Source organism: Cherax quadricarinatus, chromosome 22 (assembly GCF_038502225.1).
Source record: "Cherax quadricarinatus isolate ZL_2023a chromosome 22, ASM3850222v1, whole genome shotgun sequence".
NCBI lineage: Eukaryota > Metazoa > Arthropoda > Malacostraca > Decapoda > Parastacidae > Cherax > Cherax quadricarinatus.
In genome coordinates, this window is record NC_091313.1 from 40,397,190 (window position 1) to 40,460,104 (window position 62,915).

General features: G+C 43.6%; 1 long non-coding RNA gene across 1 annotated transcript; it reads right to left on the reverse strand.

The window, feature by feature from the left end:
- Positions 1 to 45,994: 45,994 nt before the first annotated feature.
- On the reverse strand, positions 45,995 to 54,437 carry LOC138853102 (uncharacterized). The gene is made up of 2 exons (XR_011392338.1): positions 54,379 to 54,437; positions 45,995 to 46,197 (listed from the first exon to the last, which is right to left on the reverse strand). It is a non-coding gene; the product is annotated as an uncharacterized lncRNA (long non-coding RNA).
- Positions 54,438 to 62,915: the final 8,478 nt, after the last annotated feature.

Genomic DNA, 62,915 nt, shown 5'->3' on the forward strand with positions numbered 1-62,915 from the left:
TCTGAACTGCTCAGGGTGAACACAAGATCCAGTCTTGCTGGCTCATCCTCCCCTCTCTCTCTGGTTGTGTCCCTGACATGTTGATGCATGAGGTTTTCAAGTACCACATCCATCATCTTGGCTCTCCATGTTTCGGGACCCCCATGTGGCTCCAGGTTTTCCCAGTCGATCTCCCCGTGGTTGAAATCGCCCATTACCAGTAACTTTGCTCTGCTCGAGTGAGCTCTTCTTGCCACCTCAGCCAGTGTGTCCACCATCACCCTGTTGTTTACTTCGTACTCCTCTCTTGGCCTCCTGCAGTTCTGTGGTGGGTTATACATCACTCCAATGACTACTTTATGTTCTCCGGACTGAATTGCACCTACAATGTAGTCTCTTTCTCCAATCATGTCCATGCCTTCCATTTCCTCAAATCCCCATCGGTGTTTTATGAGCAGTGCAACCCCTCCTCCCCCTCTACTCCTATCTTTCCTCAGGATCTGATATCCTGTTGGGAAGATTGTGTCTGTTATTGTCTCAGCGAGTTTTGTTTCTGTGACTGCTATGATGTCTGGGGATTTTTCACTGATTCTTTCATTCCACTCCTCATGTTTATTCGTTATTCCATCCGCGTTTGTGTACCAAACCTTTAGTTTCTTTTCTATCATTGTGGTCATGCAAGTATATTGGGGTTGGGGGAGCGAGAGCCTTGGTGGGGGCCTATATGGGGCTGTGGTGTAGGTGGGGTTTGTGTTGATGGGGGTGGGGTCAGAATGCCCATAAGGGACAGCTGTTGGGGTGAGGTTTGTGATATGGGGATTGGTGGCAGAGGGAACAGTGAGTGGGTTGTAGTATAGGTTGCTCAGTTGCGTTGGGAATGTCGCGGGTGGAGTCTTTTGGTGGGAGATTCTGTGGGGTGTGTTTGCCCTTCCTCCTGTGTCTGGGTCCTGCTCATTTTCATTGCTTCTCGTTCCTCCTTGCGTCTCTGTACCCTCTCTTTCAGTGTAGTCCTTTCTTCTTGTGTTCTGTCGCGGCTGAGGTATACTCTCTGGTACCCCTCTTTGTCCCTCAGTCTTGCTTTCTCTTGCAGAATCCTGGTTCGAACTGTTTCTTCCTTGAAAGTTACTCTGACAGGCCGTATCCTTCCACTCGCAAACCACCCAATTCTCTGAAAATTTGTCACCTGGGTCATATTGCCCTCCCCTATTGTTTTCATGATGCCTTCAATCATTTTTTTCTCCTCCTGTTTTATTTCTTCAAAGTTGGCCCCCTTGGCTTCTTGGAGCCCGTACACAAAAACTGACCTCGCCCTTTCCTCCTCCCACTGAGTCTCCATCTGCGTCCTCTGAGGCATTTTATTTCCTTCCATTGACCTGTTCTTGCCTTCAGTCCCTGTCATATCTGAAACTTCTATTCTCAATGGACTGTCTTTCCTGACCAGCTGTCCCTTGCTACTGCAGTTGGCTGTTAGAATCTCTGCATATAGCATACCTTCATTGTTTTCGGACCTGTCGTTTGATCTTAGTGTGCTCGTCGTCTTTTCCCTGGCCCCACGTGGGTCTGATAGGGCCTTCATGCTCGGCATGTCTCCGTTGTTGCTTACCATCCCCTTGTCTGCGCCTGACTTTGAATTTCCTGATATCACACCTGAATTGTGTGTGTGTGTGTGTGTGTGTGTGTGTGTGTGTGTGTGTGTGTGTGTGTGTGTGTGTGTGTGTGTGTGTGTGTGTGTCTGTGTGTGTGTGTGTGTGTGTGTGTGTGTGTGTTTGTGTGTGTGTGTGTGTGTGTGTGTGTGTGTGTGTGTGTGTGTGTTTGTGTGTGTGTGTGTGTGTGTGTGTGTGTGTGTGTGTGTGTGTGTGTGTGTGTGTGTGTGTGTGTGTGTGTGTGTGTGTGTGTGTGTGTGTGTGTGTGTGTGTGTGTGTGTGTGTGTGTGTGTGTGTGACACAACAATCAACATTTGCACCAATAACTCACTACAGTTGTGACCGGGTGTGGAAGTGTGAATTGCTCATTACACTATAATTTGTTCATGATTGTAGCCATGTATAAACGTAAGTAACCATTCTACAGAATTCATTACCTTTGTAACTTGTGAGCTCATTACCTTTGTACCTAGTTCAGCTATCAAAACTTTGGGGGCCCAGTCCCTGGACCCATTACGTACCTCTGTAATCTGTAAATACCTTTGTAACTTGTCATGATTGTGACTAGACCTACCTGGAGTTCATTACCTTTGTAAATTGTGAGTTCATTACCTTTGTAAATTGTGAGTTCATTACCTTTGTAAATTGTGAGTTCATTACCTCTGTAACTTGCTCAGCTATCAAAACTTTGGAGTCCAGTCCCTGGACCAATTATGTACCTCTGTAATCTTTTGACTACCGCCCACAGGATGGGTATGGGGTGCATAATAAACATATTAAACTACTACTACCCCGTGTTCATACTCCTTCGCCATAGGATGGCAAAAGCTCGGGATAGGGGCTTCTTGCAGTTCTTGATGAACACGGAGTTCCATGAGCCTGGCCCAGGGGCAGAGTGCATGGGCATGTCATTTATCGCCAGTTCGAAGTCATTTGGTGTCAGGATAATATGAAATAGGCTTGTGTTAACCAAAATCTGTGGCTCTCTCATAAAAAATTCATTTTGATCTTCGACTCTCAGTCTGGTTAGCGGCTTGCTAAAAACTGAGTCATATTGGGACTTGAGTAGCTCACTCATTTCCTTGCTGTCATCTGTGTAGGACCCATCTTGTTTAAGTAGGGGCCCAATACTGGACGTTGTTCTCGACTTTGATTTGGTATAGGAGAAAAAATACTTTGGGTTTCTTTCAATTTCATTTATGGCTTTTAGTTCTTCCCGCGATTCCTGACTCCTATAAGATTCCTTTAGCTTAAGTTCGATGTTTGCTATTTCTCTGACCAGTGACTCCCTACGCATTTCAGATATATTGGCCTCTTTTAGCCACTCTGTTATTCTTTTCCGTCGCCTGTAAAGGGAGCACCTGTCTCTTCCTATTTTACATCTACTCCTCCTTTTCCTTAAAGGAATAAGCCTTGAGCACATATCGAGTGCCACCGAGTTAATCTGTTCTAGGCATAAGTTGGGGTCTGTGTTGCTTAGTCTATCTTCCCAGCTTATATCGGTTAGGACTTGATTTACTTGGTCCCACTTTATGCTCTTGTTATTGAAGTTGAATTTGGTGAAGGCTCCCTCGTGACTAATCTCATTTTGTCGATTTTGGGCTCCGCGCATACATGTCTGAACCTCGATTATGTTGTGATCTGAGTATATTGTTTTTGATATGGTGACATTTCGTATCAGATCATCATTGTTAGTGAAGATGAGGTCTAGTGTATTCTCCAGTCTAGTAGGCTCTATTATTTGCTGGTTTACCTGGAGTTTACCTTGAGAGAGTTCCGGGGGTCAACGCCCCCGCGGCCCGGTCTGTGACCAGTGCAGAGATTTAAAAGCTCGTGTGCGTGTGAGTTCTCGTCAGAGCTGCCTCTTGGTGTTATCACTACAACAACATTATTTGCTATATTCCTCTATTTCGTTGTGCTAGTCAAAGGAATGTACCCCATGTGTGCATGATGTGATATTTGGGGGAGGGTTAAACTACTGCGTCTGATTGCTAATGTAAGGGAAGTGGTTTTTAAATTTTTATATGGGATTTTCCGTCCGGGGTAGTACTGTATAACAGGTGTTTGGGGGAGAACCGGGGTTGTCCGGTGGGCGGGGTGGATGAGTCTGCTTTTCATGTAGTGTATTTCTGCAAGAGTTTAGGTGTAGTACGTGAGTGATTCAGTAGGGTTTTGCGTTTGGTGGCGGGGGGGAGGAGGTTGTCAGTGCTCCGGGCGTTGAGTTTTGATGTGGGTGGTGTGGAGGTTAGCGTTCAACATGCGGTGTCGTACATCGTGGCTGATTATCTTTAAGTGTCCTGGTCTATGAGGCATGTCGATGTAAACAGTAGGGTTCGGGTTTTAGCGGGGACGTTTTACAGAACTAAATGTTGCAATAAGTTGGTATAGGGGGGGGGAGATGGGAGCGGGACTTCCCGTCGGTGTATAAAGCCTTAGAGTTACGAGATTTGAGATTACTGTGAGGTTCAGGCGTATTATAACGGGCTGGCCAGCAGTGTCTTAATTATGAATGACATGTGAGTGACACCTGTGTGATTTCGTGTAATACGTGCTTCCTCTATGTGACGGAGACGTGGCAATATCTGTTTAGGCTTGTGCATACACCCTTTAGGAGCTGTGAAGTCTTTTAGCCTTGATGCACGTCAGATGGTGTAAACGAATTTGGGCAACCGGGGCGTGTTTCTTATTATTTTTGTGTCATGATGTGCTTTCCACACAGATGATATTTGTTATTTATTTCATGTTCATACATTTTGTTGTATTGTACTGTTGTCAATAGCACTATGTATGTCCATAAAATGTATTTTTGCAAAGCTGTAATAGAGCTTGAACTCCATAGTGGTAGTATTATTATTGATGTTTATCTACGGAAAGTGTATGTTCTACATGTAAAGCTTACATGTGTTTTTGAGGTGTAAAGTTTTACACTTTTGTCATAGTAGTTATTTTGTATGTTTTTGTGACGTTGGTGTTTCTATATCGCCACTGATTTGTAAATATCCATTGTTAAGTCACTGATGGGTTCAGGATCAGTTACCTAAATTAATGTTTGAATACTGTTGTGATCATTTAAGTGTGTGAATGATTTGGATATAATTTCTAGATAGGTGTGTGTTGGCGAGGGGGGAACCCCCAGTGTTTGTGTATGCGCCAGCTATATTACCACTTTGTATAATGCATGATAGTGAATGGTATGTTTGTATTTTGCGTGTTAGTTCCCACAATACCTTTTGTATGGTGTTCTAATTTTCTGTACTCGAGTTGTGACGTTTAGCGAATCTTGTTCATATCCATTATTGTTGTATTATTTTACTATCTTTTATACCTCCTTGTAATTTTGTAATGTTTTAAATAAAATATATAAAAAAAATAGTTTCTAGCCTTCTTCTGATTTTCGTAAGATGCTATGAGCCTTTTGAAGAAAAGTTTGGGTGTTTTGAAGTAACACTGAAACAGACTGGTATGTGTTGGCATCACTGAGGAGATTTAAAACAAGGCCAGAAACTACTTGAACTTTTACCAGGTCAAAAAAACCCAGCACGCCTGTATGGCATTCCTAAGACACATGCCTGGCATCCCACTATGTCCTATCACTTCGTGCACATGGAGTGCAAAACTACAGACCTGTGTCTCTGACATGTATTGTGTGCAAAGTCATGGAGAAGATTATCAGGAGGAGAGTGGTCGAACACCTGGAAAGGAACAAGATTATAAATGAAAACCAGCATGGGTTCATGGAAGGCAAATCTTGTATCACAAACCTCCTGGAGTTTTATGACAAGGTAACAGAAGTAAGACACGAGAGAGAGGGTTGGGTAGATTGCGTTTTCCTAGACTGCAGGAAGGCCTTTGACACAGTTCCCCACAAGAGATTAGTGCAGAAGCTGGAGGATCAGGCACACATAAAAGGAAGGGCACTGCAATGGATAAGGGAATACCTGACAGGGAGGCAGCAACGAGTCATGGTACGTGAAGAGGTATCACAGTGGGCGCCTGTTACGAGCGGGGTCCCACAGGGGTCAGTTCTAGGACCAGTGCTATTTTTGATATATGTGAACGACATGATGGAAGGAATAGACTCTGAAGTGTCCCTGTTCGCAGATGACGTGAAGTTGATGAGAAGAATTAAATCGGACGAGGATGAGGCAGGACTGCAAAGAGACCTGGAGAGGCTGGACATGTGGTCCAGTAACTGGCTCCTCGAATTCAATCCAGCCAAATGCAAAGTCATGAAGATTGGGGAGGGGCAAAGAAGACCGCAGACAGAATATAGGCTAGGTGGACAAAGACTACAGACCTCACTCAGGGAGAAAGACCTTGGGGTGACCATAACACCGAGTACATCACCGGAGGCACACATCAACCAAATAACCGCTGCAGCATACGGGCGCCTGGCAAACCTGAGAATAGCGTTCCGATACCTCAATAAGGAATCGTTCAAGACACTGTACACTGTGTATGTTAGGCCCATACTGGAGTATGCAGCACCAGTCTGGAACCCACACCTGGTCAAGCACGTCAAGAAGTTAGAGAAAGTACAAAGGTTTGCAACAAGGCTAGTCCCAGAGCTCAAGGGAATGTCGTACGAGGAAAGGTTAAGGGAAATCGGACTGACGACACTGGAGGACAGAAGGGTCAGGGGAGACATGATAACGACATACAAGATACTGCGGGGAATAGACAAGGTGGACAGAGATAGGATGTTCCAGAGAGGGGACACAGGGACAAGGGGTCACAACTGGAAGCTGAAGACTCAGACGAGTCACAGGGACGTTAGGAAGTATTTCTTCAGTCATAGAGTTGTCAGCAAGTGGAATAGCCTAGCAAGTGAAGTAGTGGAGGCAGGAACCATACATAGTTTTAAGAAGAGGTATGACAAAGCTCAGGAAGCAGAGAGAGAGAGGATCCAGTAGCGATCAGTGAAGAGGCGGGGCCAGGAGCTGAGTCTCGACCCCTGCAACCACAATTAGGTGAGTACAATTAGGTGAGTACAGATTAGCTGGCCACCTTGCCAAATGCCTTTCCGCACTTCTGGGCACCATCAGTCAAGTCCACCTCAAACACTCAGGTGACCTTCTCTCTCAAATTTCCAACCTGAATGATAAAAACAAAAGCATGGTTTCCTTCGATGTCACAGCCCTCTTTACCAACGTTCCTACTGATGCTGCCAAAAATATTCTGAGACAGAGGCTTACCGATAATTACGATCTCCCATTACCTCTTCTAGATTTCATCATTCTAGTGAATCTCTATGTTAATTTCAACTTCTTCAAGTACCAGGACAACTGTTACAAACAAAGCTTTGGGATGGCATTGAGCAGCCCGCTCAGTGCTGTGCTTGCCAATCTCTGTCTTTAGGTTTTCCGTGAAAACCTGAAGACAGAGATTCAACACCCTCATTCCCAACACCATTACCTGGCTAAGATACGTTGATGATATATTGGTTTTCTATCCAAGAAGTCTCAATATCCAGGCTCTCCTCAACAAGATCAATGCAGCCGAACCATCAAAAAAGTTTACACTTTAACTCGAAAAAGATGGCAAACTTCTTTTCCTCGACGTCCTCCTGTGCAGATCTCCCAACAGTGACAAACTTCTCTTCAAAGTGTATAGAAAAACCTACCAACAAGGACCATCTTATACGCCTCTATTCATACCAAGACACCCGCATTAAAAGAGGAGTCCTCATTAGCTTCTTCTTGAGAGCTCTTCGCATCTCCAGCCCTTGTTTTCTTGAAGAAGAATGTATTTATATAACACAAGCCTTTACACGTTATTAGTTTCCATCTTCCTTCATCTGAGATTACAGACTCAAGGCACAAGCTATTCTCAACAAACCGCCCATGGAACAGCCTTCTAAGCAGTTCATAGTGCTCCCATGTGGTGATGTTGCCACGAATACTCGCCGGGAACTTGCTAAGAGTAACATAAATGTTTTCAACATAAACACTTCATATATCAAAGAGTTCACTACGAAACGCAACCCCACACCTCTAACGTCCACAGCAGGCGTTTACACTATCCCCTGTGGATTTTGTACCAAGAGATGTGTAGGCGAAACAGGCATTCCGTCTGCACGAGCATCAAAATGCCAGTAACAGAGACGACTTAAGGTACACCTGTGTCCTCCACAGAGACTTGTGAGGGGAAAAATTCATTAGATAGGAGTGGTGGAAGTTTGAATGGATGATGGTGATAGTTTGTTGAGCAGTCTGCTGGTTCAGTTAGGGTGGGTGCTTAGTTCCCACTACCCCTCCGGCGCCCTTCCCTTTTCTCCACCCGGTGAAAGATGACGAGTGTGTCCGACCTGTGGTTCATCACTTGACTTACGGCTCCCATCAAATCTGTAAGTATTCGTTCCACTCCTGTCTAAATTATTATGTTTTGGGATTTGGTTTCAATAAGAGCTGAACTCTTGTTTGGAGTTTTAGACTCCAATTTATTCTGCCTTTTTTTTTTAATTTACACAGTGTTGTCATCTTTTACTCACAGTTTCTTTTAAAGGCCGGTCGTGTGAGTGATTTATCAAGTGGTGTGTAACACTTTTTTTATTTTTAGCCTTGATTGTCGGCTCGGGTCATCCGGCTCATGCGGGATAAAGATAAGGGCAGCCTTGATCTTGTAAAGATAAGAGACGTCACCTGGACCTCTTTACCTACACTGGTCCCCCTTCAACACTTAACCAACCTCCCAGTCAGTTACACACCATTCAAGCAGCCTTCTCCCAGTTGGAACTACAACGTTCATGGTGGTTCTTGACTGGTTACTTAGCTACCTCAACAGAACTGTGGTGTTCAGAGGATCAGTCAACCTCTCCTCGGCAGAATATATAAGCGTGTTGGGGACACTGCTTCTACACTAACGACCAGCTGTGCATCCCCCCCCCCCCTCATCAACAATGGCTTGACTTTCCCAGCCACTGTTCTGCTTTAAGTAGGAATAATTTCATGTTAGTGTTTCATATTCTTTCTAATTTTAATGATTAATAAATTTTTTTATCTTATTATGTTATTAAATTTTCTATCCTTTTATTTCCAAAAGGAGGAGCCAACCACATCAAATACTCTTTGAGGGTTTGATAATCAAGGGCTGTATGAACCTTCAGACTCCACGGGGCATTTGATGAACTGGGATGAGGCACAAGACCTTAGACGCCAACGGTGTCTAGATGCCTCGCTAATCGCCATCACCAATACAATAGAACGTAACACTGGAAACCACAAGCAAAGCACCACCTACCCAGCAACACAGGAGTCACATGATCTCATTGTCTACCCGTTCTCATCCCAACATGGCATTCTCCGCCTATATATATAATGTCATTTAACCTCTGTATGTTAGAAGTGGTCAAGGTCCCAGTACCGAAACGTTTTCTAATAATATATATATATATATATATATATATATATATATATATATATATATATATATATATATATATATATATATATATATATATATATATGCAATAAGATCACAGTAAACAGGTGATTTCGGAATATGCAAAACAACCACTCTGAAAAAATAGAGAAATTCCAAGCGCTTTCGTGACTACTCACATTATCAAGGAACTATGAAAGTAAAGCATACAAGGAAGCTATATAAGGGGTGCACCTCACTATCAGATCACTGATTGAGGTGCTGGCCTGACCCAAGGATAGCTTCCTTGTATGCTTTACTTTCATAGTTCCTTGATAATGTGAGTAGTCACGAATGCGCTTGGAATTTCTCTATTTTTTCAGAGTGGTTGTTTTGCATATATATATATATATATATATATATATATATATATATATATATATATATATATATATATATATATATATATATATATATATATATATATATATATATATATGTCGTGCCGAATATGTAAAACTGGTCAATTAGCAAGAACTCATTTAAAATTAAGTCCTTTCTAAAATTTTCTCTTATACGTTTAAAGATATATTTACCTCTTCAAGGGGGGCTCCTTGACATGGTGAAGAGGCTCTTGGTCTGAGAAATTAGACCTGTCGGTCTCCTTCCTCAGACCGAACCTAATGACCCCCCAATCCCCCCATCCCTATCCCAGCCTCCCCCCTTTTTCCTTTCCTCCTCCTCCTCCCACCCCTCCCTTTTGCCCTTCCTCTTTTTGGCCTTTGGGATTTTTCCCACAGGCGTGCTAGTTCCTAGGTAGGGGAAAGGGTACCGGGGTCCATCCCATTCTGTTGAGGTTCTTGGCGGTGGCGTAGTTTACCGTGGAATCTGGATCGCCTGGGGATGTCCCGATCCCTCTCCGGTATCCCGGAGGGTGGCTTTGGGTGTCTTTCGGGCGACGGGTGTATCTCTGGAAGCCACCTTTCAGATTCCGGGGGTGGTGGCCGAAGGAGGTATGCTTTGTGGCGGATATCCGGCCACCCTCTCTTTTGTCCACCGAGGTAGCTCGGCAGATGTGAGGTTGCTATCCCGGATTGCTGGTTTACTGGCATGAAGGGTAGGGTATAGCACGGGATCCATGCTACATCTACACTACTTGCGGTGCTGAGGTCCTCTTGGGTGTGGAGGGAGATTTCTGGCCCTTTCATTCCTCCTAGGAACTATCCCTCCCTGGTCCCCCCCTTTTTTATTCTTTTTTTTTATTTTTATTTTCTTTTCTTCTTTTTTTTTTCTTAAAAACAAAAAGAAAGAAGTAACCTAACCATGGAGTACCCGATCCATGACCTCGCTACCCCCGGGCCCCTTATTGTTATCGCACCCCGTCCTGAACTCGCCTCGTCTTTTGACCACACTACGGACACTCCGAAGGCCCCTGTACCTCTTGCTGGAGCTGTTTCATCACCCGCTTCAGGTGCTGGGGTCTCGGACTCCTTCGATTTGTCTGTTTCTCACTCTCCGCTTCCTTATGCTATGGCAGTTTCTCATCTCTGCCTCCAAGGGAGATTACCTCGTGTTTCTTATTCTCATGTTTCAAAACGTCCCCCCACTTCTGGGGTCCCATCTTCTGCAGCCTCCTCTGTGGTTGCCAATCCCATAGTCACTCCTGTGTCTAATTCTTTTGCTGTCCTTGGCTCTGACGTCCCTACTTCAACACCTCAGTCTGTTCTCGCTTCTTCGTGTTCTCCCTCACGAACCCCAGTTTCGACAAGATCTCGTACGACACCTCCTCCCAATCGTCACTCTACTTCTCAGAAGTCCAAAAAATCTCCTTTAACCCCTCCTTCCCTTCATCCACCTCCACATTTTACCTTCCCAGTCTCTGTACCTGGGTCTTCCCCTTTCACTGGCTCTGTTACAAGTGTGGAGGTTCATCCTCCTCCTCGTACTGTGCCTTCCTCCCCTGTCCCCTCCCAAGTTTCTTCCTCTTCTGCCACCTCCCAGGTTTCTGCCTCTTCTGTCCCCTCCCACACTTCTCCAGTTCCCTCCACCCTTTCGCCCCCCCTACCTTGGTGCAGTCCATTACAGTTCCGATCTTTACTCAAACTACTACTCCTTCCATCTCCAATATTGTCTCCCATACGACGTCTCTGAACTCCAAAACACTTGAAGCAATCTCTAAATATATTACAGAGACCAAACCATCAATGGACACTGATCCACCCTCTGTTTCTTCTTTCCTCTTCTCCATCTGTGCAACTCCTTTCTTCACAACGCACCGTTCCTTCGCTGCTTGAACGTTTTCCGCTGCCACCGCATGTGGACTTTTCTAACCCCTCTAGTCCGTAGGTACCCTTACCTGCGGATTTCTATATCTTTATCGTTGCCAATCATGGCCTATTTACAGTGGAATATACGCGGCCTCAGGGGTAATCGGGGTGAGCTTCAGATGTTGCTCTCCCAGTTTTCCCCTGTTGGTGTTTGCTTACAAGAACCAAAATTACACTCTGCTGTTATCTATCCCATCTCAGGCTATAATTTATTGTATTCCTCGGTTCCTTTTCCTGATGGGACCTTTAATGAAAGTGCCCTTCTTCTACCCACTGATATTCCGTACCATCAGCTATTTGTTCGTACTTCGCTGCATTACACAGCAGCCCGTATCCACTTGCATAGGTGGTATACACTCTTCTTTGTATCTCTCTCCTTCTCGAGCATTATCTATCCCGGATATTGCCTTACTTGTTTCGTCATTACCGACACCACTTCTGTTACTTGGCGATTTTAATGCCCATCATTTCCTCTGGGGGGTCTCACTGTGATTCCCGTGGCATTCAGTTAGAGGCTTTTCTTGCTACCAACCCCCTCCATGTTTTAAATACAGGTACTCACACCCATTTTGATCCTCGTACTCATACTCTCTCTTGCATCGATCTCTCAGTCTGCTCTTCCTCCGCCGCACTAGACTTCACCTGGTCTGTTCTCCCGGATTTACATGACAGCGATCATTTTCCAATCATTCTTACTTCCCCTTCATATTCACCACCTCTTCGTAACCCACGCTGGCAATTTGATCAGGCAAATTGGGACCTTTACTCACAACTAACTGTTTTTAGTGAGGTTCCTTCTTCGTCCTCCATTGATGAGCTTTTACACCTCTTCTCGTCCTCAGTTTTAACCGCAGCTTCTCATTCTATACCCCAAACCTCGGGCAGGCATTCTCAGAAATGCGTGTCTTGGTGGTCTCCTGCTTGTGCTCGTGTAGTACGTTTGAAATGCGCTGCGTGGAGCAGGTACCGGTACAACAGAACCACTGAGAGACTTCTTGATTTTAAGCAGAAGTGTGCGATCGTTCGCCGTGTCATCCATGACGCTAAACGCACTTGCTGGCGAGATTGTCTCCACCATCACCTCTGCTTCCTCTATGAGTGCAGTCTGGAAAAAAGTACGGAAACTGAGTGGTAAATATTCTCCTGACCCGGCTCCTGTTCTGCGGGTTGCCGGTGTTGATATAGCAAACCCTCTAGATGTTGCCATTGAAATTGGCAATCATCTGGTCCGTATTTCTCTGGGGCTCCATCTCTGCCCCTCGTTTCTTTCCTCAAAGTCTGCCAGAGAGTTAGCACCCTTGGACTTTTCTTCTCTCAGAGAAGAACAGTATAATGTGCCTTTTACACTTCAGGAACTGGAGGCAACACTCTCAGCTTGCCGATCATCGACAGCTGGGCCCGACGACATTCATATTCGTATGTTACAACATTTACATCAGTCAGCCCTTGCAGTCCTCTTATGCCTTTTCAATCTTATTTGGTCACAAGGAGTTCTTCCACAGCTGTGGAAATCTGCCATTGTTCTCCCTTTCCGCAAACCGGGTACTACGGGACATGAAGCCTCCCACTATCGTCCCATCGCTCTTACCAGTGCAGTTTGCAAAGTGATGGAACGTCTGGTAAATAGACGTTTAATGTGGTATTTAGAGACACACAACAGTCTCTCCACTCGTCAATATGGCTTTCGTAAGGGCCGTTCTACCATAGACCCCTTACTACGCTTGGATACGTATGTTCGTAATGCCTTTGCGAATAACCACTCAGTTATTGCCATATTTTTTGACCTTGAGAAGGCATATGACACAACTTGGAGGTATAATATTTTGGCCCAAGCCCACTCCTTAGGCCTCCGAGGCAATCTACCATCTTTCCTTAAGAACTTTTTAACTGACAGACATTTCCGTGTTCGAGTCAATAATGTGCTCTCCCCGGACTTTGTCCAAGCTGAAGGTGTCCCTCAGGGATGTGTTCTGAGCACAACACTTTTTCTCCTTGCTATAAATGATTTGGCCTCTGTTCTTCCATCCAATATTTGGTCATCACTCTATGTAGATGACTTCGCTATTGCTTGTGCAGGCGCTGACTGTCACCTCATTACAGTTTCTCTCCAGCATGCGGTCGACCGTGTTTCCAATTGGGCCACCACACATGGGTTTAAATTTTCCAGTACCAAAACTCACCAAATTACTTTCACTAGACGCTCTGTCTTCTCCGATCATCCTTTGTACCTCTATGGCTCCCGTATCCCTGAATGTGATACAGTCAGGTTTCTAGGCCTTCTCTTTGACCGTAGGTTATCCTGGAAACCCCACATTACCTCTCTAAAGGCAACTTGTCACAGCCGGCTGAACCTTCTTAAGACCCTTGCTCATCTTTCATGGGGAGCTGATCGTCGAACTCTCCTTCGCCTACATTCAGCCCTCATTTTATCGAAACTCGATTATGGTGACCAGATCTATTCAGTGGCCTCTCCTGCTACCCTCTCTAGCCTTAACCCCATCCATCACCAAGGATTATGTTTATGCCTTGGTGCTTTTCGCTCTTCCCCTGTTGAGAGCCTCTATGCAGAAGCGAATGTTCCATCCTTGTCTGATCGCCGTGATGCCCATTGCCTTCGCTACTATGTACGCTCTCACGATCTCCGCAATCCTTCCATTTATAGAATGGTCACTGATATTAGTAGACATTCTTTATTTGTTCGCCCGCCCCTGTTTGCTCCGTCCCTTCTCTCTTCGCCTACATTCGCTCTTGTCTTCCCTTCAGTTACCGCCTTTATATGTTCATGTAGCATCTCACTTTTCCCTACCCCCCTGGGAAGTTCCAGCTGTTCGGGTCTGTTCTTTCTCACTTCCTTGCTCGAAAGCTCAACTGCCTATGGTGGCTTCCCGCTCTCTTTTTCTTGACCACTTCCACTCTCATTCTTGTGCCAGCGCCGTGTACACAGATGGCTCTAAATCTTCTAATGGCGTCGGACTCGCAGCAGTGTTTCCGGACAGCATCGTGCGAGGGCATTTACTATCTTCGGCTAGCATTTTTACTGCTGAATTGTATGCCATTCTTGAAGCACTTATTCGTATCGCATCTATGCCTGTGTCATCATTTGTGGTTGTCTCAGACTCCCTTAGTGCTCTACAGGCTATACGGAAATTTGATACACCTCACCCCCCTAGTTCTCCATATCCAACTTTGGCTACGCCGTATCTCTACCAAGCATAAAGATATTGTTTTTTGTTGGGTCCCTGGTCATGTTGACGTACAGGGCAATGAACAGGCAGACACTGCTGCGCGGTCAGCAGTACATGACCTACCAATTTCATATAGAGGTGTTCCATTTCCGGACTATTTTGCTGTAATAGCTACCCACCTTCACACCCGTTGGCAACAACGTTGGTCTGCTCTGCTCAATAACAAACTTTGTTCTATTAAACCGAGTATAGGTTACTGGCCGTCTTCTTGTCACCAGTGTCGAGGTTGGGAGACTACTCTCTCCCGCCTTCGCATTGGCCATACTCGTCTTACTCATGGATATCTCATGGAGAGGCGCCCTGCTCCTCTCTGTGAGAATTGTCAGGTTCCATTATCGGTCAGCCACATTCTGTTAGACTGCCCACTTTATCAACGAGCACGCAGAATTTACCTCCAACGTCGTCTTCGCTCCGCTGCTCTCTCTTTACCTTCCCTTCTCGCTGATGGACCCACCTTTCATCCGGACTCTCTCATTGACTTTTTGACAACAACTGACTTACTCCACAAACTCTGATGATACCTTCAGCCATTTCTACCTCAATCTCTTACTACCTTCTACCCCTGCACTATCCTCTGCCCCTCTGTTTTCTGTAACCTACAAATCATCCCACCCCCCTTCTGCCGCCCAATACCCTCGCTTCCTTCCCTACCCTGCAGTGCTGTATAGCCCATGTGGCTTAGCGCTTCTTTTTTATAATAATAATATGCCGAATAGGTAAAAACTTGTGATTTTGGCTCAAATAGCAATGCTCTTCTTGCTGAATAAGGTAAGCAAAAATTTGTGTATGCAATAATTTCCCAAAAATAATTCTGAACCTAACGAAAAAATATATTTCTTTGTGTTTGTTTATTATTGTATTATTGTTAAGCTATCTAAAATATATTTAGTTGGATTAGGCTAAATTAAATTGCGCTTGACGGTAGTTAGGTAAGTTTTCTAAGGTTCATTTGGTTCAAAATTATTAATTTTTACATTAACATAAAAGAAAAAATATATCTTTAAACGTATAAGAGAAAATTTTAGTAAGGACTTAATTTTAAATGAGTTTTTGCTAACTGACCAATTTTTACTTTCTCGGCACAACATGTATATAATGTATATATACATAATATGCAAAAATTGCGAACAAGAGATACAAGATGCAACAAAATTTTGGGGGTGGGGGAGATTAAAGATAACTCTAGACCTTTCATGTTGCAATCAACACATCAGGATCTTGCAGTGTTGCACAAATGATTAGGAAGTCTAAGTAGAAGTGTTCAAGGGAACAATTCTAGCTAGACTGAGATATCATCAGGTAGACCAGTGCCAGGTACCAGAAAGATGAGCGCAAGATATTAAAAACAGTAGAAGTAGAGGCTTATTTAGTAATGACTTATGAACCACATCATTAGTAACATGACAACTGTCATACAAACATGCCATCAGACTTTATATCATCGCATACAAAGAAAATGGAGAAGCAGCAACAAGTTAAAACCCTCCTATTTCTAGAGGCTGGCCCAATTCACTCTCAGGTAAATGCTGGTTTATCCATACAGCTGACTGGTAGCCGAAAATGAAACTAAATTCGTTAGTGTAGATCTGCATTTACGATAATCCAAGGAGTTCAGGTAGGAATCTAGCTTCAGATTGCTTGTCATGCCGTCCTTCAGTGGTCCGGTGGCCTGGTGGCTAAAGCTCCCGCTCCACACACGGAGGGCCCGGGTTTGATTTCCGGTGGGTGGAAACATTTTGACACATTTCCTAATGCCGGAAAAAAAATCCCCCCCCAGTACCAACAATACCACCAGTCCGATGACATTCTTCTTTGCAAATATACAGGGTCTAAAGCCAGCAACAAACAACAAAATACCTTTCATCCGTGGACTGCTTGCAGAGGCAAAGGCAATGTTCGCGGCTTTCACTGAGACCCACATAAAGGATCACTTGGACAACGAAATATGGATCCCAGGTTACAACCTATACAGATGTGACAGAGTGAACAGGCAAAAGGGGGGGGGGGGGTTGGCCTGTACATTGCAGAGTCACTTGTTTGCACAGAACTGCTTAATGCCTCAAATGATGTAGTGGAAGTTTTAGCAGTAAAGGTCGAGAACCAAAACCTAGTCATTGTGGTAGTCTACAAGCCTCCGGATGCAACATCCCAGCAATTCCAGGAACAGCTGTTAAAAATTGACCACTGTCTGGAAAATCTTCCAGCTCCTGCACCCAACATCTTGCTCCTGGGGGATTTCAACTTAAGGCACCTAAAATGGAGGAATATAGCAAATAATATTGTTGCAGTAATAACACCAGGAGGCAGCTCTGATGAAAACTCACACTCACACGAGCTTTTAAATCTCTGCACAAAATTCAATTTAAACCAGCAAATAATAGAGCCTACTAGACTGGAGAATACACTAGACCTCATCTTCACTAACAATGATGATCTGATAAGAAATGTCACCATATCAAAAACAATATACTCAGATCACAACATAATTGAGGTTCAGACATGTATGCGTGGAGCCCCAGACCGACATAATGAGATTAGTCACGAGGGAGCATTCACCAAATTCAACTTCAATAACAAAAACATAAAGTGGGACCAAGTAAACCAAGTCCTAACCGATATAAGCTGGGAAGATATACTAAGCAACACAGACCCCAACTTATGCCTAGAACAGATTAACTTGGTGGCACTCGATGTATGCACAAGGCTTATTCCTCTAAGAAAAAGGAGGAGTAGATGTAAAATAGAAAGAGACAGGCGCTCCCTTTACAGGCGACGGAAAAGAATAACAGAGCGGCTAAAAGAGGTCAATATATCTGAAATGCGTAGGGAGACACTGGTCAGAGAAATAGCAAGCATCGAACTTAAGCTAAAGGAATCTTATAGGAGTCAGGAATCGCGGGAAGAACTAAAAGCCATAAATGAAATCGAAAGAAACCCAAAGTATTTCTTCTCCTATGCCAAATCAAAGTCGAGAACAACGTCCAGTATTGGGCCCCTACTTAAACAAGATGGGTCCTACACAGATGACAGCAAGGAAATGAGTGAGCTACTCAAGTCCCAATATGACTCAGTTTTTAGCAAGCCGCTAACCAGACTGAGAGTCGAAGATCAAAATGAATTTTTTATGAGAGAGCCACAGAATTTGGTTAACACAAGCCTATCCGATGTTATCCTGACGCCAAATGACTTCGAACAGGCGATAAATGACATGCCCATGCACTCTGCCCCAGGGCCAGACTCATGGAACTCCGTGTTCATCAAGAACTGCAAGAAGCCCCTATCACGAGCCTTTACCATCCTATGGAGAGGGAGCATGGACACGGGGGTCGTCCCACAGTTACTAAAAACAACAGACATAGCCCCACTCCACAAAGGGGGCAGTAAAGCAACAGCAAAGAACTACAGACCGATAGCACTAACATCCCATATCATAAAAATCTTTGAAAGGGTCCTAAGAAGCAAGATCACCACCCATCTAGAAACCCATCAGTTACACAACCCAGGGCAACATGGGTTTAGAACAGGTCGCTCCTGTCTGTCTCAACTATTGGATCACTACGACAAGGTCCTAGATGCACTAGAAGACAAAAAGAATGCAGATGTAATATATACAGACTTTGCAAAAGCCTTCGACAAGTGTGACCATGGCGTAATAGCGCACAAAATGCGTGCTAAAGGAATAACAGGAAAAGTCGGTCGATGGATCTATAATTTCCTCACTAACAGAACACAGAGAGTAGTAGTCAACAGAGTAAAGTCCGAGGCAGCTACGGTGAAAAGCTCTGTTCCACAAGGCACAGTACTCGCTCCCATCTTGTTCCTCATCCTCATATCTGACATAGACAAGGATGTCAGCCACAGCACCGTGTCTTCCTTTGCAGATGACACCCGAATCTGCATGACAGTGTCTTCCATTGCAGACACTGCAAGGCTCCAGGCGGACATCAACCAAATCTTTCAGTGGGCTGCAGAAAACAATATGAAGTTCAACGATGAGAAATTTCAATTACTCAGATATGGTAAACACGAGGAAATTAAATCTTCATCAGAGTACAAAACAAATTCTGGCCACAAAATAGAGCGAAACACCAACGTCAAAGACCTGGGAGTGATCATGTCGGAGGATCTCACCTTCAAGGACCATAACATTGTATCAATCGCATCTGCTAGAAAAATGACAGGATGGATAATGAGAACCTTCAAAACTAGGGATGCCAAGCCCATGATGACACTCTTCAGGTCACTTGTTCTATCTAGGCTGGAATATTGCTGCACACTAACAGCACCTTTCAAGGCAGGTGAAATTGCTGACCTAGAAAATGTACAGAGAACCTTCACGGCGCGCATAACGGAGATAAAACACCTCAATTACTGGGAGCGCTTGAGGTTCCTGAACCTGTATTCCCTGGAACGCAGGCGGGAGAGATACATGATTATATACACCTGGAAAATCCTAGAGGGACTAGTACCGAACTTGCACACGAAAATCACTCACTACGAAAGCAAAAGACTTGGCAGACGATGCAACATCCCCCCAATGAAAAGCAGGGGTGTCACTAGCACGTTAAGAGACCATACAATAAGTGTCAGGGGCCCGAGACTGTTCAACTGCCTCCCAGCATACATAAGGGGGATTACCAACAGACCCCTGGCAGTCTTCAAGCTGGCACTGGACAAGCACCTAAAGTCAGTTCCTGACCAGCCGGGCTGTGGCTCGTACGTTGGTTTGCGTGCAGCCAGCAGTAACAGCCTCTCAGTAGTAGTAACCAGTTACCAGTAACCAGTGTACCTTTGACTCAACGACCAACCGTCTCTGCCTGAGTCACTGTCTGAACTCATATTGCGCTGACCTGGCAGTATTCATAGACCCCCTCACATATGGGTACTGTGGGCGGCCAGTCAGGCAGTTGACGAGAGTGAGCAAGAGTGAGAAGGTTACGGCTGTAAGGGCTCTCTCCACATTATCTGTAATTATACGTACTACCAGCCTACGTGAGTATCACTTTACCCAACCCACGTCGAACTCCCACATGATAAATGGAGACAGCGGTGTGGAGCGTGGATTTAGTTTTACGGGTAATTCAAGACGTTAGAAGACTGTTTGTGAGTAGCCGGCAGGGTCAAAGGTGAACCGTCACCCACCAGCTACCCTCACGCACCCCTCACAGCCACCACCTCCAGCCTGCAAGCCTGTTGCAGCCGTTTCAAGCTTCCTGGCTTAGTTCGTGTGCTAATTGCTTCAATCTCCGAGGGGTTGACCCGGATTTTGCAATTAAGCCAGTCAGTAAGCCAGACTGTGGAAGTGAACGCCAGTCAGCCTATCATCCAGCCTGTCTCCTGTCATCCAACTGCTCCTCCGTGCTTTGTGCATCGTTACACGTCTTCCAGTCAGCCATTCTCGTGGGGTAAGCCAGTCAGCCAACCCAGCTTCTAACCCAGCTGAGAGAGAGAAGTAAGCCACGCAGTAAGAAGTAAGCCAAGTTCCTCTGAAGTATTGTCTATATCGCTTTGTGCTCCCTGTTGGATGCTAAGAGTGGTTTTCACCATTCCTGTGGCATAGAGTGGCTTATCAAGCCACCTTCGTGGGTAGAGTGGGGGTGCGCGCAGTGCGCCAGCGAGAGTCTCCACCCACCACACTCTCTCCACCACTCCCACCACCAACCACCCACCACCAGCCACCCACCTCATCTACCTGTGGTTGTTTGCACCCTTGTACCGGGTCCTAGTACTGTTTTGGCTCACATAATTGGTCAAGAGATTGTAGCTGGCGCCAACGATAAAAGCCAATTATGTGAGTTCACCGAGAAAGCGCATTTCTTCCGACAACAGTGAGTGTAGGAGGCGTCAGTCATCACCGCGCAGGACAACCTACAACCTACCCTCATCACCAGTCATCACCCGTCTACTACTCCAGACTTCAGTGATAATTTTCTTGAGACATTTTTCTTGCATTTAAAGACATTTACGTGTGTGAGACATTTATAGTAAATTGCTTGTGTACTCTAAACCTTGTGTTTTCAGTGTAAACGCAGTATTTCTTTGACTCATTATTTTTACAATATTTTTCAGTGTTTTCACTTATCTTATATTTTTTTATTCTGTGTTTTTCTTTATGCTACTCCTGTCTCTAGTAAGTATTATTGTGTAGTGTACCAGTCAGTCACTCTGTGTGAAGTGATTCAATTTTTTTTTATTGTATTCTTTCAGCGTTGTATTCTCCAGTAATTGTCATTGTATTTCATGCAGTGATATTCACCCCAGTATACTAAATTTTCTATTTATTTCTATGTGTGTCTTTTTTTTTTTGTATGCCAGCAGTGTCTCATTCCTCTAATTTTTTCGCAGACTGTGTACCATTATTTTTGCCAGCAAATTTTTGTCGTATCAGTCACAGCAAGATTTTGTTGTATCAGTCACAGCAGGATTTTGTTGTAAGAATATATTATAATGAAGTGTGCTCCGCCACTGTAAGTGTTATATTACCTGTTTTGTTCCTTTGTTTTATTTTATTCATATTTTTATATTTCTTGAACAAATTCACTCTTGATGCAATTTCAATTACTTTTAACGTAAAGTGTTTTCTTTACTCTTTGAGCAAATTGTTTTGTCTAATTTACAATTAAGAGTTAAAGTGTTCAATCAGTTTTTTTTTTCATATTTTAATTTCATTATTTTACCTGAGTTTTCCCAGTGACACTTTATTGCTGCAGTGATTATTTCTACATCTTATTTTGTTGCACTTGTTCTACAGTGAATTATTTTGTTGCACTTGTTCTGCAGTGAATTATTTTCTTTTATTGATATTTTTATGAATTATATTTTAATTTTGTCTATGCATTCTTAGAAAATACTTAAATTTCCCAGTTAACGATTTAATAATTTTATTTTATACTTTTACATTGATTTAAAACTTAATTAATTAATTTCTTTATTAGCAAGAGTAAAGACAGCTCATTTTGCATTTAATTCAGTCTCCAGTAATATTTTTACTTGTATATTTCAATGTAAATATTTTTTTTCTTGGTCAATAGTCCTTTAAATTGAGTTTTCCTTCCTCTTGCAGTGTATCTTAGACATTATTTTTTATTACTTCTGCAGAATTAGTTGTATATCTTTTATTTCAATTCTAGAATTTTATATCATTTTTATTGTTCATTATTTTTGCCTTATTTGTTCTCGTGCTACTTTGCCATTATGTCTCACATACCGTCAAGTGATACTTTAGTGAATGTCGACACTCAGACCTCTCAGGCTACTGCTGGTCCTGTCATCAGTCCTCACAGTTCCTTACCGACTGACAGACCGACCCAGACACCGAGATATTATAGTTATACTCGTGATTCCCTTGATGCGTTACCTTTATTCAATGGCCATGTACATAGTCTTGAAGCATGGTTTGCAGCCATTCGTTCTCGTGCTAGTGCTCTAGGTGAAGGTCCTCCTTCAGAGGAAAGCCTTATCAGACTTGCTAAAGAAGCTCTTTATCGATCTCCTGCTGCTGTTCACGTTGTTGATCTCCTTGATATGCGAGACTTCAGGAATCTTACTAAGTGGTCACAATATGAGGAACTGATTCGTTCTTTCCTTGTCCCAGTAAAAACAGCTGATCCATATGTCGTTCTTAGGGAACTAGTGAATGCTACACCCATGAGTAATGAATCGTTGAGTGCATTTGCTGTTAGATTAGACAAACTTTTATCATCATTTATCAATGCTGTCCAATCATCATCTTTTCTCCCTGAAGAGGCTAAACCATTTACAGAATCACTTGCTAAAATAGCAGCTTTTGGAGCAATTAAAGAACTAATGCCACCTGCTTCTGTGTGTGCTTATGAGGCTCATCCTCCAACTGTAACGATGGAACCACTTACAGCCTTAAATCATGTACGTTCCTTGTGCCCCCAGGGTACTTTCCCTTGTATTAAAAGTAATGTCACACATATGCCTCAGTCTGCACCACCTCTTGTTTGCGCCACAGAGACAAATCGTGGTCGTCAACCATCTCAGAGATCACCAAGAACCAGTGTACAGAGTCGTTATACACCTCGTAGTATTCATAGTACATTCAGTAACCATAGTCGGCGGAATTGTTACAACTGTGGTTTCCGTGGCCATATTGCAATTAATTGTCCTGATAGTTACCCTAAGAGACGTCGTACTGATGATGAGTACTCAGATCTTCCCTACTGTACTTATCATAGAATACATGGACATGACACATCTGAGTGTAATGCTCTCTATAACCTTCAGTACTCTAGGTCTTTCCGTGGTCGTTCCAACCGCAGAACCCGTAGAGGAAACAGATCTCGTGGTTCTCAAAATAACCAGAACCAGGCTCATTCTTTCAATTCTCAAACTAACCAGAACCAGGCTCGTTCTTCCAATTCGGGGGAATTCGAGCGCCCCAGTCAAACCGTCCCATGGTGACAGTAGGTGATAATGAGTACACCATCCCCGTTCACAATTCCTTTGAAGCCTTAAGCAGTCTCGAGAATGACAACCCTGCTGATGATGTTGCTTCACATGTCTCTGACATAGATGATTTTGGGGATGGAGTAGAACAAGTCTTTTCTGATGACAATCCACCTTTTTGTTTGCACATAACTTCCAATGCAACCATAGGCCCTATAGTGCAAGCATCTGTTTATAATGCGCCCGTTCATTTGTTCATGGACTCTGGTGCGCAAGTCAATATTATTAGGTCTAGTTTGTTTAAGGATAAGAAGTTACGACATGTCCTTCTCGTAGAACCGACTCCTGTGTCCTCCCTTAGTGGAGTATCTGGTTCTCACCTGCGTGTCCGAGGTCGGACTTCCCTAACCTTTTCTATCCAAGGTAGAGACTTCACTGCTTCCTTCCTTGTTGTCGACCAGATTACTTTCCCTGGTGACCTTCTACTGGGATTTGCTTCCATGCGAGACTTACGCATTGTGCTCGACCCTTATCGATGGCATGCACAAATTGACGACTTGATCGTTCCATTCTGGGGTTACCAGCTTGGATCAGAAATCTGTTATACTGCTGCAGAGTATGATGTACGGATTAAGTCCTTACAAGCTAATGCATTCTCCAGTAGCGTACCCAAGCGGTCAGGCACTGGTAATTCTGTCACTCCCATCAGTGTTCCACCTATACCTTCAGATTTGCAGGATAGTCCGATGCCTCAAGTGTCCGAGGACGCTCAGATTGCCTTGAGTGCACAACCTATCCCTGCAATGCCTGCTAGTTCGAGTAGTAGTTTCTCCACAGGGGACGCCTTGTCGGAAAACAATTACTTGCAACTAGTAATGCCATCTCTTGTTGATGTCACATGCCGTCTGCAGAAAGACGTTTCTGTTGCGGCTAGTGCTCTCACTAGAGTGTCTGTAGTTGTTCCTAGTGTTCCAGATGGTGATAACGTCCTAGTTGACAGTGATTCCTGCAAAGTAAAAGGTCTATTTGTTGAACCATCCTTACATGTTGTAAGAGATAGTAAGATCCATTTCTACCTGGCCAACACTTCTGGTCACAGTGTTCGCCTCAGAGCAAATACCAATCTTGTTGACCTTGTTCACTATCCTTACCCTGTTCAGGTAGAGGATGAGTTGTCACCTGACCAGTGGGTCGGTGCTATTTCTGCCGGGGAGACCTCATCCACTTCACTGGATCAATCTGTTCCACCAGTTGAGGAGAAAGACTTAGCTCCCACTGACTTCCCAGATGAAGTCAAGCGTTTGTTGACTCTGTTGAACAAACGTCGTAAAGCCATTGCTTTACCAGGTGAGAAGATGGGTATAACGAACTTATTGTCCCATCGTATTCCACTTGAACCTGGTACTAGACCTATCTACATACCTGCGTACAGAATGCCTCATTCACAAGTTGCTGTCGCAGAAGAATTGATCAATCAAATGCTTGATGATGGAGTTATTGCACCTAGCAATTCACCTTGGAATGCACCCTTGATACTAGTACCTAAGAAGGATGGTACTTGGCGCCCAGTAATTGACTTTAGGAAGTTAAACGCGAAAACCATTCCAGATCGCTTTCCACTCCCTGTACTGGGTGATCTTTTACGTAATATCGGAGATAACAAAGTCTTTTCAACCCTAGATTTGTTACAAGGGTTTTGGCAAGTCCCTCTTCACGAGGACAGCCAAGAGCTAACTGCATTCTCCACTCCTACAGGTCATTATCACTTCCTCCGTATGGCATTTGGATTACGATCTTCCCCTATCACGTTCTCAAGGCTCATGACTAATATCTTTAGAGGTCTCATAGGTAATGCACTTATGGTGTACTTAGATGACGTAATCGTCATGTCTAAAGACGTGGATACACACTTGAAAAGACTTGATGTAGTACTTGGTAAGCTTGAAGAAGCCAATTTAAAGATCAAACTGTCAAAATGTCAATTTTTCAGATCAGAAATTAAGTTTCTTGGTCACGTAGTCACTCCTAGAGGGGTTACGACTGACCAAAGTAAAGTAACTGCAGTACTAAATTTTCCAACTCCCAAAACTGCTGATGCCGTAAGATCCTTTGTGGGCTTAGCAGGTTTTTATAGATCTTTCATTGCCAATTTTTCTTCCATAGCTGCTCCTCTAACTGAGTTGCTTAAGAAAGATGCTCCTTTTGTTTGGACCTTCCGTCAAGAAAGAGCATTCCAAACTCTAAAAGAAAAGCTAACATCTGCTCCAATTTTGAAATTTCCAGATTTTTCTAAGCCCTTCTATCTGACAACTGATGCTAGTTCAATTGGCATAGGTGCCGTACTAGCTCAGAAGACCGATGGCAAGTACAACGCAGTTGCATTTGCTAGCCGAGTCCTTACGAAGGCTGAACGTAATTATACAGTAACTGAGCAAGAAGCTTTAGCAATAGTATGGTCTTTAAAGCACTTCCGAGACATTATTTATCAGTACTCTGTTCATGTCTTGACAGATCATGCTCCACTGATACCCTTATTCCAGAACAAACAACCTACTGGAAGGTTAGCTAGATGGACCTTGACTATCCAAGAGTTCAATCCCACCTTTGAGCATTTACCTGGCAAGTCAAATGTAGTCGCAGATGCCTTATCGCGACATGTTAGTATAGTAACTGCAGACCCTCCATTTAGTGCTGAAGATGTAAAGAATGCTCAACGAACAGATCCCATGTGGTCTGGTGTGATTCGATTCCTGCTCCAGGAAGATCTTATTCTGACTGTGAAGCCACCAGCACCCATCAGTGACTTTGTCATGAACCAAGAATTACTGTATCGAACAGCCGAGTTGGGTACTCCTAGCAGAAGAGTATACCAGTTAGTAATTCCACAGTCACTAGTGAATGTAGCCTTACAGCTAGTTCACGATGTACCAGGTGTTGCACACCCTGGTATGGATCGTTCAGTAAAACAAGCCAGATTGAAATACTTTTGGCCTCGTATGGCAACTGATATTTCTGAGTATGTTAAGAAATGTAGTGTCTGCATGCAACATAAAGGCAATGCTAATGGTCCTAATCCAATCCAAGTGTATCCAACTACTAGCGAACCTTGGGAAAGAGTTGCGCTAGATTTGTTAACTAATTTCCAATGTTCCCTCCAAGGTAACAAACATCTGTGTGTTATGGTAGACCATTTCACCAGATATTGTGAGTTAGTTCCTATTGCAGATAAGACTGCCGAGACAGTAGCTAAAGCGTTTAAAGAACGCATTATCTGCAGGCATACCACCCCTAAGTCCCTAGTAACAGATAATGGAGGTGAATTCTGTAATGAAATTCTTGAAAATTTGTGTACCTTGTACAAGATCTCTAAATCCACCATTGTTCCTCATCATCCTGCCAGCAATGGGTTAGCGGAACGAACCAATAAGAAAGTACTTGATGTCTTGAGAGCCACTATCAATCCCAACAGTGAAACTTGGGATGAAGTTATACCTGATGTGCAGTGTGCTATAAATTCTGCTTACAATGTTTCTATAGGTGACACTCCACATTATGCATTGTATGGTGTAGATAAACGTTTGCCTTATGAGTTGTTATATTCTAATCCGAAACCAAATTACAACCCTGATGATTTCATAGCAACTCGTACCAGCTTAGCTCAAAGTGTTTTTAGAAGAATCCGTGAAACACTTCATAAATCAACAGCTGAATTTACAAGAGTCGCAAACACTCGAGCAAAGCCATCCAAAATCAAAGTAGGTTCGAGAGTTATGCTGATTAACTTTAACAAAACGTCTGCAATGCCAAAGCTTGATCAAAAGTTTGTTGGTCCTTATCGAGTAGTTGAACATATCACTGGTAATAAGTATAAGGTTAGAGAGATTAGTACTGGTCAGTATAAAGAATCGCATTTGGATCATATGAAGTTAGTATGTGATGATAATGATGTTCCAACCCAGACTAATGTGACAGACTCTGACAATCCTCCTGATCCTGTACTCTCTTCCTCTGATACTCAGTCAGACGATCAACCTGAATGTCGTTATTCCCTACGTACACGACAGGTATTGAGAAATCCTCAAGTATCATTTGTAACTTCCAATTCAGATTTGCCTCAAATACAGCATGAGTTAGCCAATGCTACAGAGTTTGATCCTCCCAGAGATGACACCCATTCTGCATATGTCAATCTTACCCTAGCAGAGTTGGGGTTAAATGTAAATAACCTGTATAGATGAATAATTACAGTATCAACTTATCAGTATTCAAGATTTTTTTTTTTTGTGTTCATGTTCTCTCCGCATTCTGAGAGTTAACAGTCTAGATTTGCGTGCACCGAATCTGCCTTTCTGTTAAACACTCTTTCTTTGTATATATTCCTTCCTCAGAATCCGTAGATCACATGAATACAGATCGATCGATCAAAATTTTTTTTTTATCACTTGTAATCTCAACGTTGAGTTCGTTGTTCATTTGTTGAGTTTTAAGTTGTACTATAGTATACCTTGTATTGCATTACAGTTTCAGTTACGTAAGCTTTCATTCCAATGTTCTACTTATGTATGTTATAATGTTTAATTGTTGTGTACTTTGACATTGTATAGAATCAGCCCAAGCCGTATACCTGCCATCTCTAGTTTGTATTAGTTGTATGTCGGGACGACATACGTTAGCGTCGCCGAGCTCTCAGTAGTAGTAACCAGTTACCAGTAACCAGTTGTACCCGTTGACTCAACGACCAACCGTCTCTGCCTGAGTCACTGTCTGAATTCATATTGTGCTGACCTCAGCAGTATTCAAAGACCCCCTCACATATGGGTACTGTGGGCGGCCGGCTCAGTCAGTGTTACGAGTGTGAGCAAGGAGATAGGTACGGCTGTAAGGGCTCTCTCCACATATCTGTAATTATACGTAATAACAGCCTACGTGAGTATTTCTTACCTAATCCACGTATCGAACTCCCACATGATACCAACGTACGAGCCACAGCCCGGCTGATCAGGAACTGACTTTAGGTGCTTGTCCAGTGCCAGCTTGAAGACTGCCAGGGGTCTGTTGGTAATCCCCCTTATGTATGCTGGGAGGCAGTTGAACAGTCTCGGGCCCCTGACACTTATTGTATGGTCTCTTAACGTGCTAGTGACACCCCTGCTTTTCATTGGGGGGATGGTGCATCGTCTGCCAAGTCTTTTGCTTTCGTAGTGAGTGATTTTCGTGTGCAAGTTCGGTACTAGTCCCTCTAGGATTTTCCAGGTGTATATAATCATGTATCTCTCCCGCCTGCGTTCCAGGGAATACAGGTTTAGAAACCTCAAGCGCTCCCAGTAATTGAGGTGTTTTATCTCCGTTATGCGCGCCGTGAAAGTTCTCTGTACATTTTCTAGGTCGGCAATTTCACCTGCCTTGAAAGGTGCTGTTAGAGTGCAGCAATATTCCAGCCTAGATAGAACAAGTGACCTGAAGAGTGTCATCATGGGCTTGGCCTCCCTAGTTTTGAAGGTTCTCATTATCCATCCTGTCATTTTTCTAGCAGATGCGATTGATACAATGTTATGGTCCTTGAAGGTGAGATCCTCCGACATAATCACTCCCAGGTCTTTGACGTTGGTGTTTCGCTCTATTTTGTGGCCAGAATTTGTTTTGTACTCTGATGAAGATTTAATTTCCTCATGTTTACCATATCTGAGTAATTGAAATTTCTCATCGTTGAACTTCATATTGTTTTCTGCAGCCCACTGAAAGATTTGGTTGATGTCCGCCTGGAGCCTTGCAGTGTCTGCAATGGAAGACACTGTCATGCAGATTCGGGTGTCATCTGCAAAGGAAGACACGGTGCTGTGGCTGACATCCTTGTCTATGTCGGATATGAGGATGAGGAACAAGATGGGAGCTAGTACTGTGCCTTGTGGAACAGAGCTTTTCACCGTAGCTGCCTCGGACTTTACTCTGTTGACGACTACTCTCTGTGTTCTGTTAGTGAGGAAATTATAGATCCATCGACCGACTTTTCCTGTTATTCCTTTAGCGCGCATTTTGTGCGCTATTACGCCATGGTCACACTTGTCGAAGGCTTTTGCAAAGTCTGTATATATTACATCTGCATTCTTTTTGTCTTCTAGTGCATTTAGGACCTTGTCGTAGTGATCCAGTAGTTGAGACAGACAGGAGCGACCTGTTCTAAACCCATGTTGCCCTGGGTTGTGTAACTGATGGGTTTCTAGATGGGTGGTGATCTTGCTTCTTAGGACCCTTTCAAAGATTTTTATGATATGGGATGTTAGTGCTATTGGTCTGTAGTTCTTTGCTGTTGCTTTACTGCCCCCTTTGTGGAGTGGGGCTATGTCTGTTGTTTTTAGTAACTGAGGGACGACCCCCGTGTCCATGCTCCCTCTCCATAGGATGGAAAAGGCTCGTGATAGGGGCTTCTTGCAGTTCTTGATGAACACAGAGTTCCATGAGTCTGGCCCTGGGGCAGAGTGCATGGGCATGTCATTTATCGCCTGTTCGAAGTCATTTGGCGTCAGGATAACATCGGATAGGCTTGTGTTAATCAAATTTTGTGGCTCTCTCATAAAAAATTCATTTTGATCTTCGACTCTCAGTCTGGTTAGCGGCTTGCTAAAAACTGAGTCATATTGGGACTTGAGTAGCTCACTCATTTCCTTGCTGTCATCTGTGTAGGACCCATCTTGTTTAAGTAGGGGCCCAATACTGGACGTTGTTCTCGATTTTGATTTGGCATAGGAGAAGAAATACTTTGGGTTTCTTTCGATTTCATTTATAGCTTTTAGTTCTTCCCGCGATTCCTGACTCCTAAAGGATTCTTTTAGCTTAAGTTCGATGCTTGCTATTTCTCTGACCAGTGTCTCCCTGCGCATTTCAGATATATTGACCTCTTTTAGCCGCTCTGTTATTCTTTTCCGTCGCCTGTAAAGGGAGCGCCTGTCTCTTTCTATTTTACATCTACTCCTCCTTTTTCTTAGAGGAATAAGCCTTGTGCATACATCGAGTGCCACCGAGTTAATCTGTTCTAGGCATAAGTTTGGGTCTGTGTTGCTTAGTATATCTTCCCAGCTTATATCGGTTAGGACTTGGTTTCACTGCTGGCGAATTGTTCATTCGATTTACTGCCTGCCAACAAAGATTCACTAATTAATAATCTTGAGGTTAATGATGAGCTTGGGGAAAATGATCACAAATCACTTAGTTTCAATATATTATGGAATTACCCAGTAAACTGTAATCAAGTCTCTGTCCCAGACTTTCGATTGGCTGATTTCATGGGACTGAAAAATTACCTGGGTGGGCTAAATTGGGATGATCTGACTATGGGTCAGGTAGGTGGTGTTGGTTGCCAATATGACGCTTTTCAGAGCATAGTTCCAGCTGCCCAGACAACTTTTGTTCCGAGTAGGGAAATTAGATCTAACAAAAATGATCCCAAATGGATGAACAATAGATTAAAACATCTCACTGGTCAAAAGAGAGACATTTATAGGCGTATCAAAAGAGGGGATGGGTAGTTAATAAATCAGTGTATTCAATTAAAAAGAGAAATAAAAAAAAGGAATAAGAAAAGCAAAAAGGGATTATGAGGCTAAGGTCACAAGGGATTCGAAGACTAACCCAAAAGGGTTCTTTCAAGTATACAGAAGTAAGATTAGAGACAAGATAGGCCCGTTTAAGAGTAGCTCAGGTCAGATCACTGACAGTGATAGGGATATGTGTGAAATTTTCAATTCTTACTTCCTCTCAGTTTTTACTCAGGAAGCTACTAGCGAAATTCCAGAAATAATAAATTATGTAGAACATGGCGATAATAAACTCTGCACGATTGCAGTAACTAGTGACATGGTCCTCAGACAAATAGAGAAATTAAAACCTAACAAATCCACAGGACCTAGTGAATTGTTTGCAAGGGTGTTAAAGGAATGTAAAGAGGAAGTTTTCAAACCTTCGGCTAATCTTTTCAACATATCACTACAAACTGGCATAGTGCCTGATAAGTGGAAAATGGCAAATGTAATACCTATTTACAAGGCAGGTGACAGGTTCTTAGCTTCGAACTATAGACCAATAAGCCTTACCTCCATAGTGGAAAAATTTATGGAATCAATAATTGCCGAAGCAATTCGTAGCCATCTTGATAGGCATAAATTGATAAATGAATCTCAACACGGTTTTACTAAAGGGCGTTCCTGTCTTACGAATTTGCTAACTTTTTTCGCTAAGGTGTTTGAGGAGATAGATCATGGTAATGAATATGATATTGTGTATGTGGACTTCAGTAAGGCTTTCGATAGAGTTCCACATCAGAGACTTTTGAGGAAACTTAAGGCACATGGAATAGGAGAAATTTTTTCCTGGGTAGTGGTTGACAAATAGGTAGGAAAGAGTTTGCATAAATGGGGAGAAATCAGAATGGGGGCACGTCACAAGTGGTGTTCCACAGGGGTCAGTGTTGGGACCCTTGTTGTTCACAATTTACATAAACGATATAGATGAGGGAATAAATAGCGACATAAGCAATTTGCTGATGACACCAAAATAGGCCGTCCAATTCATTCTATTAAGTACATTAGTGCACTCCAGGATGATCAACTATGGCGCACCAAACTGAGGCATCTCCTGCTACAGGAGCTGCTAATTGCTGATCTCCGATTAGGCTCCTTCGTAATGTGGAAGGAATAACATCAGAGTAATCAGACCAGCAGTCTCATGAAGCAGGTGGTGCACTGGGTTTGTCTCAGGGCGAGTCTGCTTCATTGGCGCTTGAGTTAGCCAAACTCAATCTTGAAACAACCAAGGAGCAGCAAGCATTTGCTAAGGAGGAGTTTGACAGAGAACGAGAGGAGGCACTTTAAACAGACTGTGTATGACTACTTTAGTGTGCAAAAGGCAGTGCAGCTAGTTCTTCATTTTGGTGAACCCCGAGCCTGAACAGTTTTTTGAGACATTTGAAAACCAAGCTCGAGCCTTAAAATGACCGGAAGTGCATTGGGCAGCATTGATGCATACAGCGTTGTACGGTAAGGCACAGGAGTTTGCATCTGTGTTGAATTTTGACCATTTTGTCAACTATCGGATGGTTAAAACCACGGTTCTTACTGCTGATCAGTGTATTCCCGCCAAGTACAAGAAGGAAATCAAATTAGGCAAGCGTCAGCTGAGTCAGTCTTATGAAGACTTTGTAAGGCAGCAGTTGAAATCCCTTACCAAGTGGTACAAGGCGAGTGGTGTTGCCAACTTCAGTGATCTAGTTCAGTCACTTTTGATGGATAACCTGCTGGAATCTGTTGAACCAGAGGTTAGAGTCTTTCTTGAAGATCATTCGCTGACCACTGCCTTAGAAGCAGCCAGGTTGGCTGACACTTATGAGACTAGCCGCTCCTTGTCCGAGCGGTCGTATCTTTCTTCCCAACGGCGTGGCATGTGTAGAGATCGTCAGAGAAGAGTTCCTGACTGGAGGACGAAGTGGCAGGACGAAGGTGAACGACGACGCCAACCAACTAAGTCACCTGGTGAGTCACGATATCCAACTCACGGTCAACCTGGTGAGTGACATCAAACTCATGCTCAATACGGTGAACAACGACGTCAGTGCACAGACTGGTGCCAACCACAAAATCAGCGGGGAGCCAAAGTAAAACTGAGGTAACCTGCTTTCGTTGCCATAAACCCGGCCATGTTAAAGTCTAACACGTAAAGTCTAACTGCCCAGCTAAACCCCAGCTGTTAGGTAAAATAAGAATCCTCCTGTTTGAGATGAACCAGGAAGAATCAGAGTGTGATATGGCCCCATAGTACAGTACTTGCCATATCTCCCTTCAGGAGAGTTCAGAGCAAACTGAAGTAAGAACATTTAGGGATACCGGGGCTTATTGTCCCCTAATAAGAAAGGGAGTACTTCCCCTCTCTGAAAAAAGAAGTCATTGCAATCATCAGTTCTTTTAGAAGCATTTAGAGGAGCAGTATTTTCTGTCCCTCTACGTAGAATATACGTGCAGAGTATATGTTACACTGGATATTTTACTCTAGGTGTTTCTGAGGGATTTCCTATGAAAGATGCCGTGTTATTACTGGGTAATAACATTATTAATTCCACCAAGTGTCCAGAACCTGTAATGACTAATTCTCCTATGTTGGCCACAACTTGGGCAAAATCCCAATGGATATCTGTTGAGAATGCTGACCCATCCTTGGACGACTCTGATCTAGGACTAGACAATATGTTTTACGAGGAAAACTGGTCAGAGCCTCGTAAATTTAGTGAACAGACCTAGACCAAGCCTTCCTATTCCAGGGTTCCAGGATTGCAGATATCTGTTTCCATGCCTGAGGGACTGTCCTTTCGGGAAGAACAGCGAAAAGACCCTTCCTTGAATTTCGCTTTTCAGGCAGCCATGGGTGAATCCCACTCAGATCACCCAGTCAAATATAAAATTAAAAACGATTTCTTAATCTGCACAGAGACTGGTAACGAGGTAGAGGGACGGCAAAAGACAGACTGGTAATTCCTAAAAAGTTTAGATCACAAATATTAAATATAGCTCACAATTCTTCGTTAGGAGACACTTAGGAATTACCAAAACCTTATATAGAATACTAAAAGAGTTTTACTAGCCAAAAATAAGGGAAGATGCGAAAAATCACATCCGCTGTTGTAGGAATGTCGGAAAGTAGAAAAGCGTAGACACCCCATTAAACCTGCACCACTCCATCCCATACCTGCAGACGGATAACCGTTAGCAGAGTTAATCATTGACTGTGTAGGTCCATTACCTAAGTCCAAGTCTGGGAACCAGTACTTATTCACTATTATGGACAAAGCTACTAGGTATCCAGAAGCAGTCCCAATGTGCAGTATCAATACCAAAGCCATTCTTAAAGCCCTAACTAAATTTATATCCTGCTCTGGCATTCATAAGTCTTTAGAGTGACCAAGGTACTAATTTTACTGCCAAAGCTTTTAGGGAAGCATCAACTCGGCTAGGAAAAATTCGTAACTTATCCACTGCCTATCATCCTCACTCCCAAGACGCCTTGGAAAGATTCTATTAGACATTAAAACCATGATGAGAACATTTTGCATGCATTTTCTTGCAGACTGGGATGAATTACTACCCATGTTGCTGTTTGCAATGAGAGAAACTGTGCAGGAGTCCACAGGGTACAGTCCGTTTAAGCTGATCTTTGGGCGCAATGTACAAGGTCCTCTTTGGGTGCTTAAGGAAGGATGGATGGGAGAAGACGCCTGCATAACACTTTACAACCCTTCTCCATGCTTGCAGGTGGCACGTCAGTTGGCTCAAAATACAATAAAACAGAGGTATGACATAAACCCAAAGTTCCGCTCCTTCCATCCAGGAGGGAAGGTGCTGGTACAGGAGCCTATACCTGGCCACACCTTAAAAGCTAGATTTACAGGACCTATGCAAATTGTAAGTAAACTCTCTGATGTAAATTATGTGGTAGCTCCCCTTGATAAGCCCCCAAAGAGTACAACTTACCACATAAATCAGATTAAAGTATTTAACAGTCCAAAGTCCCAGTAATGACTCTGTCCTCTGCCTCTGTAGACGACCCTGACTCCTTCCTCTCCATTGAAGACAATGCTAGACTCTAGGAGGACATCAATCATATCTTTAAATGGGACGCAAAAAAAAAAAAATGAAGTTCACTGAAGAGAAATTGCAATTATTCCGATATGGAAAACGCGAGGAAATTAAATCTATATCGCAGTATAAAGCAAATTCCAACCACACAATAGAGCAAAAAACTAATATAAAGGGCCTGGGAGTGATAATGTCAGAGGATCTCACTTTCAAAGACCATAACATTGTATCAATCACATCTGCTAGAAAAAAATGACAGGATGGATAATGAGAACCTTCAAAACTAGAGATGCCAAGCCCATGATGGCACTCTTCAGGTCGCTTGTTCTAACTAAGCTGGAATATTGCTGCACACTAACAGCACCTTTCAAGGCAGGTGAAACTGCTGATCTAGAAAATTACAGAGAACCTTCACGGCGTGCATAAGTGAGATAAAACACCTAAATTACTGGGAATGGTCGAAGTTCCTCAACTTGTTTTCCCTGGAACACAGGAGAGAGAGATACATGATTATATGCACTTTGAAATTCCTAGAGGTATTAGTACTAAATTTGCGCATGAAAATCACTCCCTATAAAAGCAGAAGACTCGGCAGGTGATGAAACATCCCCCTAATGAAAAGCAGGGGTGTCATTAGGACGATAAGAGACAATGCAATAAGTGTCAGGGGCCCAAGACTGTTCAACTACTTCCCAGTATACATAAGGGGGATTACCAATCCATCCCTGGCTCTCTTCAAGAAGGTGCTGGACAGGCAACTAAAGTCAGTACCTAATCTGCTGGGCTGTGGTTCATACGTCTTTTTACATGTGGCCAACAGTAATAGCCTGATTGATCAGGCCCTGATCCACCAGGGGTTTGGAGGCATTGACCCCCTAAACCCTCTCCAGGTATACTCCAGATATAACAAGTGGCTTTCTATATAGTAGTACAGTGGACCCTCGGTTTTCGAGCTTAATCTGTTCCAAAAGGTTGCTCTAAATCCGAAATATTCGAAAATCAAATTAATATTTCTCATAAAACATAATGTAAACCCAATTAATCCGTTCCACACACCCAAAAATATTCACATAAAAATAATTTTTTAAAGATTAACTATAGTTTTACCTACACAAAGCAATTATAAATAAATATAAATAAATAGTATAAACATTACATACCTATATTGAAGACTCTTCTTGGCGTATGGAAGACAGGGAGGAGGAGAGAGGGAGGATTTATTGTTTGGAAGGGGAATCCCCCTCTATAAGGACTTCACTGTGTATGCCACTATGCTTGTTAAATCTCTCAAACCAGCCTTTGCTGGCCTTAAATTCACCAACAGCAGCACTCATTCCAGACATTTTGTTCACGAGATCGGCATGCAACTGCCATACCTTCTCACAAATTATCCCCTCCGAAATACTATCTCCCATTAACTGTTTCTCTTTCACCCACACCAACAGCAACTTCTCCACATCCTCGATTGTTTGTGATCCCTGTTTCGTTAGCATTTTCACCCCTTTCGCACCTTTAGCTTCCTTTGGCCCCATGGTGGCTTATTTCACAGTCACAATCAATAAACAAGTACCAAAATGAATGGATGAATGGATGAACATGCAGAGTATTCCTTACTCAACGAGAGATAGGCAGACTGAGTGTGATACGTGTGAGGGAGTTTACCTGGAGTTTACCTGAAGAGGGTTTCGGGGGACAATGCCCCCACGGCTCGGTCTGAGACCAGGCCTCATGGTGGATCAGGGTCTGATCAACCAGGCTGTTACTGCCGGTTGCACACAAACTGACGTATGAACCACAGCCCAGTTGGTCAGATACTGACTTTAGTTGCCTGTATAATGCCTTCTTGATGACAGCCAGGGGTCTATTGGTAATTCCCTATATGTATGCTGGGAGACAGTTGAACAGTCTTGGGCCCCAGTCACTTATTGTGTTGTCTCTCAGTGTACTCGTGGGGCCCCTGCTTTTCATCGGGGAAATGTTGTATCTCCTGATGAGTCTTTTGCTTTCATAGGGAGTAATTTTTGTGCCGTCACCGACGGGGTGGACGTGTCTCAAACACTCGAAATCCGGGACGAAATTTCGCTGAAAAAACTGCTCTCAATCCAAATTACTCAATTTCCGGAACGCTCGAAAACTGAGGGTCCACTGATTGTCACTGATGTCCGCTAGGCCTGTACATGTACATGTACTTGTAGAAATAAAGGTATTATATTATTATTTATTATATTAATGTTGGTAAAGAAAGGGAGGCAGGAAGTGAGGATGAACCAGACGTTAGTCTGGTGAAGGCAAGTGAGGCAGTGGGTAGAATGGAAGGGGGTTAAGCAGCTGGAGTAGATGGAATTAAGACAGAAATGTTATAAACAAGTGAGAAAAAACGTAGCTATGAAGGTGCATATGTCCCATATATGCATGAAGCAGCTTCTTACAGTGAATCTCTGGCTGCTCTTCTTCATTTATATTTTGCCTAATATTAATTAATGTGTGTGTGTGTGTGTGTGTGTGTGTGTGTGTGTGTGTGTGTGTGTGTGTGTGTGTGTGTGTGTGTGTGTGTGTGTGTGTGTGTGTGTGTGTGTGTGTGTACTCACCTAATTGTAGTTGCAGGGGTCGAGACTCAGCTCCTGGCCCCGCCTCTTCACTGAACGCTACTAGGTCCTCTCTCTCCCTGCTCCATGAGCTTTATCATACCTCGTCTTAAAGCTATGTATGGTTCCTGCCTCCACTACATCGCTCGCCAGACTGTTCCACTTCCTGACCACTCTATGACTGAAGAAATGCTTCCTAACATCCCTGTGACTCATCTGAGTCTTCAACTTCCAAGAGTGACCCCTTGTTTCTGTGTCCCCTCTCTGGAACATCTTGTCTCTGTCCACCTTGTCTATTCCACGCAGTATTTTGTATGTCGTTATCATGTCTCCCCTATCCCTCCTGTCCTCCAGTGTCGTCAGGCCGATTTCCCTCAACCTTTCTTCATAGGACATTCCCCTTAGCTCTGGAACTAACCTTGTCGCAAACCTTTGCACTTTCTCTAATTTCTTAACGTGCTTGACCCGGTGCGGGTTCCAAACTGGTGCTGCATACTCCAGTATGGGCCTGACGTACACGGTGTACAGTGTCTTGAAAGATTCCTTACTTAGGTATCGGAATGCTAATCTCAGGTTTGCCAGGCGCCCATATGCTGCAGCAGTTATCTGGTTGATGTGTGCTTCCGGAGACGTGTTCGGTGTTATACTCACGCCAAGATCTTTCTCCTTGAGCGAGGTTTGCAGTCGTTGGCCACCTAGCCTATACTCTGTCTGCGGTCTTCTTTGCCCTTCTCCGATCTTCATGACTTTGCATTTGGCAGGGTTGAATTCGAGAAGCCAGTTGCTGGACCACGTGTCCAGCCTGTCCAGGTCTCTTTGAAGGCCTGCCTGATCCTCATCTGATTTAATTCTCCTCATTAACTTCACATCATCTGCGAACAGGGACACCTCTGAGTCTATCCCTTCCATCATGTCATTCACATATACCAAAAATAGCACTGGTCCTAGGACCGACCCCTGTGGGACCCCGCTCGTCACAGGTGCCCACTGTGATACCTCATCACGTACCATGACTCGTTGTTGCCTCCCTGTCAGGTATTCTCTGATCCATTGAAGTGCCCTTCCCGTTATACGCGCCTGATCCTCTAGTTTCTGCACTAATCTCTTGTGAGGAACTGTGTCGAAGGCCTTCTTGCAGTCCAAGAAGATGCAATCAACCCACCCCTCTCTCTCGTCTCTTACTTCTGTTACTTTATCATAAAACTCCAGAAGGTTTGTGACACAGGATTTGCCTTCCATGAAACCGTGCTGGTTGTCATTTATACTTTTGTTCCGTTCCAGGTGCTCCACCACTCTCCTCCTGATAATCTTCTCCATGACTTTGCATACTATACACGTCAGTGACACTGGTCTGTAGTTTAGCGCCTCTTTTCTGTCTCCTTTTTTAAAAATGGGAACTACATTTGCCGTCTTCCATACCTCAGGTAGTTGCCCAGTTTCAAGGGATGTGTTGAAGATTGTGGTTAATGGGACACACAGCATTTCTGCTCCCTCTCTAAGGACCCACGGGGAGATGTCCGGTCCCATTGCCTTTGAGGTATCAAGGTCACTTAGCAGCTTCTTCACCTCCTCCTCAGTTGTGTGTATGTCATCCAGCACTTGTTGGTGTATTCCCTGTTGGTGTCCCCCTCTGTCCTGTCTTCCCAGAGTCCTTCCTGTCTCCACTGTGAATACTTCCTTAAATCTCTTGTTGAGCTCCTCACATACCTCTTGATCGTTTCGTGTGAGTTCCCCACCTTCTTTCCTCAGCCTGATCACCTGGTCTTTGACTGTTGTCTTTCTCCTAATGTGGCTATACAGCAGTTTTGGGTCAGACTTGACTTTTGATGCTATGTCGTGTTCATACTGTCGCTGGGCCTCCCTCCTTATCTGTGCATACTCGTTTCTGGCTCTTCGACTGATCTCCTTATTTTCCTGGGTCCTTTGCCTTCTGTACCTCTTCCATTCTCTAATACACCTAGTTTTTGCCTCCCTACACCTTCGGGTAAACCAAGGACTCACTTTGGTCTTCCCATTAATTCTGTTGCACTTGGGAACAAACCTTTCCTCTGCCTCCTTGCATTTTGTTGTTACATATTCCATCATTTCGTTTACTGACTTTCCTACCAGTTCTCTGTCCCACTGAACCTCCCGCAGGAAGTTTCTCATACCTGTGTAGTCCCCCCTTTTATAGTTTGGCTTTTCCCAATCGACTCCTGTTACCCTCTCCACTTGCAGCTCTACTATGTAATCAAAACTCAGAACCACGTGTGCTGTCCAAGGGGTCTCATATGTACTCACCTAATTGTTAGGCTATTCCACTTCCTGACAACTCTATGACTGAAGAAATATTTCCTAACTTCCCTGTGACTCATCCGAGTCTTCAACTTCCAATTGTAACCCTTTGTTTCTGTGTCACATCTCTGGTACATCCTGTCTCTGTCTACCTTATCTATTCCACGCAGTATTTTGTATGTTGTTATCACGTCTCCCCTTAACCCTCCTGTCCTCCAGTGTCGTCAGTCTGATTTCCCTCAACCTTTCTTCGTAGGACATTCCCCTAGCTCCGGAACTAGCCTTGACGTGCTTGACCAGGTGTGGGTTCCAAACTGGTGCTGCATACTCCAGTATGGGCCTGACGTACACAGTGTGCAGTGTCTTGAACGATTCCTTACTAAGGTATCGGAATGCTATTCTCAGGTTTGCCAGGCGCCCATATGCTGCAGCAGTTATCTGGTTGATGTATGCCTCCAGAGATGTGCTCGGTGTTATACTCACCCCAAGATCTTTCTCCTTGAGTGAGGTCTGCAGTCTTTGGCCACCTAGCCTATACTCTGTCTGCGGTCTTCTTTGCCCTTCCCCAATCTTCATGACTTTGAAATAATATATATATATATATATATATATATATATATATATATATATATATATATATATATATATATATATATATATATATATATATATATATACATTGGCAGACACCTACTTGCCATACTCCGTAGCTGAAGGGGGTGGAGCTGCCAGCCACAGGGAGACCCAGAAGGTCTGCAAATATGACGACCTTTCCCCTTGCTATAACTTCATTCCAATAGGGTCTGAGACCCTTGGAGCATGGGGCAAGTTCCTGAAAGAGCTGGGTGAAAAACTCATCATAGAAACCAAGGACCACAGGGCGGCCAGCTTCCGCTTTCAGAGACTCAGTGTTGCGATCCAGAGGGGAAATTTTCTCTCTGGACCACAACACTCTGAAAGAGAGAGCTGGTCGCCCTGTAGTCCTTGATTTCTATGATAAGCTTTTCACCCAGCTCTTTGAGGAACTTTAGAGCACACATACCCCATGCTTCAAGGGTCTCCGACCCTATTGGGATGAAGTTATAGCAAGGGGGAAGGTCGTCATATTTGCGGATCTTCTGGGTTTCCTTGTGGCTGGCAGCTTCACCCCCTTCAGCTACGGAGTATGGCAAGTAGGTGTCTGCCAATGTGGCGGCACAGGTGTAGTCCCAGGCAATCTGCTTTCTATCCTTCCAGAGTAGCATAGTGGCTCCATCAGGACGCTTTTAACTTCCGTCTATGTATACTATATATATATATATATATATATATATATATATATATATATATATATATATATATATATATATATATATATATATATATATATATATTTACATGGAGTTTTTCGAGGCTAGGTTCGTTAGGATCAGATTGCTCAGTTGGGGAGATAATGGATTGCCAATGGCCAGGTAAACTCCAGGTAATTCCCTGCCTTTGAGCATATTTTCCCTCAAACTCTGTTCTTGAATATAAGGTATGGCAGCATGGCTATTCTTTATGCTTCAAGGACTGACCTCCTATTACGTCTAATGAACTGATCATGCCAAAACTTATTATTTTACTGTCTCCAGTATTACATTGCTTGTATTCGACTGATGATGCCAACTGTGCGGACGAAACGTTTCATCAATCAAGTTATTCAAGCACTGAATATGTGTTATATTGTTTTTGTATTCACATGTTGTTAGGTTTTCACTTCAACTAGATATCCTCTACCTATGACGATGACTTTTGACTCTAGTTTCCTGCCTCTGCATTAGACTGATCGAAGCTTCTGAACTGAACACTTTTATTCAAGGCTGAAGGACTGATTACCTCATCTCTGGTTGGCTTCAGTTCATAACCTTTGCACTACATTGAAAATCAACTGGCTGGTAGTGTATAATTTTTCCATTATATATTTTCCACGAGACTGCCACGTGACAGAGCCATAACATAAGCGCATCTCCAGTTCACAGCGTCCTTCACCGTCTACTAATAATCATACCAGTTACTAATAATAGTACCACCGCTACAAGTATGTTGTCCTCTCATAATATTCATGTAATCTCAGGGATTCCACAGATACCTGGAGTTTACCTGGAGAGATGATACTTTCGCGGGGGTCAACTGGAGCCCCCGCGGCCCGGTCTGTGACCAGGCCTCCTGGTGGATCAGCGCCTGATCAACCAGGCTGTTGCTGCTGGCTGCACGCAAACCAACGTACGAGCCACAGCCCGGCTGATCAGGAACTGACTTTAGGTGCTTGTCCAGTGCCAGCTTGAAGACTGCCAGGGGTCTGTTGGTAATCCCCCTTATGTGTGCTGGGAGGCAGTTGAACAGTCTCGGGCCCCTGACACTTATTGTATGGTCTCTTAACGTGCTAGTGACACCCCTGCTTTTCATTGGGGGGATGGTGCATCGTCTGCCAAGTCTTTTGCTTTCGTAGTGAGTGATTTTCGTGTGCAAGTTCGGTACTAGTCCCTCTAGGATTTTCCAGGTGTATATAATCATGTATCTCTCCCTCCTGCGTTCCAGGGAATACAGGTTTAGAAACCTCAAGCGCTCCCAGTAATTGAGGTGTTTTATCTCCGTTATGCGCGCCGTGAAAGTTCTCTGTACATTTTCTAGGTCGGCAATTTCACCTGCCTTGAAAGGTGCTGTTAGAGTGCAGCAATATTCCAGCCTAGATAGAACAAGTGACCTGAAGAGTGTCATCATGGGCTTGGCCTCCCTAGTTTTGAAGGTTCTCATTATCCATCCTGTCATTTTTCTAGCAGATGCGATTGATACAATGTTATGGTCCTTGAAGGTGAGATCCTCCGACATAATCACTCCCAGGTCTTTGACGTTGGTGTTTCGCTCTATTTTGTGGCCAGAATTTGTTTTGTACTCTGATGAAGATTTAATTTCCTCATGTTTACCATATCTGAGTAATTGAAATTTCTCATCGTTGAACTTCATATTGTTTTCTGCAGCCCACTGAAAGATTTGGTTGATGTCCGCCTGGAGCCTTGCAGTGTCTGCAATGGAAGACACTGTCATGCAGATTCGGGTGTCATCTGCAAAGGAAGACACGGTGCTGTGGCTGACATCCTTGTCTATGTCGGATATGAGGATGAGGAACAAGATGGGAGCTAGTACTGTGCCTTGTGGAACAGAGCTTTTCACCGTAGCTGCCTCGGACTTTACTCTGTTGACGACTACTCTCTGTGTTCTGTTAGTGAGGAAATTATAGATCCATCGACCGACTTTTCCTGTTATTCCTTTAGCGCGCATTTTGTGCGCTATTACGCCATGGTCACACTTGTCGAAGGCTTTTGCAAAGTCTGTATATATTACATCTGCATTCTTTTTGTCTTCTAGTGCATTTAGGACCTTGTCGTAGTGATCCAGTAGTTGAGACAGACAGGAGCGACCTGTTCTAAACCCATGTTGCCCTGGGTTGTGTAACTGATGGGTTTCTAGATGGGTGGTGATCTTGCTTCTTAGGACCCTTTCAAAGATTTTTATGATATGGGATGTTAGTGCTATTGGTCTGTAGTTCTTTGCTGTTGCTTTACTGCCCCCTTTGTGGAGTGGGGCTATGTCTGTTGTTTTTAGTAACTGAGGGACGACCCCCGTGTCCATGCTCCCTCTCCATAGGATGGAAAAGGCTCGTGATAGGGGCTTCTTGCAGTTCTTGATGAACACAGAGTTCCATGAGTCTGGCCCTGGGGCAGAGTGCATGGGCATGTCATTTATCGCCTGTTCGAAGTCATTTGGCGTCAGGATAACATCGGATAGGCTTGTGTTAATCAAATTTTGTGGCTCTCTCATAAAAAATTCATTTTGATCTTCGACTCTCAGTCTGGTTAGCGGCTTGCTAAAAACTGAGTCATATTGGGACTTGAGTAGCTCACTCATTTCCTTGCTGTCATCTGTGTAGGACCCATCTTGTTTAAGTAGGGGCCCAATACTGGACGTTGTTCTCGATTTTGATTTGGCATAGGAGAAGAAATACTTTGGGTTTCTTTCGATTTCATTTATGGCTTTTAGTTCTTCCCGCGATTCCTGACTCCTAAAGGATTCTTTTAGCTTAAGTTCGATGCTTGCTATTTCTCTGACCAGTGTCTCCCTGCGCATTTCAGATATATTGACCTCTTTTAGCCGCTCTGTTATTCTTTTCCGTCGCCTGTAAAGGGAGCGCCTGTCTCTTTCTATTTTACATCTACTCCTCCTTTTTCTTAGAGGAATAAGCCTTGTGCATACATCGAGTGCCACCGAGTTAATCTGTTCTAGGCATAAGTTTGGGTCTGTGTTGCTTAGTATATCTTCCCAGCTTATATCGGTTAGGACTTGGTTTACTTGGTCCCACTTTATGTTTTTGTTATTGAAGTTGAATTTGGTGAATGCTCCCTCGTGACTAGTCTCATTTTGTCGGTCTGGGGCTCCACGCATACATGTCTGAACCTCAATTATGTTGTGATCTGAGTATATTGTTTTTGATATTGTGACATTTCTTATCAGATCATCATTGTTAGTGAAGATGAGGTCTAGTGTATTCTCCAGTCTAGTAGGCTCTATTATTTGCTGGTTTAAATTGAATTTTGTGCAGAGATTTAAAAGCTCGTGTGAGTGTGAGTTTTCATCAGAGCTGCCTCCTGGTGTTATTACTGCAACAATATTATTTGCTATATTCCTCCATTTTAGGTGCCTTAAGTTGAAATCCCCCAGGAGCAAGATGTTGGGTGCAGGAGCTGGAAGATTTTCCAGACAGTGGTCAATTTTTAACAGCTGTTCCTGGAATTGCTGGGATGTTGCATCCGGAGGCTTGTAGACTACCACAATGACTAGGTTTTGGTTCTCGACCTTTACTGCTAAAACTTCCACTACGTCATTTGAGGCATTAAGCAGTTCTGTGCAAACAAGTGACTCTGCAATGTACAGGCCAACCCCCCCCTTTTGCCTGTTCACTCTGTCACATCTGTATAGGTTGTAACCTGGGATCCATATTTCGTTGTCCAAGTGATCCTTTATGTGGGTCTCAGTGAAAGCCGCGAACATTGCCTTTGCCTCTGCAAGCAGTCCACGGATGAAAGGTATTTTGTTGTTTGTTGCTGGCTTTAGACCCTGTATATTTGCAAAGAAGAATGTTATCGGACTGGTGGTATTGTTGGTACTGGGGGGGGATTTTTTTTCCGGCATTAGTATCTGTATCTGTTGGTTTGGAGTGGAGGCCATCGACTGTGGTTCCACTCCAGGAATGACTGGATTTGGTGTACGATTTCTGCCATTTCCTGCCAGTTTTTTTTCCTTCCTGGCACTAAAAAACCTCTCCCTCTTGAGTGGCTGTGGCTACCCAGGTTTTCCCATGGCCTGGATGTTTTGTATCTTTTTGTCCCCTTTAGATGGTATGCCTGGCAATTTAAGTTATAGCACAGTCTTTCCTGTACTGAAGAGGTACACATTTCAGGGTGAAAAAGCTTACAGGAAGGGAGTTTGCATTTTCCTGTTGTCATATGGGCATGGCATTTTCTAGGGTGGTCATAGTTGCATGTCCCATCTGTTTTTCCAGATTTCCCATGCCAGCAGATACCAAGTGCATAGTATGTGCACAGGCTTGGTTTCCGCTTGCCTTGGGTTTCTGTGACTGTATTCCCTGTTGGTGCATGTTTCCCTGTCTTACTTCTATCCTCCCTAGCACCAACAATGGAGCTCCCACCAGTTGTTTTTGGTAATTTATCCTCACTATTGCTAGTGGAGTCCTCTTGTTTGCTATTTCCTGCGGTATTTCTAGTTTGCAATATTGGTTTTATCTTATCTTTGACCTTCAAGAAACGGCGCCTCCATGTTCGAAGATGGCAGACAGTTATGTCCGAGAGAGTAGGTGCAAATCTATTAGTTTTTGTAGAGTGTGATATTTTAATTCCCTTTAATTAAATCACATTAAGTATATATAAGTCTACCTCTCCTGAATGAGCTCAGTATTTATGGAGTGGTGCATGTTACTTCAAGGTCAGGACCCGTTAAATTTAGTTTCTGTGAGCAAATTTGTTAATACACTAAATTATTTGATAAAACCTGGAAATTTTGGAATCCGTGGAATTACTGGAGAATGTCTCTTCTGATGGCTTCAAACTTTAATGATGATTACCTTAAATAAAAGGAAAGTTGCTTTAACTTTGAGCTTTGTTAATCTAAAATTACCAGCTTTATAAAATAAATTATTTTCCATGTAACAAGTACAAAATTCCCCTCAGGTCGATTTCACACTTAAATTTATTTTTAATTAACTGCAATTTCATATTTTTTTTATTAAACTGGATTTTCTTAAATAAAATAAAATCTGTTGATTTTTTTTCGTTAATAACTGCAGAGAATTTTAAACAGAATGGAACTGAAAAAAAATACTGAGAAATATTGAAAGCTAGCACTCTATAACTGCTTTAATTTTCACTCTCTAATGTATCTTAATTTCTCATCTGGTATACTGTTAGGTGAATATAATAATGGTATACGACAGCAAGAAGTTAATAAGTATGACACATGTACAACAGTTAGGTATCTTTATTATGAAACATTTCGTCTACAAAGTAACATTATTAGTAAAATACAAAGGAAGGCAGCAGAAGCAGTAGAGATGTAAAGACCATGTAATCAATCCTTTGCAGATGACACCCGAATCTGCATGACAGTGTCTTCCATTGCAGACACTGCAAGGCTCCAGGCGGACATCAACCAAATCTTTCAGTGGGCTGCAGAAAACAATATGAAGTTCAACGATGAGAAATTTCAATTACTCAGATATGGTAAACACGAGGAAATTAAATCTTCATCAGAGTACAAAACAAATTCTGGCCACAAAATAGAGCGAAACACCAACGTCAAAGACCTGGGAGTGATCATGTCGGAGGATCTCACCTTCAAGGACCATAACATTGTATCAATCGCATCTGCTAGAAAAATGACAGGATGGATAATGAGAACCTTCAAAACTAGGGAGGCCAAGCCCATGATGACACTCTTCAGGTCACTTGTTCTATCTAGGCTGGAATATTGCTGCACACTAACAGCACCTTTCAAGGAAATTGCTGACCTAGAAAATGTACAGAGAACCTTCACGGCACGCATAACGGAGATAAAACACCTCAATTACTGGGAGCGCTTGAGGTTCCTAAACCTGTATTCCCTGGAACGCAGGCGGGAGAGATACATGATTATATACACCTGGAAAATCCTAGAGGGACTAGTACCGATTATTATAATCAAATAGAGTGCTAAACCAACAAGGGTCATGCAGCACTGCAGGGGCAGAAAACAGTGTCAGGGTTATAAACAGCTAGGTGAAGAGGGGATCAGAGGTGAGGGGAGAAAAGGGCTGGAAGGGACGCTAGGGGCTACGTTTCAAAGTTTGTATAGTAAATCAGTTGCTGACAAAAGGTCAAAAAGTAATCATAAGTCTAAGGCAGAGCCGTCTGCAAGAAGGGAAGATAAGGTAAGAGCAGTAGGGCAGTGGCGCCAGTGGAGGTAAATCCTGCGAGCTCGCTGGTAAACCAGGCAATCCACAAGAAAGCGAACTCAAATAGGGACCCAACAAATCTTACAGAGAGGAATAGGGTGTTGTTCCATGAGATACCCATGTGTAATGCGAGTATGGCCGATGCGGAGACGGGAGAGTGCAGTCTCACGAGTATGGCAACTGTGGTAAGATGGTCACTAACCTAAAAGTGGTTTAATAGAGTGCAATTTGTTATGGTGCATGTCTGACCACTGTTGTTGCCAACGGCCATGAAGACGGGCAGAGATGACTACGAAATAATCCCTGAATGGAATACCTATAGGAAATCGGAAGATCATGTACAGCTGACCGTGCAGCAGCATCCGCCTGTTCCTTGCCCTGCACATCAACGTGTCCAGGAACCCAACAGAAAACGACGTCTTTGTTTTTGCTAGCCACACGGTGCAACCAAAGCTGAATCCGAAGAACCAATGTACGAGGGAAATCAGATTCTATAATAGCCTGTAAAGCACTGAGGGAATGTGAAATGATCACAAATGCTGAAGGAGACATACATGTAATGCGGAGAAGTGCTATGAGGATGGCAAACAATTCGGCAGTAAAAATACTAATTGAGTCCAACAAATGACCCTGGACAACATCGTCAGGAACACTGCTGTGAACCCAACACCATCAGAAGATTTAGAACCATCTGAATAAACAGCGACGGCATAAGCATGCGACTGGAAGTGATCAAGAAAAAGATAGTGAGAAGCAGCCATAGGACGGAAAGCTTTGGCGCATGGCAGTAGGGGAGAACAGGCATGAACCGTCGGGACCTCCCAAGGGGGAAGGGAAAAGGCAGACGCTACATGAACATTGAAGGGAGGCAACTGGAGAGAAGATGAAGTGAGTGAAGACGAAGAGAAAATGGTCGAGTGAGCAAGGGCACCGAACAAATAACGGGCTTCTACTAATAACTGAGACCAACCTATACATTGAAGGAACATGAAGCTCATGAGAGCGAACAATGTAACGAAGGCAATGAGCATCAAGACAATCAGGTAAGGGAGGAACATTCGCCTCAGCATAGAGACTTTCAACAGGAGATGAACGAAAGGCACCAAGGCATAAACGTAGACCTTGATGATGTAGGGGATCTAACTTAGAAAGAGTTGTAGGAGAAGCCACAGAATAGAGTTGGTAGCTATAATCCAGCTTGGAAATGACTAGGGTGGAATACAAATGGAGGAGAGAGTGGCGATTTGCTCCCCATGAATGATGCACAAGAATTTTAAGGACATTCAGCTGACCATGGCAAGAGGCGTTTAAAGAGGAAATGTCTGGTTTCCATGTCAACTGGCAGTCGAATAGAAGGCCAAGAAACTTGACCATATCACATTCTGGGATACGCGAGCTGTGTAAATACAATGAAATATCTGGGACAAGAGGACGTCTAGTGAAGGTAATGAAATGGGTTTTTGCACTAGAAAATTTAAGTCCATGAGAAGTGGCCCAATGCGAAACACAGTCAAATGCATCCTGAAGGGAGGCTGCTACCAGGCAACAGTCAGCACCTGTGTAAGCTATAGCAAAGTCATCCACATAAAGTGACGCCCAAACATGTGATGGAAGAACAGAAGGTAGGTCATTAATAGCCAAGAGAAAAAGGGTAGTGCTAAGGACACAACTTTGTGGGACCCCCTTGGCCTGAACAATGTCTGAGGAAAGCACGGCATCAACAAAGACATGAAAATGTCTTTAAGATAAGAAAACAGCTAAGAAGGTTGGTAGATTACCAGGGAGGCTTAAGGAGTGGGCCTGGGCTAAGATGTTATACCTCCAAGTGGTGTCATATGCCTTCTCAAGATCAAAAAAGAAGGCTAGAATGGAGTGTTTATTAGCAAAGGCATTTCGCACATACTTATCTAAGTGGAGCAAGGGGTCCGAAGTAGAGCGGCCCTTGTGAAAGCCATATAGGAGAGGAGAAAGACTACTGTGAGTCTCCAAATACCATATCAAACGTCTATTTACCAATTGTCCCATCACCTTGCAGACTACACTGGTCAGCGCAATGTGACGATAGTGAGAGGTATCAAGCCCCGAAGTGCCTGGTTTGCGAAACGGTAGTACAATGGCAGATTTCCATTGTTGGGGGATAAACCCTCGCATCCAAACAAAATTGAAAAGATGCAAAAGGACTGTAAGGGCTGTAGAATGCAGATGCTGTAGCATACAGATATGAATACCATTGGGCCCAGCTGCCGATGACCGGCAAGCAAAAAGAGTGGACTCTAGCTCTAAGAGAGTAAAAGGTACGATATATGGCTCCATCCCATTAGAAGAGAAATCCAAGGGCAATTGTTCTCTGGCAGACTTAGAAGCGAGAAACGAGGGACAGAGGTGAAGCCCTTGGGAGACATGGACAAGATAGTTCCCGATTTCCATGGCAACTTCAAGAGGTTCTGCAACACTAACACCAGCAACCCGCAAAATGGGAGCTGGGCCTGGAGCGTACTTGCCACACAACTTCCGTACCTTCTTCCAAACCGCACACATAGGGGATAATCGAGGTAACAGTAGAAACGTAGCCTTGCCGACAAGTGCACTTAGTGTCGCCCTTAGTGACTGCCCTTGATCGCTTAAAATCCAAAAGGCGGTCTGTTGTCTGATTATATCGATAACGGCCCCACGCAGCACGTTTCAAACACACTGAACAGGCACACACAGGAGACCACCAAGGCACGCATGTCTGAGAGTGCCTGCCTGAGGTTTGAGGAATAGAATGTGATGCTGCAGTCAAAACTAAGGTTGAAAACTGGTGCACCAGCTCGTCAATAGAGGACGAAAAAGGGTTCCCACAAAAAGCAGTAAGATGAGAGTATAAGTCCCAGTTCGCTAGTCTAAATTGCAAATGGGGGCTACGAGGTGGTCGGGAATACGTGGTAGAAGTAAAAAGAATAGGAAAGTGATCACTGTCATGCAAATCCGGGAGAAGAGACCAGGCATAATCGAGGGCAACTGACAAGGAACAGATAGAAAGATCGATGCAAGAGAGAGACTGTGCAATAACCAAAATAGGTGGGGGCACCCGTATTTAAAACACGAATAGGATGAGAACTGAAGTCTAACTGATCACCACAAGTCACGGTGGGACCCCTCCCCAAAGATGATGATGAGGGTTAAAATCACCCAACAAGAAGATGGGCAGCGGCAGAGAAGAGATACAGAATGCAGTATCAGAGATACAGGATGCACGGGAAGAGGAGAGATATAGAAAGTAAACTGTGTACCACTTATGCAAATAAATATGGGCTGCAATATAATGCAGCTGAGAACGGGCAAAGACTTGTTGAAACGGTATGCCAACGTGCACAAGAAGTGCACTCTCATTAAAAGTTTCATCAGGAAAGGGATCAGCAGAATGCAACAGGACATAACCTGACATGGGACAGATAACTGCTGATCGAACTTTAGGCTCTTGTAACCTGACACATACTGGGGAAAACTTAGAGAGCAACACCTGGAGCTCTCCCTGATTACCCCCTGAGACCTCAAAATATTCCATTGTAAGTAAGTCATTATTCACAAAGATAGGTACACTAAAAATGAAAAGTGATAAAAGCTACGGACTAGTAGGGTCAGTAAAGTCGATGTGTGGAGGCAATGGAAAGCACCTAAGCAAGGAGGAATCATAATGCTGTGAAGGAAAAGATTGCTGTGAGGGTTGTGGAAAACAAAAAGGGGCATAAGGAGGCACACTGGTATCCATTGAAGGTATCGTCTCCGCAGTATAGTCAGAGATAGCATCAAGTGTTTCAGTGGACGAGGAAGATGCCGATACCATGATTTCAGATATATATGAGGTACAGCAAGTAGAGATCCAGGAGGCTGTGGAAGGGACCAAAGACTTCTGAGAGGGAAGGGAGTATGAACCTGGAGAGATGTGCCGGCAGGGACAGAAGCATCCTGCAGTGGAGCAGGAGAGGAGGGAGGCTGGAAAGGGACTGGGGAAGAAGTCTGACGGGTACAGGAGAAGAGGGGACCACACAAGGGAAGGAGAACCTCTACCTTCATGTGAGAGTTAGAAAGGGGGTGAGAACTAGGCACCGAGGCCGAGAAAGAGAACTGTTGGGGAACTGTAAGCGCCAGAAGAATGCGAAGAGACTTGGGCTTATGAAATAGGTTCAACTTCGCAGGTGATAGGCACAAAGAGGTGCAGGTGTACGAGGCTTTGCAGACTGAGAAACCAGCGAGTGAGAAGATGAATAGTTTGAGGTAGGAATAGGTAAGGAGGTTTGGGTTTCAGAGGGTAAAACCACAGAAGAATTAGAGATGGGGGTGACCCCAGAATACATGGCACAAGAGGAGCTGGTAGGCAGGGGGACCGTCAAAGTTGGAGATCTCCTAGCTACTCGAGAATAAGGGACACGAGGAAGAATTCCTTGAAGGTGGAGCTGAGAGACAGCCATAGCATAAGTAAGGCCTTCGCTCTCCTTAAGACAATGGATTACTCATTCATTAAGATAGACCCAACATTGGCAGGAAAAAGAAGGATGACGTTCATTGCAATTGAGACAAGTGAGGGAAGACTGGGCAGTCAAATGTTAAGCGAGCGATGTTACTGGAAAACCGCCTCCACCCATGAGCAGGCAGGACATATGTATCCACTTTGAGAACTGGAAGGTCCTGAAGGGAAAGATCACGAGCTTGTTCTCCATTCTGAACTGTAACAATGTGAGCACCACTTTGAAGAGCGCGAAAGGATATATTTGACCAACGTGTTGTAAAACAGCTTTACCAATACTATGGTCTGAAAGATAATCAGTTGGAGATGTTGGTTGTAGGGAAAAGAATTTAATCCACTGTGTACTTGTAAACATGGTGTGTAAAGAAAGTGGGTGTCGCGTATCTGGAACGTTTAGGTGTAGTTCTGCGGGTAGCCCAACCTGATGTTAGTGGGTGATCCAAAAACCATTGCACCATATTCGAGGAAACCAGACACATAGTTAAATGCATGCAAGATAGAGATTTTGCCACCGAAGTGGCTAGTTTATTGTGCACCCCATATCCATCCTGTGGACGGTAGCGTAAGAGCATATGGATACACAAAAGGCCTAGGAACTAGGCCCCAAAGGGTTAACAGGACTACATATGGATTTATATCTACATATCTATAGTTCACTTATCTGTTACAAGCAAATTTAGGAAATTTGCTTAGTATATCTGGTATCTTATTTTCATTAATAAGATATCTTGACATGTCACATAGGTTATTATACTGTCTATCTCTGTATTCCTCAATAAGTGGACAACTAAGCACATAGTGTTCAAGAGAGTAACCATATACCTGATCACATAATTTACATTTAGTTTGAGCATCATCTGTGTGTCTCCCAAACTGCCAAAAGTACTTGCAACAAAGTCTAAGCCTGGCCACTACAACATCAGTCAGTCTGTTCACATTGCAAGTTGCACCATAAACATATCTACGTTCATGTTATCATAGTGGGTTATAGATCTACTCAGGCTTCTAACTGCAGTCCTTCATTATTAATATTATTCCTTATGCTAGACACATATATACCAAAGTTATATTCTACATTCTCCTTCTGGGTACTCTTCTTGGCTAACTTATCAACTTTATCATGAAGGAGGAAGGCAGAGGCATTAGAAGAAATGAGCGGAGCCTCACCACCTGGAGCAGGTGATGTAGCGTCACCAGCAGAAGATACAGGGGTATGGGAAAAGTCTGGAGAATGGTCCAGTAATGAAGCCGGGTCAGAACAGGATGTGGTAATAAAAAGGGGCCTGGGAGGAGGAGGGTTATCACGGAACGACGGCTCCATGATGGTGGTACTCCTTTCTTATTATATTAAAGAAAAAATGAAAGATAGAAAGAAAAAAGAGAAACAGCAGGACGGTCACTAGAAGACATGAAAGGGCCATAAGTTCCCCCTCTCATCCAAGAGGACCTCGACACCGCCAGCAGTGCAGATGCAGCATGGAACCCGTGCCATACCCTACGCTTCACGCTGGTAAACCAGCACTCCGGAATAACAACCTCACACTTACCAAGCCACCACAGCGGACAAAAGAGAGGGTGGTCGGAAACCCACCACAAAGCATACCTCCTTAATTAAGCTGCCACCTCCCATAACTGACAGGCAGCCTCTGGAGCTACACCCGTCACTTGCAGGACACCCCGCCTCACCTCTCGGAAATCCAGGAAGACAGCAGGGTGCCTCCAGATAATCAAGATTCCACGGCAAACTACACCAACTCCCGAGGAACCCCACGGAGTGGGATGAACCCCGGCACACTTCTCCCCATCTAGAAACCGTAATGCCAGAGGGGAGGACCCCAGAGGCTACAAACGGGTTGGGGAAGAGGGAAGGTTGGGAGGGGGGAGGAAAGGGAAAAAGGAGAATGGGATAAGGAAGGGAGGATTGGGGGGGGGGTAATTAGGTTCGGTCTGAGGAAGGAGACCAAAAGGTCTCATTCCTGAAACCAAGAGCCTCTTCAATATTCCAAGGAGCCCCCCCCCCTTGAATTATTATTATAATCAAGGGGGAAGCACCCCCCCCCCAGGCTTAATTGAAGAGCACAGATTTTGCAGAGAAAATATTGACGACAGGAGCGGCATGGCCCACAAGTATAGGAAGGTAATTAGGTAACGACACAAAGCTTAAGTTTCAGCTTCATGTTATTCCAGACCGTGAAGCTGAGGGACTGACCACCTCAAATGCTATTTCCCCAAGGTTGATGAACTGATTACATCATCTTCACTTCACTACTACACCTGCTGCCTCTGTATTTGACTGAAGAAGCCTACTGTGTAGACGAAACGTTTCAACAGTAAAGATACCCAACTGCTGCACATGTCTCTTAATCACCGCTATATTAATATGACCTGTCTTTGTAATACTCACTTGTGCTTTATAGTTATCTGTTTACATTAATGTTTTATCACTGATTTCATCATTGCTTAGTAGCAGCGCTGTATAGTCCTTGTGGCTTAGCGCTTCTTTTTGATTATAATAATAATAATAATCATTGCTTAGTTAATCTTAAGTTAATTTTAAGCCAGCCCGTAATGCTATGCATAGTATAAGTGGCTTTGGCATACTGCTCTTATCTGTATTTTTTTGTACCTCTGTATGTGTGCACAAATTGGAAAATAAAAAAATAAATAAATAAATCATCAAATTATCAGTATTTTATATCATTTTCAACATGCGTGGCGACATTTTTCTACTTCGGTATTTATGTACCGAGAGTACACTTATTAATAAAACCAATAACCCACAGTTTAAAAATAAAATTTAGAACGACTGGTAGGTCCGCTATATTAATTCCCATTTTAGGGAACAAAGTGTTTTTGATTGATGGTTGCCGATAAACTTTAAAGTCATGAAAATAACTTTATAATGCTTACAGTATGACAGCAGCAAAGTTGAGAAGACTAATACGGAGCTGTGGTTGACGGTGCTTCTCTCCGTCAAGGACCAACATTAAACTGAGTGTTGCTGCTGGGCTGCCGACTGACGCGTCTCCTGCAGTTATCACTTTACTATTTTTTAAAGACTTCTTAGAACAATTTATAGTTATGTTGCATAATCTGCGTTATGTAGGGTGCAATTCATGCCTTGGAGAAGAGGTTGCTCAGATGAATAAGCTATTTAGAAGAAAATGGAGTAAGATACGAGGGTATGATGAAGGTGAGTTTAGTGGTTCTGGGTCATTATGTCTAGGCAGAAAAGGTAGAAATAAATATGCTGAAAATTTTAATAATTTCCCTGTGATTTGACTGGTAACTGATAGGAAAGTAATCTTTATATAATAATGCAGGTGTGTGGTGATGATCAAACTTGAAAGGGGGAACCAACACGTCCCCTACAATTTCCTTCCCCTCAAGGAGGGTTCCTTGATGTTGGTGAGGGGCTCTTGATTTAGGGAATTGGATCTGTGCTCCAGTTCCCCGAATTAAGCCTGAATGCCTTCCACATCCCCCCCCCATCCAGGCGCTGTATAGTCCTCCGGGTTTAGCGCTTCCCCCTTGATTATAATAATAATAATACAATTTCCTTATTTATTGTAATTAGTTAATTAAGTAAAATATAATTATTGTAATATTGGAAAAATAATATTCTGATAAGGAAAATGTATCAGACACCTGGAAATATCATTATATTTCTGTGGGTGGTACTCAAAGGATTACAGAGGTACATAATGGGTCCAGGGACTGAGCCTCAAAGTTTTGATAGCTGAACAAGGTACAAAGGTAATGAACTCAGGCAGATCTGGTCACAATCATGACCAGGTTACAAGCTTATGAATCATCTACATGTCTATACATGGTTTTAATCATGAACAAATTATAAAATAATGAGCCATTCACATGTCCACACCCGGTCACAACTGTAATGAGTTATTAGTGCAAATATTAACTGGGTCACACACACACACACATAATAATGCTTTATTTTCAGGAGCAAAGTCAGGGTATTTCTCCAGAATGGTCTGTAATATACCACTGTGGATAAAATACTTAGACATATCTTGAACATTTCTGAGTGAGTTGTTTCTAAATTCATTAATTTTATCACACTCCAGTACATAATGACGCAAGGTGTGACAATAGTCCATCTGGCAAAGTTTACATTTCGTTTGATCTACATCTGGTGGTGGTGATTTAACCTGCCATAGATACTTATAACCCAGCCGGAGCCGGGCACTAGTGACATCCAAGAGTCTGCTTATTTTGTTGGATGCACCATAGACATGTGGCTCCTCCTGCATGATAGAATGATGATAGATGGACTGACTGGTGTCAATCTCCCTGAATCTAAAGTCAGTAAAATTCAGTTGAAGTTCTTTTCGTATTATTGTTCTCAAACTGCTAACTGACAACCCAAGATTGTAATCTACTCCCTCTTTGAGAGCATACAACTTAGCCATTTCATCAGTTCTATCATGTGTCAGAAGCCAGACACAGGTATGGTAAGATTGTGGACAGTGGAGTCAGAGTGCACATGTGGCTTCCATCTCAAATTGGTCTTCAATTTGAGATGGAAGCCACATGTGCACTCTGACTCCACTGTCCACAATCTTACCATACCTGTGTCTGGCTTCTGACACAAGCATGCCACAATTTATACTTGAGAGCATTTATGGATGACAGAGAATCAGTTACAAATAAAGTGTCAACCTCAGATACTTGGACGCATTTGAGTGCAAGGAGTATGGCAAACAGTTCGTTTTGAAAGGTAGAGGCCCAGTTATTGATGCGTGCTCCAATTTCTTTATGAGAGCCATCACTCTGTACGACAACAGCAGCACTACCAGCTGCATAAGTGGATTGGTGAAGAGAACCATCAACGTAAATAAAAATTTGTGAAAGAGTGTGCTGCGTGACTCAGTTATCAATACAGCTTAAGGCCTCTTGTTTGGCTTCTAGGCGAAGCTTTGGTTGTGATTTAAGTAGTAGTTTTTTTTGGGGGGAGGGGGGGGATGGAGGGATGATTGTTTGGAATGGGGTAATATTCCATGCAGCAGAGAAGTGCCGCTGTTGCCTTATTTGACAAAAATCATATATCTGGTTCATGCGGAGGTCGGTTCCAGTTTTTTCGATCCATCTGGAAGGATGTTCACCAGTGCTGAGGAAAGTTTGGAGGGCTTCTGTGCAGGAGTTTGAATGGGCTTGCCTGAGCATATTAACCCCAATTAGGATATTTCTTTCAGTAACACGATCTCTGATGCTTGGAATATCAAGTTCTTCACGCATATTTAAAATTTTAGCAGTACGAGGGCATCCTAGGATGATCCTCATTGCTTCGTTCTGCAGTTTTTCCAGCCCTTCAAGATTCCAGTCAGACACAAGAGCAAGTAGTGGCGCAGCATAATCAACCAATGATCTATTATAAGCAAGATACATAATTTTTACAATTTTAACATTAGCACCATACCTGGGGTGAAAACCTGCCACAACTTTAAGTGCTCTCAGTCTTTCTTTGTATTGGCGACAAAGTCTCGTTACAACAGGTCCAAATAGTGGGAACTCAAAGCCTAGGTACCTGTATCTGGTTACATATTCTAGAAGAGACCCATCATGTAACTGGATATTGTGAGCTGCGCCTCTCTGTTGAGGAGGACGCCTATTGAGTATCTGTTTTATCAGTAGAGATTATCAACCCCAGGTCCTGACACGAGGCTCGTGCATGATTAAGAATGCTTTGGGTGTTGGAAAAGCCGGTGGTGTGAATCATTATATCATCAGCAAAACTAATCATATAATGATGGGGCTGACTAGGCAAAGCATTAAATAAAGCATTAATTAGAACATTGATTAGGGTGGGACTGAGTACACCTCCCTGGAGTTTACCTGGAGAGAGTTTCGGGGGTCAACGCCCCCGCGGCCCGGTCTGTGACCAGGCCTCCTGGTGGATCAGCGCCTGATCAACCAGGCTGTTGCTGCTGGCTGCACGCAAACCAACGTACGAGCCACAGCCCGGCTGATCAGGAACTGACTTTAGGTGCTTGTCCAGTGCCAGCTTGAAGACTGCCAGGGGTCTGTTGGTAATCCCCCTTATGTGTGCTGGGAGGCAGTTGAACAGTCTCGGGCCCCTGACACTTATTGTATGGTCTCTTAACGTGCTAGTGACACCCCTGCTTTTCATTGGGGGGATGGTGCATCGTCTGCCAAGTCTTTTGCTTTCGTAGTGAGTGATTTTCGTGTGCAAGTTCGGTACTAGTCCCTCTAGGATTTTCCAGGTGTATATAATCATGTATCTCTCCCTCCTGCGTTCCAGGGAATACAGGTTTAGAAACCTCAAGCGCTCCCAGTAATTGAGGTGTTTTATCTCCGTTATGCGCGCCGTGAAAGTTCTCTGTACATTTTCTAGGTCGGCAATTTCACCTGCCTTGAAAGGTGCTGTTAGGGTGCAGCAATATTCCAGCCTAGATAGAACAAGTGACCTGAAGAGTGTCATCATGGGCTTGGCCTCCCTAGTTTTGAAGGTTCTCATTATCCATCCTGTCATTTTTCTAGCAGATGCGATTGATACAATGTTATGGTCCTTGAAGGTGATGATAAATTAGACACATGTGCAACTCTTGGGTATCTTTATTGAGGAAACGTTTCGCCACACAGTGGCTTCATCAGTCCATACATAGGAGAAACTTGAAGAACAGGAGGAGAATGAGGTAATCAGTCCCTCAACCTTGAGTCGATGTGTTCAGTCCATCAATCTTGAGTAGAATACGGCAGATGAGCGGAGAAGCAGCTTATAAACCGTATGGCAGGCAGAGGTGTATTTGTTCAGTCATAGGTATACCCAAGAGTCTGTTCTCTGAACCATTCATCTACAAACCTGTCAGACACTGCAACTTCTTGGGATCTTAATACTTAGGAATTCTTCGCTTGCCTAATTCTTGGGCACAACCTACTTCCACATTGAACAAATGTGACACCACCTATGACTGCTGCACCTCTCCTGCCATACGGTTTATAAGCTGCTTCTCCGCTCATCTGCCGTATTCTACTCAAGATTGATGGACTGAACACATCGACTCAAGGTTGAGGGACTGATTACCTCATTCTCCTCCTGTTCTTCAAGTTTCTCCTATGTATGGACTGATGAAGCCACTGTGTGGCGAAACGTTTCCTCAATAAAGATACCCAAGAGTTGCACATGTGTCTAATTTATCAACATTGACCAGGCCTCCTGGTGGATCAGAGCCTGATCAACCAGGCTGTTGCTGCTGGTAACCAGGAAAATCAGAAACAACAGAAATACTCCTGATAGATCACCTCACCCGATCAGTAGAAGAGTGGTGGCGAAGTACTTCTACAAACTTTAGCCTACACCAGGTAAGCTTAATAATCCCAGGAGTAGAATTAAAGCAAATCAGACCCAAGGAAACTGAAGTTTAGCCTCAGCCCGCTAGATGGTAGTGCCGGCAGTAACACGTTAATGGTTCCTGGGTGTCTGAACAACCATAACCCCCACTTTTTTAAAGTTATTAAGGCCTTCCCCTCAAGGAAGGTTCCTTGATGTTGGTGAGGGGCTCTTGATTTAGGGAATTGGATCTGTGCTCCAGTTCCCCGAATTAAGCCTGAATGCCTTCCACATCCCCCCCCCAGGCGCTGTATAATCCTCCGGGTTTAGCGCTTCCCCTTGATTATAATAATAATATTAAGGCCTTCTCCCTCACAATATGTGTACAAGATTATCGTCGCAGGAGAAAAAAACATGACGTACTGGGACAACGGACCGACGGACCAGGCCTGGTAGGGTGGCCTGGTGGCTAAAGCTCTTGCCTCACACACGGAGGGCCCGGGTTCGATTCCCGGCGGGTGGAAACATTTCGACGAGTTTCCTTACACCCGTTGTCCTGTTCACCTAGCAGCAAATAGGTACTCGAGTGTTAGTCGACTGGTGTGGGTCGTATCCTGGGGGACAAGATTAAGGAAATAAGTTAGTCCTCGATGACGCATTGACTTTCTTGGGTTATCCTGGGTGGCTAACCCTCCGGCTTTAAAAATCCGAAGAAAATCTTATCTGATCGAGTGTAATCGTGGCTGATAGAAATATTATCGATGGAGATTCTTCACTACATGACAAGTGAAGAGGCAATACATTTAGCGATGATGTGGATGAAAAAAATAGAAGGCTTTAATGAATAAGATGCCATATTGCCTACCACATATATCAAATAATAATTAATGTACGTTTCCCAGTGTGTATTACCCAACACTACACATAAGGTAGTTACGTATTGGCCAATATTAGTTTGCCTTTCTGTTGGAAAGCGTTAGGATAATAGTCTGGTAATTAAAATGTTCTTCAGTTATTGAAATGATATATTCAATAGTTTACAATTGTATTTGAAAAATAGTAGACCAATAATTACTTAACGCTGTCAAGCCTAAATAACGTCTTTATAATTATGTAGTCCACTCAATTAGCCAAATTTATTGGCATAATTTTTATAAATATATATGAACCATATGTACCTAATCTACAGGTCACTGGTTCGTAAGCTAAGAACTAATTTCATTCTATTTCCCGTTTGATATACTACCTGGAGTTTACCTGGAGAGAGTTCCGGGGGTCAACGCCCCCGTGGCCCGGTCTGTGACCAGGCCTCCTGGGGGATCAGAGCCTGATCAACCAGGCTGTTGCTGCTGGCTGCACGCAAACCAACGTACGAGCCACAGCCCGGCTGGTCAGGAACTGACTTTAGGTACTTGTCCAGTGCCAGCTTGAAGACAGCCAGGGGTCTGTTGGTAATCCCCCTTATGTGTGCTGGGAGGCAGTTGAACTAACCTTCATGAGTTGTATACATATTAAAGTAACCACGAACAAGAGTTTATAAATGGTTATAACAAACTGCAGCTAGCCGGAAATCGAACCTGTGTTATTTCATCAAATCCTGTCACATGAAGTGAACTACAAAATAGATTTTGAAATGCTTAACAATTTGCAAACAAGCGAAATTATTTACAAACATTATCTCTCAGTCCACAGCAAGATCCGAACCTACACACTCTGCATCGAAGGGATGCTGAAAACTTGTCGCCCACTTAAAAATCCCAAGTTGAAAAGTGTTTAAAATGGGCAAAGAAGTACTCTACCGTCACTGCAGATGACTGAAAATCGGCAAGTCAGTCAGTTTGATAATCAAGGATTTTTTTTTTTTAGCAATATGTTACATTATTATTGATTTGAATGTTCGACAAAAATTTGTGTGGAAGGCTTCAACATTTTTCATGCCTACAAACGTCTGTCTTACTTTCGTTGCAAATTTGTTTCAGTGATGAATCGGTGTTTCAAGTAACGTGTATGACAAATATTAGTTTATAAGAAGGCGTGTTACTGAGGAATTACATCCTGAATGTGTGGCGAACACCTTTTAAACATCTAACATCTGTGATAGTCTGGTCTATAATTAGTAGCAAATGTACAATAGGCTGTGTATTGATCCCTCAAGGGAGGTTCCTTAACGCTGGTGAGGGGCTCTTGATCTAGGGAATTGGATCCGTGATCCCTGGAGTTTACCTGGAGTTTACCTGGAGAGAGTTCCGGGGGTCAATGCCCCCGCGGCCCGGTCTGTGACCAGGCCTCCTGGTGGATCAGAGCCTGATCAACCAGGCTGTTGCTGCTGGCTGCACGCAAACCAACGTACGAGCCACAGCCCGGCTGATCAGGAACCGACTTGAGGTGCTTGTCCAGTGCCAGCTTGAAGACTGCCAGGGGTCTGTTGGTAATCCCCCTTATGTATGCTGGGAGGCAGTTGAACAGTCTCGGGCCCCTGACACTTATTGTATGGTCTCTTAACGTGCTAGTGACACCCCTGCTTTTCATTGGGGGATGTTGCATCGTCTGCCAAGTCTTTTGCTTTCGTAGTGAGTGATTTTCGTGTGCAAGTTCGGTACTAGTCCCTCTAGGATTTTCCAGGTGTATATAATCATGTATCTCTCCCTCCTGCGTTCCAGGGAATACAGGTTTAGGAACCTCAAGCGCTCCCAGTAATTGAGGTGTTTTATCTCCGTTATGCGCGCCGTGAAGGTTCTCTGTACATTTTCTAGGTCAGCAATTTCACCTGCCTTGAAAGGTGCTGTTAGTGTGCAGCAATATTCCAGCCTAGATAGAACAAGTGACCTGAAGAGTGTCATCATGGGCTTGGCCTCCCTAGTTTTGAAGGTTCTCATTATCCATCCTGTCATTTTTCTAGCAGATGCGATTGATACAATGTTATGGTCCTTGAAGGTGAGATCCTCCGACATGATCACTCCCAGGTCTTTGACGTTGGTGTTTCGCTCTATTTTGTGGCCAGAATTTGTTTTGTACTCTGATAAAGATTTAATTTCCTCGTGTTTACCATATCTGAGTAATTGAAATTTCTCATCGTTGAACTTCATATTGTTTTCTGCAGCCCACTGAAAGATTTGGTTGATGTCCGCCTGGAGCCTTGCAGTGTCTGCAATGGAAGACACTGTCATGCAGATTCGGGTGTCATCTGCAAAGGAAGACACGGTGCTGTGGCTGACATCCTTGTCTATGTCGGATATGAGGATGAGGAACAAGATGGGAGCGAGTACTGTGCCTTGTGGAACAGAGCTTTTCACCGTAGCTGCCTCGGACTTTACTCTGTTGACGACTACTCTCGGTGTTCTGTTAGTTTTAGTTTAATATGTTTATTATGCACCCCATACCCATCCTGTGGGCGGTAGTCAAAAGATTACAGAGGTACATAATTGGTCCAGGGACTGGACTCCAAAGTTTTGATAGCTGAGCAAGTTACAGAGGTAATGAACTCACAATTTACAAAGGTAATGAACTCACAATTTACAAAGGTAATGAACTCCAGGTAGGTCTAGTCACAATCATGAAAAGTTACAAAGGTATTTACAGATTACAGAGGTACGTAATGGGTCCAGGGACTGGGCCCCAAAGTTGTGATGGCTGAACTAGTTCTGTTAGTGAGGAAATTATAGATCCATCGACTGACTTTTCCTGTTATTCCTTTAGCACATTGGTCTTCAGATGCATGATAGAACTGATAAACTGGCTAAGCTGTATGCTTTCAAAGAGGGAGTAGATTACAATCTTGGCTTGTCAGGTAGTAGTTTGAGAACAATAATACGAAAAGAACTTCAGCTGAATTTTATGGACTTAAGGCTCAGGGAGATTGACACCAGTGAGTCCATCTATCATCATTCTATCATGCAGGAGGAGCCACATGTCTATGGTGCATCCAACAAAATAAGCAGACTCTTGGATGTCACTACCGCCCGGCTCCGGCTGGGTTACAAGTATCTTTGGCAGGTTAAATCACCACCACCAGATGTAGACCAAACGAAATGTAAACTTTGCCAGATGGATTATTGTCACACCTTGCGTCATTATGTACTGGAGTGTGATAAAATTAATGAATTTAGAAACAACTCACTCAGAAGTGTTCAAGAAA